Here is a 72,089-nt window from a genome sequence, read left to right on the forward strand (position 1 = left end):
GTGCAACTGAATATAGACTGTTCTTTTGATTTAAACAATGTTGTGACCAAGGGGAAACAATGAACAAGGGATATTAGGAAAGGGAAATATCAGGGAATTAGGGAATTTTGAAATAAAATGTATTTAGGGATAGGAGGGGAAATGTAAATATGAGATTAGGGTTTTAGGGTTTGGGATATTAAATAGGATTAAGGAGTTTTTTATAGAGGTGGGGGATTAGGATTTCAGGGATTATAGTGTAGGTTTAATGAGGGAATTAATGGAGGGAATTAATGAGGAAGTATGATGAGTGAATTTGGGTATGAGGAAAAAAGGGAAATGGGGAAAAAACACAACCTTGGTAACAAAACTGTTTTCAAACCCTACAACACTTTTTATATTGACAAAGGGAGGCTTTCAAAATCTGGTCTCCATGGCAATCATCCATGAACCCATCACATTCACCATTAAAAACAAAGCCAAGGCAATGGAGGCGAGCCTACATGACAAATTGATGTGAAGAGGAGGTGATTTGACGAGGTTTCGAACAAGTTACAGGCTCTAAACTGTAGCGTCGCGCTCCTTACCCAGTGCACCGCGCAAGTTATATGCATCGCGCTGGTTATAATTTACACTGGCCTGAATGTCTGTGTGCGCCGCGCAAGTTATGTGCGCTGCGCAAGTTATCTGCGCCGCGCAGTCTGTTATATGCGCCGCACAAGTGAAATGAGGACCAATCCGCTCCAAAACGCTCAAACACGACTTGCAATGGGTTTCTCCTCATTTGGCATGCACAATGACTTGAAACTTCATTAGAAAACCCTTATATAGACACCAATTTGATTTTTGCCTCTTTCATAACCCACTTTGTTATGTTTTGCAACTGACACTTTTTCAGGATTAATAGAATTTTGACCCTTTTGTTTCCTCCTTAAATTTGGTTGAAATAATGATTTTCCTTGACAATTTTTTGCAGGGATAGCTATGATATGATCTAGAAAAGGAGACCAGGGCTGCGCCAGGACATTTCAAGAACTGAAATCTTTGAAAATTTATTACAAAAATGAAATATTGACTTATCTTCAAAACATAGTTTTGAAGAGAAGTCATAATCTATCCGTATAATGATAAAAATCTCTGAGATAACAATCTAACAAGGACCTCCCTCTGGCCTGCTGGCTTTATTACACTTTGTCAAAGACCCATCGACTCAACCCTAGACCTAATGACCGAAAAAACTATTATGACCTAGAGACTGAAACAGGACTGCAAATGACTGTTCAAGACTTGATTTTTAAGAATAGACCTGAGCCAGCAGTGCCAAGCACGAGGGGAATGAGTGACACAAACCTCTCCGTCAGATTTATGGCATGCTTCTAACGAAATGCAACTGATCGAAACTGATGAGACACCTAAACATGAAATGCAAAAAAGAGTTTTGATCTCTGACGGAGGGATAACCAGACCGACTCTAACATTGGCTCCAATGGGGATGGTAGCTCCTCGGAGGTGCCAAGAACAACAGATCTCTGTAAGAGCTAGACAGTGCCTTCATCCATTGGGCTATGGAGTCATGACTTCGACAAACAATTCAAGATGTTGACCCAATTTATTTGACTGAAAATTAACTTGAAAATGACTCAAGAATATGACTAACTAACCGACTCGACAAACTGAACTCAAACTAAAATCTTTCCTCATAATTATAGCCTTCACTTCGGGCCCCAGACTGAAGAAATGATCACATCGCACACTTGCATCAAAACTGAAATGAAATGGTATTTACAATGCTAATAGGACAGAAGAAAAAACTCAGAAAATGTACCTCTTGAGCAGCCGACCATTGACCGGCCCTCCTGTACAATCTTCCCCGTTCATTTCCTTAAGAAGAAAAGCGTTCTGACCTCGAAATGCTGCAATCTTAAAAGGACCTTTCCATAGATTTTCAAACTTGTCGTGCTTGCCCTTTTCTTCATTTCTTGCATCCCACTTTAACACCACATCATCCAACTGAAATGTATCTGCCTTTGCTTTTCTGTCAAAAATCCTTTTAATACGCTCCTGCAACTTACAGGTATTCTGAAAAACATCTTCCCGTGTCTGCTGCAAGTGGATCATTTGATTTAGCCTTCGGTCCATTGGATCCTCTTCACTACCAGCCTCTTGAAGAAGTTTCACCACCGGAGCTGCAAGAGAAGTAGGGAACACTGTATCGACTCCATAAACTAATTCAAAGGGGGACATGCCAATGGATTTCTTTTGACTCACCTGATCTGCCCAGAGTGCATGGACCAGCTTCTTATGCCAACATTTCTTGTTCATTTCCAGCATTTTCTTAATGATATTAACTAAATATTTATTTGAAGACTCAACCAATCCATTTCCCTGCGGATGATAGGTAGTTGAGTGTCCCAAAGTAATATGATATTTATTACAAAACTCAACCATCTTTTTTGACTTGAAAGCTGCTGCATTATCAGTGATTAACTTACTCGGGCAACCAAAACGAGACAAAATATTATTCTCAAGAAATGAAATTATTACCGCATCCGTAGCTTGCCTGGTGGGAATTGCTTCGATCCATTTTGTGAAGTAATCCGTACCTGTGAGGGTCCATCTATGTTGACCTGAAGAAGAAGGATGAATTTCACCAATAAAATCTAGCCCCCACTGCTGAAAAGGGGCACTCACCTCTATGGGCTTAAGCGGCAATGGCTGTAATCTTTGTTTCCCTTCAAAAATCTGGTAGTTATGGCAGCTCTTGACAGCCTTAAACACATCAGCAAATAATGTCGGCCATTAGTATCCAGCCCTCAAAATTTTATTTGCCGTTGTTTTCCAAAAAAGGTGACCGCCACGATCGCCTTTATGGAAATCTTCTATGACTTGTTTTGCTTCTTCGTCCACCAAACAATTTAACAAAACGCCACCGGGATCTTTTCAATAGAGTGCAGAATCTAAAATACAAAACTTAGCAGCCTTCAACTTAAGAGTTCTTGCTTTGTTTCTAGCCATCCCAGGCGGTGCAGACAAATTTTGAAGAACATATATGATATCCGAATCCATGGAGAAAGAAAAAAACATTTTTGATACCTGAAGTGAAGAGCTTTCATCATTTTCATCAGCGATCAAATTGATGTCTAAGAGACGCAAATTTGATTCAGCCATCAATTTTTCCAATCCCTGACCTTTAACCAGCTTGGTAGGCCTTATCTCCACATCATACTCCAGCAAGGCCGCTATCCATTTGCCACGTCTTCCTTCCGGGTCGATCTGAACCAAAACATCTTTGACAGCAGCATTAGGAACATAAGCTAAGATATGAGAATGCAGAATATACACACGGAAACCTTTCAGTGCTTTTACAAGTGCAAGGGCTTGTTTCTCGATAATGTTGTATTTCAAAGCATCATCTCTTATGGTTCGGCTGAAGAAAGCAATGGGTCTTTCATGCTTTTCTTTTTTCTGCATTAACACAGTTGCCATAGTATGCTCCGAAGCAAAAGAAAACAATATAAAATCCTGAGTATAATCTGGGCTGATTAGAACCAGGGCTGAAGAAAGAATCAATTTAACTAAATTGAAATATTTCACCGCCTCTTCCGTTCATGAGACTTGGCTGTCCTTCTTAAGCATGTTTGTAATTTCTCTAAGGTGCTCTGTAAGATTAGGAACAAAACGGCGCAAAAAAATCATCTTACCATTGAACGATTGGATCTCCTTTTTATTCGTGGGCAAGTCAATTTGTTGAATCGCTTCCACACGTGCTGGATCAATTTGAATGCCATCCTTTGAGATAATGTTCCCAAGGAGTTTACCTTCATCCATGGCAAATAAAGTCTTCTTGGGATTCAACGACACACCATATTTTCTGCACTTTTCAAAGACAATTTTCAAATGATGCAAGTGTTCATCATCTGATTTGGAAAACACAGTCAGATCATCAAGGTACACCACTAAGAATACATCTTTCTCATTAGCCAAATCCAAGTCCATTCCAAGCTGAAAAGTAGCACCTGCATTCTTCAAACCGAAAGGCATTTTCGCATAATGAAAGGTTCCCCACGGAGTGGTGAAGGCTGTTTTGTCTCTGTCATCTTCATGGACCAAAATTTGGTTATATCCGGAATAACCATCGAGTAGGGACATGCGGGATGCTCCAACAACTCGTTGTAGTATGTGATCCAATTTGGGCAGCGGATAATTATCCTTCAATGAAACTTTGTTGAGGTTTCAGAAATCAATGCACAAATGAATCTCACTGGTTTTCTTACGCACAGGCACCAAATTTGATATCCAATCAGAAAAGCGGATGGGAACAATAATTCCTTATTTGTACGACCTATTTATCTCTTTCTCAATTGATGGCAGCAATTTTGGATTAAGCATTCTTAACTTCTGTCTGAAAGGTTTTTGATTAGGCTTAATAGGAATGGTATGCTGAATTATATTTGTATCATATGTCTTCAAATCAGAATAGTCCCAAGCAAACACATTGACAAAAGATGACAATAAGTTGATGTATTTGACTTTTACCTCCGGTGGCAATGTTTTGGAGATCCTTACCATCTTCGAATGCTCAGCTGTTCCAAGATTCACGCCTTCAACTCCCTTTTCTGTTGGCTGCAATGTTGGTTTGCGGGCTACATCATCATGATCAAAGAGCTCCTCTAAAGGTATCAAGCCTTTAGGAATCACATTATCCTTGAGCTGCAGCACTTCTATTTGATTTATTCATACATCATTGCTACCATCATCATGTTCTACATCCATTGAAGTATCCTTGAACTTACCTTTGCTTTGTAGAAAATCATTGATCTCCTCATCATCTTGGAAAACTTGCCAATGTCTTCGATTGTCTGGAACGGTCGGACGATGCTTCACATGGATTTCAAATTTATTGCTGGAGTTCATAGGAATCTTCAAATTGCTGGGCGCCTTAGCAAGTGCATCTGCAATGCTATTTTGAATACGAGGCACACATGTCAATGTATAATCTGAAAACAATTTCAAGATATCCAAAACAGTATTCCGGTATGCCCGCATTCGTGGGTGTTTTGTTTGATATTCACGCTTAACTTGCTTGATCACTAATTCAGAATCACCATAAACTGAAATCCTCTTAGCGTTTAGCTTTCTTAGAATTTTCAGACCAGCGATCAAAGCTTCATATTCAGCTTCATTGTTCGAACAATCAAAAGCAAGCTTGTAAGAACATACCTGCACATTACTAGGCACTTTGTCTGAAGCAGAAAAAGGAATACGTACCCAAATACCAATCCCAGCACCATCACTGCCCACTGCTCCATCAAAATCCATGGTCCACAAACCATCTTCCTCTTCTACCAAGTGCTGAAAAGTTGTTTGTTATGAGTTTTTTGCTTGCTGTCCATTACCTCCAGCTGATTGCTCAATGATGTTTTGCTGTTCTTGCCGTTCTTTCTTCAAAACTTCTCTGAAATTCTCTTCTATCTCTGGAATATCATCCACTACAACTAAATGACTATCAATATCATTGAAACTATCTGAATACAAAACAAAAGACTCTAGATCTGTATGTACATAACTGATGGGATGATTAATTGGTTTCTCCTTGCTGGTGATCCTGTATTTCTTTTTCTGTTCCCGGTACAACTTTCTCATTTGGCCAAACACGGGAATCGTTGTGTAGGAGAAATCAAGTTGTATTGTTCCTTGTAATTTTGCGCCCCAAGATCTGGAAAGGAGAATACCAAAGCGGGGAGGAATGTCAGCCACGACAACATCCATCAAGACATTCTTTGCAGGTATCTGATCCAAACTGACAACCAAGTCTTTAATTAGCCCAATACATCTCACCCTGCTGGAATCAAAGGAATAAAGATCATGATATTTCCTGGTGATGTCAAAACCCAACTTCTCCATGATAGCCTTCGGCATAAGATTATGGGAGGCGTCGGTATCAAACATAGCATTATGCAGCACCAACTCATGCACTCTCAAACTGATATAAAAAGGAGGTACTTCAGACTCACCACTCAATGTTGGTCCAAATATTAATTCCGGTTGATCATCTTCTACACTCACCATATCGGACATTGGGTCAAAATTCATAATTTTGAAGAATTGACCTCTATAGCTTTTGTTCTTCATGGGCTCAGTCAAAGGAATAGATACCTTCAATTTAGAACTTGCATTTTCTAGACTAAAAGTAGAAGTCTTGTCCACTTCTTTGGTCAGAACATCTTTCTTTTCAGGTTTATCCTTTGATACAATGGGTTGATTTACCTTTTCATTTGCTGGTGGAGGCTTGCTAGTCATAGGGTCAGCACTCTCTTTTCCTTTCTTTGATGCAGCCGGTGTTTCATCTTTAGATGCTGGAACTTCTTTTCTTTTCTGAACTGGATTGATGGGAACATTTCTGCTTCTAAGTGAATACTGACGCTGTTGGGTGGAAAAAGCATGCATGTAACCTCTCTGATACTCATCCGACTCTTCCTCTAAAACTTTATCGTTTTCCAAGATAAAATCTGCATCATATTGTGCTGCTGAACTTGTTGCCTTTTCATCATCTTCACTGATAAATGTGGGCATATCATCGGGAGTAAAGAAGTGATTTTCTTCTCCAACTACATTATCTTCATCATCTGACTCGGGACCAACAAAATTCTGCTGAAGAGGTGTCTTTACCTGCTGCTGTTGTGATGCCGTGTCTTGTGCTCGCTGCTCACGCTGTTTGATCCTAAATTGTGGCTGTTGTTGACCACGAAAATTAGGATTCCGAAATTACAGTTCAGGTTTATCAAGAGCTAGTCTTTCAATCATCTTTTCTACCTTGCGGAGAACTTGATCTGATGTAGAGGCTTCTTCTTTTATTGAGACTTTCTTCTCGGCTTTCATTCTTGCTCGCTTATCATTCAAATTTGCCTCAACACTAACAGCAATTTTCTGCATTTCTTCTAAGGTAGTCAGATCTCTCTCCCTTAGTTGATAAGCCATGTCCGGATCAAAACCATCCGGGAACTTGAGCAACGCTGATTTTCTAGTTGGTTTTAAATCATCTGGAATTGCATTATATACTGCATTGAATCTAATGCAATAGTCTTGAACGGACTCTCCAGCATTTCGTTTGATCTTAGTATATTCAGATTTGATTTGCAGCGGATCTTTCTTTACTTCCCAACGTTCTAAAAACTGTCTCTTCAGATCTTCTAATGTAGGAACACTTCTGGCTGGCAAAGCTCTAAACCATTTCCTTACCTCTCCACCAAAAGTCTGCACGAATAGCCTCATGGTCACATTTTCTTCATCAATCTCATGGAGATCAAAGAAATCCGCCATTTTGTCGACATGCTATTGAGCTGTGATATTCTGAGGTGTGCCATCGAACAAAGGAATTTTACTTTGATAATCTACAGGCATGTCATTTAAAACTTGAGGAAGAGCGAGAGTTGCAAACCAAGCAGCCATTGCTCTTGGAGGATTTGGTTTGGGAGTCGTTGGAGGAGTGGATGCAACTGAAGTATGAGGAGTGTGAGGAGGTGTATGCGGAGGAGAAGCCACGTGAGATGAAGAATGAGAATTTGTTGTAGACTTTGGATAAGTGACTATAGGTTGCTGGGGAATAGTGGGAATGAAAGGGGGTTCGGTGGGAACTTTTGAGGCGGAAGCTGTGATAGAAGATCCAATGTTTGCAAATGCAGCTTCTAGAAAATCAGCAAGACTTGAAAACTGAATGTCTCTCTAAAGGCGCCACAAGATAAAATTTTCAATCAACTTATTGTTTCTTTCAACTTCAAGGGCCGCAGCAAAATCAGGATTTGGAACTAGAGAATCAAGTGCACTTTCAGATTTGGTTTTAAACAGTGACAATTCAAACTTTTCGTCAAAATCAAGTTCTTCAAGATACTTAAAAATTGCAGGACATGAGTGGGATTTAAACACGGGAGTCACAGAGCTCTCTTAACTAAGAAGTCTTGGAATCAAATTTGGATTCTCGTAAACAGGAGGATTGGGATCTGGATTAGCTCTGGTATATCTCTTTGAATCCAGCGTGTTATTTTCAAGAAATCAAAGGAACATAAACAACTTTTTTCAACCTGTCAAACCCTAAACTTATCATCCAGGAGCTTAGAATTTGCAGATGTACTGGGGTGTTCAAGTTTCATAATTACAAGCTAGACCGGAGATTGACTGAAGTAGCGTTTATCTACTTGCGCTAATGCAAAGCAAAAGCGTTTCGAAGGCTACCTGGCTAATATTCAGGATTTGTCTGTAGCTTATAAAACAAATGACATTAACAACAAACCATTTTGTCCCCAGTATGGTCGCCACTATGTTAGAACCTAGATTTGTCTCAGGCTAAAAAGACAAGGTTCTAGGTCCACATCAAACCATGCTCAGCCTCGTAGCTAGCCCTACGAGGACAGGAGAGGGCTCTCTCCGGGTCAATCTCGACAAAAAGTAATTGATGAGGCTTGATATGAATAAATTTGTAATTGATCTTAGGCTAGGTATGAAGTAGAAGGAGTTTGAGGTTGATTTTTTTTTGAGGTTTTTGTTGAATCAAAGGAAAAGGCAATTTTGGGTGCGGGGATGTGACACAGTTTTTGCAGAGGTCTATTTGGGGAAAAGTAGGCGATCGTCTTGATGCTTTTAAAGAGAATGAATGGGTATATTTGACTGGTGAGAAACTAAGGAGAGCAAGAAGCTTTCAAGGATTTTCCTTAAACAAATGAAAACATGAAAAATCAAACAAATTTAAAGGCAGAGCATATCAATCTATGGATTCTACCTTAACACTTCATTTTTTCAATTGCAGAAGATGATAGAAGGAAAATGATACACATAACAACTTACAAGTACTAAAAGAGGCACACCATCAACACATAAAGCCACAAGGATCCCAAACAGTGCTGCAAAACCCTGGTCTTTCCTTTGCCAAAAATGCAGAAGTGAATGTACAATAGAGTGTCAAGCTTTTCCCAAGAGTCCAACCCTGAAAATGACTTGGAAATTACATAATATAGGCAAGCCAACCTCTTCCCTTACCTCTAGGGGTCGAGCTCATCATTCTAGGAGCTGTTTCAACCAATTCTAAACAAAGCACTACAATCTAGGCAGTCAAAACAACTTGCCTCTATAAGGTAGGAAACTGATTCATTCATTAAATTTTCACTCTTTGGTGAATGAATCTACTAGACCAAGTAACTAAGTGTCAAATTACATCATGTTTCAAACAATTACATCAAGAAAAAGTAAAAAATTACATCACAAATCAAAACTGGTCAAACTAGGCGAGTTTCTGAGCTGAAAGATGAAAAATAGGGCAAAAAATCTATATGCGCCGCGCTGATTTCTATATGTGCAGTGCTACTTTGTTTCTGTTTTTGAGGTACCTGTAGGAGTCCAAATTGAGCTCAGGTTGGCTTGTTGGAAAGCCCTGCCTGTCTACTATCCAACCCAAGTGGAATTTTCAAAATTGGTGTCCATTTTCCCCTCCAAAAGTAAATTCTCCCAATACTGCTTCTTGTGTGTCAAAATAGGGGCAATGAGGTCATTGTTTGCATGTTTTTTGACCTTTTGGGGAGCCAAAAATTTCCCAAATTTCTTGTGCAAGTACCAAAATTCATGATTTCTCATGAAAAATCCAAAACTGCAAGCCATTTGTGATTTGGAGCTCCCAATCCTATGCGTCGCGCAAGGTGCGCGGTGCATATAGGGAAAAAACCTGTTTTTTAAATGCAAAAATTTCAAAATGACCAAAAATGCCCCAAATCTCTTGAAATTTGGGCTGGAGTTCCCTTATCAAGTGTGATGATGAGCTAAAGAGGCCTCGGCCAAAATCTGAAGATGATCGAGCTCCCTTTGTTTCTTTTGCTTGCAGATTGCCTTCTTCAATTTTGCCTTTAGATTTCTTATCCAGACCTTGCAAACTTGGTTTCATGCCCTGTAGTGAACAGCCATATGTCTCAACAATGAATTATCTCTATTGGCCTTGCTCAGCCACTTCTCCAAGTAAATGTTGACCCTTTCGAGATTAGACTCTCGATCCTCATTGACCTGTCGCTCTAGAGAAGTGAACTGAATCCTCCTATGTCGGGCAGCTTGGCGATTCTCACGGATGTTCTACAGCTCCATGATCGCATGATGATCTTCAAGCTGCTTATTTCTCTGTTCTAGATACCTGATGTTCCATTTGGCCATCTCTAACTGGATTTCCAAGGCTTGAATGTATGTTTCTTGCTCCCCAATCATCATTCTATATCTAGACTTCTCTAAATTCGTAGCTGTCTCAACATCAGGAATGATAACGAAACCTGATGGCTCACCTGAAAGCCCTTTCTCATGCATGGGCTTCTTGCCCTTGTCCTGTACCTGTGCCTGTGGTGCTGATGTCGGAAGCGAGGCCCCTTCCATGCCAGGTGGAGATAACACTCGCTTTGCTGCTGCAAACAAAGGTCTGGTACCTTTCGGATAGCCTCTCTGATATGTAATGAAAATAGGCCTGGTCTCATGACGCTCATACTGCTGAGAAGGTTCACCCTCATGTTTCACCTCTGATACTTCTCGTGAAGCTCTGAAGAAATCACGTGAGATAAAGTCATCCCAAGTGATGCCCTACGAACCAAGCTGATGAACCACCAAAATCTTTATAAGCGCAAAATGATATACATTGTTGAGTTGCTGCTGAGGGGTTCTATGTTGTATAAAGGTTTTCATCCTCTCTATATTCCGGCAGATGAAATACGGAATGTTCATCATCCACACCCTGGTGAAATGCATAAGTAAGCTGATGTGATAAGCATAAAGACGAGAGAATCGTCCCTCGCAACTGAAATATTTCATGATCAATCTCATGAGAGGAGCATACTCATATTTCAAGTACCTGAACGGGAACGGTGTGGAGCCTGATTATCTTCTATATTCAAAAGTATAGTAATTTCTAGTCAATCTGGGCCATTCATTAGGCGGATGATCTGATGGTAGAACTTATGTTTAGTTTAGGGTTTTTTGCCCTAGAAGGAAACCCCTCTATTTGTATGAGGGTATTGTATTTGAGGTTGTGTGATAGATGTGTATTCTGTGAGCGAGAAACAGAAAGGTGAGACTGTGAGAGAAAACAGAGGATATTACAGCGGATTTGCTGTAGGTTGCGTCTCTTCATTTTGCTGGATAATAGAAAGGAAGGACTGGTTGTTCGGGGTGGACGTAGCCCAAACTGGGTGAACCACGTATATCTGTGTCTCTCTTGTTTTTGTGTGTTTTCTGTGTTTATATTTCTGCAATATTTTATGTGTTCCATTGCTCCGTAATATATAATTTTCTAACAACTGGTATCAGAGTCGAAGGTCTATTTGGCTGATAAACTCGCAGGAAAGAAGGGTTCCTGGTTCGAGTGGGAGCAATGGCGGAAGATGGTAAGTTTAGGGTCGAGAAATTTAACGGCCAAAACTTCTCGTTGTGGAAGATGCAGATGGAAGATTACCTGTATCAGAAAGATTTATACCTACCATTGGGCGGAAAAAGAAAGATGCCGACAGGTATGAAAGACGAAGAATGGAACCTTCTCGATAGAAAGGCACTCGGAACAATACGGTTGTGCCTTGTTGCGTCAGTCGCCTTCAACATTTCGAAGGAAACCACGACAGAGGGTTTGATGCAGACGTTGTCGAAACTATATGAAAAACCCTCGGCCTCAAACAAGGTATTTCTTATGAAACGGTTATTTAATATGAATATGCCGGAAGGTGGATCTGTTGCAAACCATTTAAATGATTTTAATACAGTTACAAGTCAGTTAAGTTCTGTAGGGGTAAACTTTGATGATGAATTTATAGCTCTGTTATTCTTGTGCTCATTACTAGAAAGTTGGAATGGTTTGGTAATGGCCATTAGTAACTTCGTTTCTAGATCTAGTACTTTAAAGTTTGATGATGTTGTCGGTGCTATCCTTAGCGAGGAAATGCGACGGAAAAGCTTCGATGAGACATCGGGAAATGCTTTGAGTGCAGAGTCTAGAGGAAGAAAAATGGAAAGAGGAAAGAGCTTAGGATATCGTAGTAAATCAAGGAAAGGCAGATCCAAGTCCAGATCGGGGATAGTGTGCTGGAAATGTGGAAAGAAAGGACACCTAAAGAAAGACTGTAGATCTCAGAAGGGAAAAGAAGGAGATGCACAACAAGAAAACAATCATGAAGCAAATGTGACAGGTGAGGTTTTACAAGATGCTTTGATTCTTTCTTTCGAAAATATTACTGATTCCTGGGTGGTAGATTCAGGGGCTTCATTCCATGCCACACCTGATAAGAAATACTTTCATGACTATGTTCAAGGAGATTTTGGACAAGTTCGTTTGGGTGATGATAAACCCTGTAAAATCGTTGGAATGGGTAAGGTTCTTGTAAAATAGTAGAATGGAAACCAATGGCTATTAAAGGAGGTAAGGCATGTTCCAGATCTAAAGAAAAATCTGATTTCAACATGTCAGTCAGGCGGTGAAGGTTGTGTGACAACTTTCACAGATAAAGCTTGGAAGGTCACTAAAGGAGCCCTGGTAATAGAAAAAGGTGAAAAGGTTGGTACATTGTATTTATGCAATGGTATTTCTAACTCTGTTAATGCTTTAACTTCCAAAGGAGCAGATGCAGCATTATGGCATCATAGGCTCAGACACATGAGTGAAAAGAGGATGAAGATTCTTCACTCAAGGAATTTGGTGCCGGGTTTGAAGAATGTTGATTTGGACTTCTGTGAGAACTGCATTTATGGAAAACAGAAGAGAGTCAAATTTCTCAGAGTTGGGAAAGAAAAGAAGAACGAAAAATTAGAGCTTGTGCGTACAGACGTATGGGGACCTGCTCAGGTATCATCTCTCGGTGGCTCTCGTTATTATGTTACTTTTATTGATGATGCAACTAGAAAAACTTGGATTTATTGTATTAAGAATAAATTTGATGTATTTGATACTTTCAAGAAATGGAATGCTTTGGTTGAGATTGAGACAGGAAATAAATTGAAGTGTCTTAGATCAGACAATGGAGGTGAATATTGCAGCAAAGAGTTTGATAGGTACTGTTCAGAGCATGGAATTCGCAGAGAGAAGACAGTTCCAAGAACACCACAAGAAAATGGTGTGTCAGAAAGGATGAACAGAACAATCATGGAGCATGAAAGGTGCATGAGATTGCATGCAGGATTGCCTTTACAGTTTTGGGAAGATGCTGTAGATACTGTTGTTTATCTAATAAACAGAGGGCCTTCAAGTTCCTTGGATGGTGGTGTTCCAGAGGAAGCATGGACAGGTAAAAAGGTAAACTACTCTATTTTAAAGCCTTTTGGTTGTGAGGCCTTTGTCCATATTGATAAAGAAAATAGAACAAAGTTTGAGGAAAAGTCAAAGAAATGTACCTTTATTGGATATGGTGTTAATGATTTTGGTTATCGCTTATATGATTACGAAAATCACAAAATCATTAGGAGCAGAGATGTAATATTCAATGAAAAGGTCTTGTATAAGAATCAGTTGCAGGAAAAGAAATAGGAAAAGGAAAACAAGGAATACGCAGTTCTTGATGAAATCACTGAAAAAGTAAAGGTGCCTGAAAATAATAATAATCAACAACCACAACAACAGCAACCACCACAACAACAACAGGCACCCCAAACACCTGAAAGTGGTGTTAGAAGATCTACCAGGATAAGTAGACCCCCTGAACGATACTCTCCTTCATTATATTATTTATTGTTGACTGATTCTGGTGAACCCAGATGTTATGAAGAAGCAATGCAGGTTGAAAGCAGGAAGAAGTGGGAGGTAGCCATGGAAGAAGAGATGGACTCCTTAATGCATAACCAGACTTGGGATTTAGTCAGGTTGCCTGTAGGAAAAACTACATTGAAGAATAAATGGGTTTACAGGCTGAAGGAAGAAGATGGAGGAAAACAGAGGTATAAAGCTAGACTTGTGGTGAAGGGGTTTGCACAGAAGAAAGGTATTGATTTTGATGAAATATTTTCTCCTGTTGTTAAAATGACTTCAATCAGAACTATTTTAAGTCTTGTAGCAGCTGAAGATTTGCATCTTGAGCAGTTAGATGTAAAGACAGCCTTTCTCCATGGGGATTTGGAGGAAGAGATATATATGCAGCAGCCACAAGGATATGAGGTGAAAGGGAAGGAGAAACTAGTGTGCAGGTTGAAGAAGAGCTTGTATGGCTTAAAACAGGCTCCAAGGCAGTGGTATCTAAAATTTGACAAGTTTATGTCTGAACAAGGTTATACTAGATGTCACTCTGATCATTGTGTTTATTTGAAAAAGCAAAATGATGGCAGCTATATTATATTGTTATTGTATGTAGATGACATGCTTGTTGCAGGATCTAACATACAGGAAATAAATGTGCTCAAAAGAAAATTGGCAAATTCATTTGCAATGAAGGATTTCGGAGCTGCAAAACAAATCCTTGGTATGAGAATAACTAGAGACAAGAAAAATCGTAAATTAACATTGTCTCAGAATGAGTACATACAAAAGGTGTTGAAAAGATTTAACATGCACAATGCAAAACCAGTTAGTACACCTTTTGCTAGCCATTTCAAACTTAGCAAGGAAATGTGCCCAAAGACCCAAGAAGACATGGATTATATGTCTAAAGTTCCATATGCATCAGCAGTTGGAAGCTTAATGTATGCAATGGTCTGCACATGGCCTGATATTTCACATGCAGTGGGAGTTGTAAGTAGGTACATGAACAATCCAGGAAAGGAACATTGGATGGTAGTGAAATGGATTCTCAGATATTTAAAAGGTACCACAAATCAAGCATTATGCTTTGGTGGTTCAAACATCTCCCTACAAGGATATGTTGATGCAGATATGGCAGGTGACAGAGATAACAGGAGGAGCACTACAGGATATGTATTTACTGTTGTAGGAACAACTGTCAGTTGGGTTTCAAAAATCCAAAGTGTTGTTGCACTTTCAACAACAAAAGCAGAGTATGTTGCTGCTACAGAGGCTAGTAAAGAAATGATTTGGTTACAAAGGTTTATGGGTGAATTGGGTAAGGAGCATGATATGGGCACGTTATACAGTGATAGCCAAAGTGCCATTCATCTTGCAAAGAACTCAGCATTTCATTCCAGGACTAAACACATATAGCTCAAGTACCATTTCATACGATCAGTGTTGGAAGATGGAGAGTTGAAGCTGGAAAAGATACACACTAGCCAAAATCCTGCATATATGCTAACAAAAGTTGTAACTAGGGAGAAACTGAGAATATGCTCAGTTTCAGTTGGTCTTCAAGGATGACGATGAAGATGAGAAACAACCAGGTCCAAAGAGGAGTCATTGTCCAGCAAATGGAGCAGCGGTGGAGTTGCTACAATCAGTCTCCAAGTGGGAGATTGTTGGGTGTGGAGCCTGATTATCTTCTATATTCAAAAGTATAGTAATTTCTAGTCAATTTGGGTCGTTCATTAGGCGGATGATCTGACAGTAGAACTTATGTTTAGTTTAGGGTCTTTTGCCCTAGAAGGAAACCCCTCTCTTTGTATGAGGGTATTGTATTTGAGGCTGTGTGATAGATGTGTATTCTGTGAGCGAGAAACAGAGAGGTGAGACTGTGAGAGAAAACAGAGGATATTACAACGGATTTGTTGTAGGTTGTGTCTTTTCATTTTGCTGGATAATAGAAAGGAAGGACTGGCTGTTCGGGGTGGACGTAGCCCAAACTGGGTGAACCACGTATATCTGTGTCTCTCTTGTTTTGTGCGTTTTCTGTGTTTATATTTCCGCAATATTTTATGTGTTCCATTGCTCCGTAATATATAATTTTCTAACACATTCTTTTGAGATGCCTCAAGCAATTGGGTTTGATATATGGCTCATAATGCTGCTTATCAATTTGTTGTTTTTTATGCCATAGTTCACCAATATTTGGTATACCTGTTGCTAGCGAAACGATTTCTGGTGTAAGTGTAAAGGTGACCCCAGCCAAGGTAGCTTGGTCTCCATGCAAATGCAAGACAAAAAGACGAGCCAACTCATAATGAAACTGGACCTCAACTACCTTTTGACAAAACTCATAGCATGATTGATGCTCAAAGCACTGCATAGCAAGAGGACAAGCATGCAATTCTCTAAGGTTGATTGGTTCCTCCTTGACATGTTTGCCACTTTTACGAGGTCTCCAGAGTTCTTGTTCACCTACGGGAGAATCACTTTGGGTTTCTGCATCATATTCCGATGAGTGACCAGATGACATCACTGCTGATATACAAACTGCCTCAAATGAATGCTGATAAGTGAAACTGCTGTGTGCAACTGAATATAGACTGTTCTTTTGATTTAAACAATGTTGTGACCAAGAGGAAACAATGAACAAGGGATATTAGGAAAGGGAAATATCAGGGAATTAGGGAATTTTGAAATAAAATGTATTTAGGTATAGGAGGGGAAATGTAAATATGAGATTAGGGTTTTAGGGTTTGGGATATTAATAGGATTAAGGAGTTTTTTATAAAGGTGGGGGGTTAGGATTTCAGGGATTATAGTGTAGGATTAATGAGCGAATTAATGGAGGGAATTAATGAGGAAGTATGATGAGTGAATTTGGGAATGAGGAACAAAGGGAAATGGGGAAAAAGCACAACCTTGGTAACAAAACTGTTTTCAAACCCTACAACACTTTTTATATTGACAAAGGGAGGCTTTCAAAATCTGGTCTCCACGGCAATCATCCATGAACCCATCACATTCACCATTAAAAACAAAGCCAAGGCAATGGAGGCGAGCCTACCTGACAAATTGATGTGAAGAGGAGGCGATTTGAAGAGGCTTCGAACAAGTTACGGGCTCCAAACTGTAAGCGTTGCGCTCCTTACCCAGTGCGTCGCGCAAGTTATATGCGTCGTGTTGGTTATAATTTGCACTGGCCTAAATTTCTTTGTGCGCCGCGCAGACTGTTATATGCGCCGCGCAGGTGAAATGAGGACCAATCCCCTCCAAAACGCTCAAACACGACTTGCAATGGGTTTCTCCTCCTTGGGCATGCACAATGACTTGAAACTTCATTGGAAAACCCTTATATAGACACCAATTTGATTTTTGCCTCTTTCATAACCCACTTTGTTATGTTTTGCAATTGAAACTTTTTCAGGATTAATAGAATTTTGACCTTTTTGTTTCCTCCTTAAATTTGGTTGAAATAATGATTTTCCTTGACAATTTTTTGCAGGGATAACTATGATATGATCTGGCAAAGAAGACCAGGGCTGCGCCAGGACATTTCAAGAACTGAAAATTTTGAAAATTTATTACAAAAATGAAATATTGACTTATCTTCAAAACACAATTTTGAAGAGAAGTCATAATCTATCCATATAATGATAAAAATATTTGAGATAACAATCTAACAAGGACCTCCCTCTGGCCTGCTGGCTTTATTACACTTTGTCAAAGACCCATCGACTCAACCCTAGACCTAATGACCGAAAAAAACTATTATGACCTAGAGACTGAAACAGGACTGCAAATGATTGTTCAAGACTTGATTTTTAAGAATAGACCTGAGCCAGCAGTGCCAAGCACGAGGGGAATGAGTGACACAAACCTCTCCGTCAGATTTATGGCATGATTCTAACGAAATGCAACCGATCGAAACTGATGAGACACCTAAACATGAAATGCAAAAAAGAGTTTTGATCTCTGATGGAGGGATAACCAGACCGACTCTAATAATCACCTTTATAGATATTTTGAAGTTTGTCGCAATTTTTTTTCCAATTCACAATGCATCACTTTGACAAAATCATATTCTTATATACACACAAGATACCATTCATGGCTTTTGTGCTTTGTTCACTAGCCTTATTTCCATCTTGATTTATTGGTGGAGACTCTAGAGCTTTATAACTGGTCAAGGATGATTTACAAATATCAAACCCAAGAGCAATTAGATATGTTTACATCCTTATCCTCAAGAATCCATAGTTTTTTCTATTCAACAATGGAGCTATGTTGATAGAGAAATCTTCTTGATCGACCATGTATGCTTTCGAGATTTACCTTGTAGCAATTAGACTATTTATGAAGGAACCTACTTTGATACCAATTGTTGAGCATACACTTAAACTTAGGAGGGGATGGGAATGAATCAATATAAGACATTTTTTTTACTTATTCAAGCATTCATCGACCGTAAACAAAAATTCACATTTATGATTTATTAACTACAAAACATGGAACACAAGATTTACATCGAAACATTTTCGAGAAAATACCACAAAACTTCTCTTTATAATTCTTTGTGGGAAACAACCTATTATCACAAATATTTGTAGGCACAAACTTGCTAGAGACACTAATCCACATTGGTACAAGCCCATTAGGTATGTGTTATATTTTTTGCACGATTATCCCCATGTGGCATATGTTGTGCTAAGAAATCGGTGGGGTGCGGGGCGCGCGCATAAGTCCTTTTTGTGTAGAGTTTTTTTGTGGTCTTCAATGTTGGGTTGTGTTATATTATTTCCACAACTAGCCTACATAGTTAAAGGGGGTGTGCAGCCCCCTTTATTGCATCGATTGCACAACAGGGGGGTCACAGGGGGGCGGGTAGCCCCCCTCTACAGGGTCCGGGGCAACGCCCCGGGAATTTTTTTTTTTGGACCCTATATTAGGTTGGGCAGACTTACCTATGGTTTTGTGCATGATTTGGCACATGGTTTTGCATGCGATGGTTTTCGATCCATGGTTTTGGACGCGATGGTTTTCGATCATGGTTTTGGATGCGATGGTTTTCAATCCATTATTTTGGACGCGATGGTTTTCGATCCATGGTTTTGGACGCGATGGTTTTCGATCCATGGTATTGGATGCTTCGACATGTATAAATATGTATTGTAACTTTAAAAGGAACATAATGAAAAATCAAGCTAGTAGTCTCAGTTTTTGGATCCAGGGGAAAATCTCTATCTATATATGTTTTAAGTGTTATGCTCTCGCATTGTTTATTTTCTGTGCTTTAGAATTTGTATGCAGGTCATTTCTGTACGGGGTTAAAACCTACATTCAACACAATTTTCACCTTTAGTGGTTTTGTGGTGCATGGTTATTTTTCCCATGGATTTGTAGTTTCGATTAAGGAGCTATAGTTATATTCTAATCCATGATAAATGAATTGGTGGTATATAAATGTGTGTGTGTTGAAAAATGTTTCTAGTTTTCCCAGTTTGGGTTTTTAGGGTGAAATATTTGTGTTAATGTGTGTGTTTACCATTGCATCTTTTCAATTGATTAATAATATGTTTGTATCAATTAATTGTATAGTATTAAAACCTACAAAACCCTAGTAGGTACCAACCTGCTCTCACAGATCCTTGTAGACACCAACCCCATTGCCACAAATATTTGTAGGTGTTGAAATATGTAACTAGGTCTAATCTTCATAAATATGAAACGTACTCTTGATTCTTGTATATTGTAAAAATAAAGAAAAAATATTATCATTATTTTTTATAGCATGGGTTTCATGCTCAAGGTCATTTTATTTATAGGTCAAGCACCCATTGAGTGCTTCTAGGGTTTGTCATAGAGTCAAGAAGTCAATAGAGTCATTGCCATATGAAGAATACCCCATTGGGCATCTTGTAACATGTCAAAATAATTATTTTTGTATTTAAAGTGTCAAAATTCCCCTCCAAGACCAAGTCTCCCTAACCAACTAAGAAGTCAGCGTCATTAGGGCATGTCATCCTCCTTGGAAGCCTATATATAGGAAATAAATTGACCTCCTATGGACACTCACTCACTCCTCATCATGTAAGCGAAGAAGAGGTAAAAGAAAGGCAAGCGAAGAAGGATAGAAGGAAGAAGGATGAAATTTTTGGGTTGATACTCTCTCTCTCTCTCACGTGCAAAGATAAGGCTGCATTTTGCAGCTACAAGGTCGAAATTGTCAAGTTGCAGAAATAAGATCGAAATTGGTGAAAGAATGGACGTTTAGGTCACCTACTAGTCCTAGAAGGAGAAAAAACCCAAGTGAAGGAGCAAGGAAGCCTTGAAAGCCCTAATTTCCCTCACACGTGTGGAAGTAGAACCTGTTGCAGGGGCCAAAAATTTCAGACCTGCAGTGGAGGCCGAAATTCTGTATCTGGGGGTCAAAATTGTGTATCTAGAAGAGATTTGACCAAGTTTGACTTGGATAGAAGAAGCACAACATCAATAAGATTTGGCTTGGTCTTGGTCTAGAGGTTTTGGAATTAGTCATTTGAAGAATATATAAGAAGAAAAGAGATTTGTGGGTTTTCCTATCAAGAGGAGAAGTGTTGGCCCTAACTTGAAACCTGCATCCCGTGTTCTTGTGTATTATTGATCTTCATGTTTTGGTAGTTGTTTGACGATAAGGGTAATATAATAATAAGTGAAGAAGCTAATAATGAAGAAAAAGTAAAAATACATCAAAATAAATGATCAATATTAGAGAAATCACCCTAACTATAGCCCTATTGATTTCTCAACATGGTATCAGAACTAAGGTTGAAAAAGGGCATAATGAAGATCACTACATCTATGAAGAAGTCATTGAAGCGGTTTTTTATGATGGAAAGTTATCTCACATAAGGCATCAAAGCATGTTATCTCTTATTATGTATCAAGAATCATATGACCAAGAATTCTACTACAAAGGACAAAGGGTTATTCTTAGCACTGACATGTACGTTTGAAGATGAGAATATATGGGTAATTGGTAGTGGAGCATCTAGACATATGAAAGGTGAGAACAAACAACTAAATACCTTATCAATAGGAAAGTCTTCCTATTATGTTTAACTTGGAGACAAAAAGAGTTATCATGTAAGAGGAATTGGATCAACTTCACTTGAGCTGGAAAATGGAGGAAACATACATCTCAACAACATTCTATTCGTACCAGGTTTGCAAAATAATTTACTTTCTATTTCATGTCTAGAGGATAAGGGATATAGAGTTTCCTTTATAGATGAAAAAATTATGCTATGAGATAAAGCCTCTAGCATCAACAATGCAAACACAGTTGGGATTCATGAAGGAAGACTCTACAGGTTACTGCCACCTCTCTCTCAATCCTTGGTTCACATTGAAGTTAGCCCATGTGAGCTTTGGCATAGAAGGTTTGGACACCTTCATTACAAAATATTACCAATTCTAAACATAATGGTGAATGGCATACCTGAACTAAAGGGGGATCATGAAGGAGTTTGCAAGGGATTCGAATTAGGTAAAATTTAAGAAACCATTTGGAAGCAATGCTTCAAGATCAAAAGAAATCCCGGATCTCATTCACTTTAATGTCTTTGTTGTTGTGTCTACAAAATCTCTTCGAGGTCATCTGCATTATGTAAATTTCATTGATTACCACTCAAGGAAAGCTTGGATATATTTTCTAAAGTTCAAGAATGAAGTATTTGAAATTTTTTAATAATTAAAGTAGAAGTAGAAAATATTACATAAATAAGGATAAAAATACTAAGATATGACAATGGAGGAGAATACACATCAAAGGATCTCATAGCTTTCTATAAGGAGGTTGGAATTAAAAGGGAGTTGATTGTTCCATATAACCCAGAGAAAAATGGAGTGGCAGAATGAAAAAATTGCTCAATTGAAGAAAGTGTTGGAGCTATATTACATGATCAAGACTTACCTCAATTTCTATGGGGTGAAGCATCCAAAACAATTGCCTACATTCAAAATCGAAGTCCTCACAGGTCACTTGATAACATGACTCCTGAAGAAGAATTCACTGGTAAGAAACCATGTGTAGACCATCTTCAAATATTTGGTTGCCCCATCTACATTCACATTCCAAAAGATAAAAGAAAGAAATTGGAACTTACAAGCATGAAAGGCATATTTGTTGGCTATTAGTAACACTTTAAAGGCATATATGATCTACATAAAGGAGAGGCACCAAATTGAAGTAAGTCGAGATGTGATCTTTGATGAAAGCATTGCAGATAAGAAGTCTAAAGATCTCTCGATTAATTCTGATGATGAAGAACTACCTATATTTCAATAATGTTCTAGGGAGGAATAGGATTCCAATTATGAAGAAGAAGGTCCCATTGAACCTATACAATAAGTCACCATTATTGAAAGTATAAATAGACTTAATTGGTTGAAGTCTACTCTTCAAGATGTAGAAGGACTTGCAACATCTAAAGGTACATTCAGGGAGAGTAAGAAGCCTAAAATATATTCAGGGTATGCAACCTATATGACAAAGTTTATTGAAGCAGAACCATCCACATTTGAAGAAGTTTTCAATCATCAAGAATTGAATGATGTTATGAATGAAGAATATCAATCAATAATGAAGAATGGAGTTTGCAATAGATCTGACCTGCCAATATATGAAAATAGAAATACGCCCAAAAATAACAAGAGAGAAATAAATCAACTTCATATCTTTATTAATATGAAACCCTTGTCTTAGAGTAACACCATACAATCACTCCTTAAGAAAGGAGAACACTCCACAAGCCATATGCTTGCCAATACAATAATCCTTGGAATCTCTCAATGGGGAGTCTATAGCCTCTATATAGGCTTCATACATACAATACCATGGGTCATTACCATGGTTCTTTCAGTACCATATACCTAATACAATGGGCTTATCACATTATTTCTAACTACTTGTGGTCCATTACATGATGCGGGTTAGCCACTTTATTTATTAACTATTGCCCATTTATTTATTATCCTTACATCTCATTATTACCTTGGGTACCTCCCTTTGTACCCCATAATATCCCCCCTAGGTATACTACATTCCACCCCCTTAAACATGTTTTGTCCCCAAAACATAAGAAGAACACAAATAATAAGATTTAATCAAAAGAATAGTCCATTGGTACCATGCACGTGCATCTATCCATCCAAGAGAAAGGTGAACCCTCGATTTAGTTGGTGCCTCGCTCACTTGAGATGGAAGTTCAACCTGATGGCTCCTCTATGTTAATTTGTCATGGGTGGATCGTTGCACCACTCTATTAGTCGTCCTAGGGTTGTTGTCCTTGTTGCTAATTTGTTGCCACCTTGTTGGTTGTGGTCTTGCTAGGTGATGTGGGTGGTGATATGTTGAAGCTTCAACTGATGGAATATCTTTCGTTAATTTCTCTATTATTGGTGCATGAGTGGTGTCTGGTGCTCTTTTTGGTACCTGGTTTGATGTTTTTGCTTGGTTGTTGACCATCATAGGCTCATCATTTGATGTGTCCGTGTCGTTAGAGATTTGTGCTTCTGCCTCCATAGTCTCTACTTGGGTCTTAATGGAAATATCCTGCAATGTAATTTTCTTCTTTTTATACCAGATCTTTATGAATTTCTTCTGCACATTAATATTGTCAGTACCCACAGATTCCATCCAAGGATATCCCAAAACAACATCCATATTATCCATATCTGAAGTATAAAAATCATAATGCAACACATACTTATCCATAGAAAGCTTCGAATCTTTATAAATTTGAACATCCTCATTATCAACCTGTGACTTTGCAATATGTTTTACTGAAACTTGTAATTTTTTTACCACATTAACATTGATTAAATTATACTTGCAACTAGGATTGATAGGCATAATGATCTTCTCCTTTTGAATACATCCATCAAACTCTAATAAGGAGATACCAACAGAAAACAACCCTTTAGGTTTCTTGTTTTCTTTCTTTCTAGTATGAGACCATTTGTCTAAAAAGAGTTTTTCAATTTCTTCAGGATGACATAACTTCAGAATCTCACTGTTAAGTGATTTCCACCATATAGCAGCCTCACCTTTCAAATAATACCCTATGGAGTCCTTCCAAAACTATGGGCGGTCACTCTTCTGAGATTGTATAAATTTTTCAATAGTCAGCCCATCATCTTTTCCTGTAAAAAAACATCTTGCTAGAAGCCATGAAGAGGGTTTTGAAAAAATTACTTACTTTGGCGAAAATTTAAAATGGATACAACTCGATCAATATGGCTTAGAATCCTTATTATAACCTGTTTTTGGAAATGGAATGACCATTTTGCATCTTCCCATGTGATAGAAATCTCTATCTAGGCACTTTGAAAATTCAGATTCGCTCTGCAACCATCCTGCCGTAAAAAAATTCTGAAAAAAAGATCTGATTTTAAATCAGCGATATCTCCCTCATCCAATCTCCGATTTGCCTCATTTTATTTTATTTTTTATTTATTTTATTATTTTATTTTTATTTTTTATTTTTTTTAATTGGGTAATTTTTTAAGAGGATCTCAGATCTATAATTAGTTTCTCAAAATTCCCCACAAAAAAATACAAAAATCGACTATAGATATGCCATCCATGAATTGTCATCAAAAAAATTTCTGCAACACCACTGGTTTTTAAATCAACGATATCTCCTTCATCTGGACTCCGATTCGGCCAATTTGTTTTTTGAAATTGGGTATTTTTTCACAAATAATCCAAATTTGCAATTGGTTTATGCAAATTTTGCACCAGAAGTTTCAGATATGATCTGCAAACTCACCGCCCCAAAACATTCCTGCAAAAAAAAAAAAAAAAAAAAAAAATCTCCCCGCGTTGCCCAAGAAAGTGCTCTGATACCACTTGTAGTAGACTTGACATGCCAATATATGAAAATAGAAATATGACCATAAATAACAAGAGATAAATAAGTAAATTTCATATCTTTATTACCATTGTGGTAGGGTAACACCATACAGTCACTCCTTAAGGAAGGAGAACACTCCACAAGCCATATGCTTGCCAATACAATAATCCTTGACATCTCTCAATGGGGAGTCTCTAGCCTTTATATAGGCTTCATACATACAATACCATGGGTCATTACCATGGTTCTTTCAATACCATATATCTAATACAATGGGCTTATCACATTATTCCTAACTACTTGTGGTCCCTTACATGATGTGGGTTAACCACTTTATTTATTAATTATGATCCATTTATTTATTATCCTTACATCTCATTATTACCTTGGATACCTCCCTTTGTACCCCATAATATCCCCCCTAGGTATACCACAAAGTTTGGGAAATCATTCCTAGGCCGAAAGACAAATCCGTGGTGACCTCCAAGTGGCTTTACAAGATTAAACATGCAGCAGATGAAAGTATTGACAAATATAAAGCAAGGTTTGTGGCTAGGGGTTTCTCCCAACAAGAAGGAATTGATTATGAAGAGACATTTGCACCTACATTTAGATACACAACTATACAATCGATGGTCTCTTTGGCAACATCTATGGGATGGAACATCCATCAAAGGGATGGATGTTAAGACAACATTCCTAAATGGTATAATCGATGAAGAAGTCAATATAGAATAACCCTTGGGATTTGAAGTGAATAATAGAGAGACTCAAGTATGCACGTTGAAGAAGGAACTTTATGGTCGTAAGCAAGCTCAAAGGGCTTGGTATGCAAGGATGGACACATATCTACAAAGATTGGGTTTTTCAAAGAGTTTTGCTGATCTGAATCTCTATATCAAGGTAGTGAAGGATGAACTCGTAATCGTTCTTCTATATGTGGATGATATTCTCATAACAGGTGTGGAAGGTCATATTTAAGAGTGCAAGAAGAAATTGGCAACATAATTCGATATGAAGGATCTAGGGTTGATGCACTATTACTTGGGGTTGGAAGTTTGGCAAGGACCTGGTGAAATATATTTGGGTCAAGGAAAATATGTGATTAAGATGTTGCAAAGGTTTGGCATGATGGACTGCAAACCTATGACAACCCCCATGATCACAAATTTGAAGAGGTTAATAAGTTTTGATTCAATCCTATGGATCCTACAAGATATAGACAATTGGTTGGCTCTCTGATGTATCTTGTGAACACTTGACCAAACATTTTTTTGCAGTGAATATTCTAAATTAGTTTTAAATAGAGCCTAAATATGACCATTGGATAACGTCCAAGCGCATACTGAGATATCTACAAGGAATGATCCATCACTGCCCGAAGTACGATTGAAATAATGATGTCCAATTGATTGGATATACAAATTCTGATTTGAGAGGAAATGAGACAGATGGAAGAAGAACTATAGGAGGATGTTTTAGCTTGGGATCATCTATGATATCATGGATGAGTATAAATCAAGAGTCAATTGCTTTGAGTAGTGATGAAGTTGAATACATTACATATTGAGAAGTTAGTAAAGAAGTTGTCCGGTTGAGGAAGTCGTTGTCTGAATTGTTTGAAGGACCGATGGACCCTACAATTATACATGGTGATAACACTAATTGCATAAGTTTTGTTGAAGACCCATTATTCCATGGAAAGACAAAGCACATAACAAAAAATATCATTAGATATGAAAGCTGATGCAAGATGGAATATTGCAGCTATAGTATATCTCCACCTATGAGCAGGTAGTTGACATTTTGACAAAATCTCTTCCTAATAATAAGCTTGTATATTTGAGGGACAAGGTTGGATTAGTTGATATTTCCTCCCTAGTTGATAGGGAAAGATAGACACATTGTTATTGTCTTTACTTTATGAAGAATGGAGGATAGGGTAAGCATCTGATTTATCACACTCTTTGAGGATGAGGTAGGGCATCTAATAGGTAAGAGTAGTCAAAGAGGAAATTCCTTGAGGATGTGTTATTCCAAGACAAGAATTGTCCTAAAATGACATACCTTGTGAACATTAGGGCGAGGTATGTGCATTAAGATACAATGATGATGGTGTTTATCAATCATTATCTCGCCAACATTGTGCTCAGATCCTGTGGAGAGATAGAGCTATTAGTTAAGGCCTTGCTATGTGACAATGTTGGTTGGTATGATTAGATGCAATGAGATAAGATGATATAATAGCTTATAAGATGACTTACCAATCTGACTCTTCTTATGGGATCTCTTCAGTACGAGAATGTCCATGTACCATTATGAATACCTCCCTAGGTAAGAGGGAGTGTTGAAATATGTAACTAGGTATGGTCTTCATAAATATGAAATGTGCTCTTGATTCTTGTATATTGTAAAAAGAAAGAAAAAATATTAATATTATTTTTTGTAGCATGGGTTTCATGCTCAAGGTCATTTTATTTTTAGGTCAAGCACCCATTAAGTGCTTATAAGGTTTGTCAATAGTTAAGAAGTTAATAGAGTCATTGTCATATGAAGAAGACCCCATTGGGCATCTTGTAACATGTCAAAATAACTATTTTGGTATTTAAGTGTCCCCTCTAAGACCAAGTCGGCCTGGCAGCTAAGAAGGTGGCCTCATTAGGGCATGTCGTCCTCCATGGAAGCCTATATATAGGAAATAACTTGACCTCCTATGGACACTCACTCACTCCTCATCATCCAAGCGAAGAAGAGGCAAAAAAAAGAAAAGCAAAGAAGCATAGAAGGAAGAAGGATGAAGTTTTTGGGTTGATACTCTCTCGCTCTCTCTCTCTTACTTATAAAGATAAGGCTAGGGTTTTACAACTAAAGGGCCGAATTGTCAAGTTGCAGAAAGAAGGTCAATATCAGTGAAATAAAGGACTTTTAGGTCACCTACTAACCTTAGAAGGAGAAGAAACCCAAACGAAGGAGGAAGGAAGCCTTGGAAGCCCTATTTTCCCTCACACATGTGGAAGCAACAACTGTTTTAGAGGTCGAAAATTTCAGACCTACAGTGAAGGCCAAAATTCTATAGTTAGGGGTTGAAATTGTGTAGCTGGAATAGATTTGATTGGGTTTCAATTGGATAGAAGAAGCACATAATCAAGAAGGTTTGGCTTGGTCTTGGAAGGGTATTTGTCTTGGTCTAGATGACTTGGAATTCGTCATTTGATGAATCTATAAAAAGAGAAGATATTTGTGGGTTTTTCTCTCAATAGGAGAGGTTTTGGCCCTGGCTTGCAGCCTACATCCTGTGTTCTTGTGTACTATTGATCTTCATGTTTTGGTAGTTCTTTGATGATAAGAGAAACATAATAATAAGTGAAGAAGCTAATAATCAAGAAAAAGTAAAAATGCATCACAAGTAATTATTATGTATAAGAGAAATCATCCTAATTATAGCCTTATTAATTTCTCAACAGTAGGCACCAACCTACGAGAGACAACAATCCCCACTGCTAAGTATCAAGTTAGCAAAGACACATCAATCCCTTTTTTTGAGCAATAACCCTTGATCACATCTCTGCTTTAGTGCATATAACTTCTTAAAAAGGTGATAACATTCACATTACCTTCACCAAGTTTGGTTACTTCTTCTACCTTCACCATGTTTTCTTGTTTCTTCTGCCTTCATTAGGTATACTCGTTACTTTTGCTTCACTAGATTTGAGAACTCTTCCAAAGCTTGTCAATTTTGGCCTCTTCCTAAGAATGAACTTGTACAACATTACATGTATCTATTTTTTCAAATTTGATTTTGAAATTTTTACCTAAAGTACTTCTATATGCCTCCTCAAATCTCTAAACTTTTTGTAGTTTGAAAAGTCTTAGAAAAAAGTTATAGAAATAAATAACAAGATAACCTTCTTTAAAACTGATTTTAGGACCATTAAAAGACCATGAATTCCATAAGGCATATCTTTGAAGCTATAAGTATTTCTATATGTCTCTTAAAATCTCTAAAAAAATCATAGTTTGAAAAGTCCCAAAAACAAAGTTATAGAAACAATGCTAGGCTGACCCATTTGAAACTAATTGGAGGACCTTTCATAAACACTAACTTCCACGGGGCATATTTCCAAAAGTACAATGAAAAAACGTTTGAAATTTTGATCACCTGTATCTAGAGATCTCTCCTTTATCTCCTAAAAGTTTGATGGTTTGAAAGATCCCAAAAAATAATTTTAGGAGCATTCAAGAACCCTAATTTCCATAGGGCATATCTCATAAAGTATAACAAATCATTATATGAAATTTTGAGTACATGTACCTAAAGAACGCATCTCGTTCTCCTAAAATATTCATAGTTTTAAACATCCCACAAAATGAGTTATAATGAAACTGTCAAACTGACCCGTTTGAAACTCATTTTTGGAGCATCTAGAAACAATAAATTTTGTAGGGCATATTTCAAAAAGTATAACAAACATTGCCTATTTTTTTTACCACATGTAGACAAAGATCTTGCCTCTGTTTCCTCAAAACTTTATTGTCTAAAACTAATTTTTCACTCTCCCCTTTAAATTTGGAATAATATTCATTCTTTGCTCATCCAATTCTTCAAAAGAATACTACATTTTCACCCACACACTTTCTTTAATAAATTCTATTTTTATACTTTATCATAACCCTTGGTGAAGGGACATGTGAATTCAAAAGACATGACATGACACCCATTAACTAATAATTAAATCCCCTTTTATTTCACTTTTCCATATACCATGGGTAAATACTATAGGCTTCCAAACCCAATACCATGGAATTCCAAACCACCAATTTTATACACCCATTTTGTGCACCTGTTTTTTTATTATACTTGTAATGCCTTAATATGACATTAATGAAAACATTAACTTTTTGCCATTAATGACAATAATTCCAAAATATTAACCTTCCTATTATGTTTAAATAAGCTCCTAAAAAACATGTAACTGGAGTTCCTTTTCTCCCTTTACCATTAATGACAATAATTCCAAAATATCAACCTTCCTATTCTGTTTAAATAAGTTCCTAAAAAACATGTGACTGGAGTTCCTTTTCTCACATATTACTTATTTTCTCCCCTTAACTCCATAAGATCTTATGATGTTTCATGAAAGTTTAGGTGCTTCTAAAAGGGCTTGATCTTTTTCTCTCACCACACCCTTAGAAATATTGACTTCTTGAAATTATAATATTGCTACCGCTTATCTATCAATGAGTCCTTACGTATACTTATTTTCCATATTTGAAGCTTGTTACCACTTTACCCATCATATATTGGTGTATAAACTTCTTGAAATTCCAACATTGTTACCACTTCTTTAACAATGAGCTTTTATCTATGCTTATTTTCCATATTTGAAGCTTGTTACCACTTTACCCATCGTGTATTGGTATATAAACTTCTTGAAATTCCAACATTGTTACCATTTCTTTAACAATGAACCTTTATCTATGCTTATTTTCCATATTTGAAACTTGTTACCACGTTTCTTGTATTTAGTGTCCCTTTAATTTAATTTTTTTAAATAGACATATACTATGTGCAAACCATATAAATAACAAAAATAAATTTATATGATACCAAAATTATTTATGAATTTCTTTTAATATTTTATTGATTTTATTTTTTAAATAATCAAACATTAAAATATATTTTACTATGTTATTGTTATTAAATAACTTAATATACAAAAATTAACCATGTAATTTTTTAATAATTAATTAAAAAAAACAACAAAAACCCATCCTATTACTTTAAAAAACTTTATATGAGAAAACCAATGAAATGAAAAGCGTACCTTTTAAGTTTTATAATAAAGAAAATTTATACAATATTATCTTATTTATAGTCCAATAGTGTACTTTTTATATTTTTAAATAGTAAATGAAAAAAAGTTAATTGAAGAAAATATTGTTTTCGAAGGTAAAAGTGGCACAATCTATTAAAGTGAAGGTTTTTATTCTACCAAAGTCCTTAAAATATGGTGGTGGTTCAAAGTATTATAGGTTGTATTTAAATATCAGTTTAGATATATCTTAATATTGGATCTATCAAACATTGAGAGGGATCAAATCTCTAGAGGTGCAAACTTATTTTTTGAGTGCAAAATTAAATTTTGCACCTCGAGAGATTTGATCCCTCTTGACGCTTGATAGATCCAATGTTAAGATGAATCTAGGCTAGTTTCAGTTGTGTGAGGTCATACAAAATTTGTTGAACATCTAATTATTTTGATCATTTTAAATATGCTAAATATGTCTAAGATTAATTTGGTCAATTTAATTTAAATTTTCTTAGTTACATCAGTGTGTTGAGATGAGAGACACTGTTAGTAACTTGAATGATGAAAAATGATGAATACAAATTTTGAGTGCGAAGTATCAACATAACAATTTTAATATGTAGAAAATGTGAATAGTAATAATATAGTCAATTACAAACAATCTTCATTGCAATCAATCTAAAACTATTTCCTTATATTGTTCCTATTGCCACACCTATTAGTTTTTCCATTTTCTCATATTGATCATATGAAAAGAGTAGTTGGAATCATAGACCATTCAAATATTTAACTCGAGTTGTTGTAGTTAACAACATACCTCGTCTCTGTTGGAATCATAGACCATTCAAATATTTAACTCGAGTTATTGTAGTAAACAACACACCTTGTCTTTGTTGCACTCCAATATTAATAGTAGCTTTCTCCAATTTCAATCATTGTGACTTATGGAATGTTAAACCCCAAATAATTTTCAATGGTAAATTATTTGTTGTTACTGCATTTGAATGCAAACTAATTAACAATGTTGAATGATGGAAAATGGGAATAATAGGAGTGTACCCAATTATAAATAGTTTATAGTTTCAATAAGCAAACATTTGGGGTAAGCAAACATTTTATTTAGGATGAAAATTCAAGTATTGTATTTATGGTTGAATAATTTTTATGTGCTTACACTAAGAGAGACAATGTATGTTTTGGGGGTGAGAAGGAGAGACAAGGAGAGTTAGAGATATAGATGGGGGCGGAGAGGGAATAAGAGAGAGGGAAAGACAAGGAGGGAGGAAGAGATATAGATATGGAGAAAGAAATGTTAGAGAGAGAGAGAGAGAAGGGGAAGAAAGAGAGAGGGAGGGGAAAGGGAGGGAGGGATATGGAGAGAGAATGTGTATGTTTAGGGGCTAAGATAGAGATATAGAGAAGGAGAGACAATGGGAGATAGAGATATAGATGGAGGAGGTAGAGATGTGCTAATGGGAGATATAGATATAGATGGAGGAGGTAGAGATGTGCTGAGAGACAATGGGAGATAGAGATATAGATGGAGGAGGTAGAGATGTGCTTACACAGAAATCAATGCACACTATTAATCTAACTACTTTGAAATTAGTGTACATCATACATCTTGTTGCATCAAGTCAAAAATCAACATCTACACTAAAATCAGTGCATCTAGTGCAAACAATCAAATAGGATTAGAAATCAATATCTATACTGAAATCAATATTTAGTGCAAGCAATCAAATAGGATTAGAAATAAATATCTACAATGAAACCAATGCATCTAATGCAAGCAATCAAATATGAGTAGAAACCAACATCTACGCTGAAATCAATGCATTTAGTGTAAGGTATTAAACATGATTACAAATCGACATCTACACTGAAATCAATGCATCTAGTGCAAGCGATCAAATATGATTAGAAATCAATATCTACATTGAAACCAATGCATCATGTGCAAGCAATCAAATAGGAGTAGAAATCAACATCGACATTGAAATCAATGCATCTAGTGTAAGGTATTAAATAGAATTATAAATTGAAATCTACACTGAAATCAATGCATATAGTGCATGTGATCAAATAGGATTAGAAATCAACAACTACATTGAAATCAATACATCTATTTTAGTGAAAATCTAAAATATTCATGACTTTCTAGATCTAACTTCTATGTTTGTATTTGTCTCTGTGAGAATCTTTCTTCTTCCCTCTCTCTCCACCTCCCATTCTGTGTCTATCTCCCTCCCCTCTCCTTCTCTCTCACCCCCCCCCACCCTCTCTCCCCTGTCTCACTCTATCTGCCTCTCCCTAACTTTCTCTATCTTTCTCTTCTTTCCTCTCTCCCCCTGCCATCTATATTTATACCTCCCTCCATCTCTCCTTATTTGTCTCTCTATCTCAACCCCCTAAACATATATCACACCTAAACATATATCACACACACTCTCTCTCTCCCCATATCTATCTATCTATCTATCTCTCCCTCTTCCTTTCCCTCTCTATCTCTTCCCCTTCTCTCTCTCTCTCTCTCTCCCCCTCCTCTCTCTCTTCCTTTCTGTCCCTCACAGTGTCTTTCACCTCTATGTCTCTCTCCCACACTCTATTCCCCCTTCCATCTCACTCTCTTTTTTAAATACGATCCCATTGTATTGTATTTAAGAAAGTATCTAAATTAATAAAAAAACATAATTGGTTGTAAAATATTAAACCTATATTTTGGATCAATCACGTTAAAGAAAATACAATAATAAAAAAATTAAAAGAATCAGGCACTATCTTTCCTCTATCATTGTTAATCACTTTTCTTTCTCACATTGCTTGGATCCTTGGTTGAGATGCATCTATCCTAGTTCTATATAATATTATTTATATTATATAAATTTCACATATGTACATATAAAAGTATTCTCATTTATTAATTTATTAAAACCTCCATTTAATCTCTATGAAAATATTGTTAGTAGTTGTGAGGATGGAGGGTTTAGATATACCTCAAAAGTAATTATAACCTTTTTGCTCTTAGATTTAATTGAAAAATGTTATTAAATTAAATTAAATTAAATTAATTGTAAAATATTTTTATTTTGAAATAAGTTATTGTTTTTGGGCTTGTGGTATAGATAAGCCATGGTATTGTAACAATTAAAAGCCTAGATCCATAACATAATAATCAAAAGTCTAGATGGCCCATAGTATTGATAAACCATGGTAGTAGCCCATGGGATTATAATTTTCTTCCCTCATCTCCCTCTCTATCTTTCTCTTGTGGGTATTGGCCCACAGTATTGGTAAATATTCATGATTAAAAATCTTGTCATATTGTAAATATTAAGTTTTTATTAACTTATTAATTAAATTTACAGAGGGAACACATTTATGCTAATTGTTACAAATATCTTGATTACATAAAATATAATATTACAATATTATATGTTACCCAATATTTGTAACCACCCCCACTTGATAAATAGTGGTAAGGGGTGGGGGGAATACTAATTTAAAATGTAATATTATTAAATTTTACCTAATATTTCCGAGCACACCCCACCATAAGTATTACATTCTAGTCAATATTTCCCCTCACTCCTACTAATTTTGTTGAGCACCTTCCATTATATTGAGTTTACCTTCCTACAACCCAAAACTTGAATGCAACGAAATAGAAATTTACCTAATTATTATTATTACATAAATCACACAACCAAAACAACGACACGAAATATAAATTTACCGAGATATTATTATTATTATAAAATTTACCTGGTTATTATTACAAGATATGGCCAATTGAATCATCCTCTTCCTTTACCTAATTTTCAAAATTGAGTTTGTTAATATTAGCAGCCACTAATTTTTTTATTTTAATTAATTTTTTAAAGTAATATTTATTTTAATTAATATTACACATATCTTCAAAATATACAATATATATTAGCCAACACATATATTTATTTAATATTTTTTAATTTAAAGTTACATATTATTTAATATTTTTTAATGTAACATTACATGACAACATCTCTCTTATATATTGAGCTTTAGAGCTAAGGCAATAAAATGATAAAATAATAAACAAACTAAAAATATGTATAAAAGTTACATTGTTACTTGAGAGAAGGTAAAACAATCAACATCAAATTTATAAAAAGAATAATAACCCTCATTTCTCATTAATAATGGCTAGGAAAAAAACTATATATAATCACCCTTATCTCTTCATTAATAATGGTTTGGAAAAAAACTTAATCAATTAACACCTCACATAATAACCATCGACATGTAAATGAGTAAAAAACATTGTGGAATATATCTTTTGAGGAACTTCCCTCTCCCCACTGACACTAGGCATGTGCGATTTTTCCCCTTTTATGTGGAATTTGGCTTGGTTAATACTTGGCTTTTACTATGGGTCACTCCAAACCGGTTTAAAAATATATCCCCTGCCATGTGATTGGGTTCCAAGCCTTCGCTAAAGTAGGACCCACTCAAATTCAGTCACCAAGGAACCCATTTAAGCAATAATTTTAATATTAATGAGTGAGATTATGGACGAGCGCGAATTTTTAAAATGACCGGAGACCAAAATAGCGACAGTAATGTTTTCTCTAAATTTAGGGGAGATAAACCAGCATAGATTACACAAAAATAACAGCGGCCCGCATCAAAGTGTCTCCAAACTCACCTCTTCCGTTAAAATGTTGGCATTTCCGTCTTATTAATCTCCAATTTCAAATTTCAGCTGCTCACCCTCCGCCTCGCTCTTTTCATTTGTGTTGAATTTGGGGGATTTCCATTCCCCCTCGTTCTCCCGAAATTGAGCCTCAAAAATGTCTCCCTCCATGACCTTCAAAACTCAAATTCTGAAACCCACTCACTATGTGCAATTTCCAAATGCATGCTTTTTATTCAACCAGTTTTTTTGTCAAATTTATTTCTATGTTTTTTGTTTTGTTTTTTGGGTCTAAAATGAAAAAAATCATAATAATTCTTTCATGTTCTTATTAGTCATATAAATTTTGTGGTCGTTATTTTAAAACCAAGGTGAGGTGTGGACTTTTGATGTGTTGTGCTTATGGACCACACTTGCTTGATTTTCAAGATAAAATCATTTAAATGTTGTTGAATGATTTTTACATTATTTTCAACTGATGGGTTAGATTTGCATAAGCAGAGTATGTTGGATTAATACAAGAACATGGAAGACACCAAGGAGATTAGAGAACAATGCGATTCCTTGAATAGTTTCAAGGATCATGAAAGAAATAATATAGAGGTGAGTCAACATTCAAAAGAGAAACACATGCAATTTTCTCAAAAAGAGGTGTAGTTGATGATATTCTTGTGTTGAATTTCTAGATTGGAGATATGTGGATTTTTATTCAAGAGTAGATTTTAATTCACATAGAAATTCAAAATTGTTATAGTCCTTTGTAGACACATGTTTCAAACTAAAAAAAATTGATTCGTATTGATTAAGGTTGTCTATAACAAGAGGAAGTGATCACGAAGAAATATGGAGGAATTGTACCAAAATGATCTCTTTATTTACAAGATATTTACCTAGGCTTCATGATTTCTAAGGCTCAAGGAGTATGATTCCATTGTAGCATAATGTTTGCCTTTTGTTGATATTTTTATATCTTTCAAGAGTTGTCAAAAAAGTATTAGTTAGTGTTATATGCTATTGCCTTATAGCATTTCTTTTGCAACATCTAAAGCAATTGCTAATATAATAATAATTGAAAAAAAATTAATAAAAAAAAGATTGTTTTCGAAAGTAAAAGTGAGACCATCGATTAAAGTGAAATTTTTGTACACTTCGAAAGTCTTTAAAATTTGGTGGTTCAAAGCATCAGAGGGCTGTTGGCTGTATCTAAATATGGGTTCAAAGCATCATAGGCTGTCTCTAAATATGAAATGTTTGAAAAAAAAATGAACGCATTAAAAAGTTACATTGTTATTCGAGAGAGCGTGGTAAAACAACCAAAATCAATTTTATAAAAAGAATAATAACCCTCGTTTCTCTTTTATATATATTTATAAACAATGACCTTTATCTTTTTCATTAATAATTGTTTGGAAAAAGACTTTCTTTAATGAACACCGCACATGATATAAATGAGTAAAACACAAACTTACTTTGTGGAATATAAACTTTTATTCATGGATTGAAAAAAGCATGCATCCTAATCCTATATCTTTTGAGGAACTTCTCTCCCCACTTACAAAGATGCGAGTGACATTAGGGATGTGCCATGTGATTGGGTTACAAGCCTTAGCTAAGGTAGGACCCGCTCAATTTCTTTCACCAACCAAGGGAACCCATTCAACTAATAATTTTAATGTTAATGAGTGATATTCTCGACGAGGCGCGAATTTTTTAAATGAACGGAAGCCAAAAAAAAATAGCGATAGTGATGTCGTCTCTAAATTTAGGGGAGATAAACAACCACCGACAAAGTCATAGATGAGACAAAAATAACAGCGGCCCACATCAAAGTGTCTCTAAATTGATCTCTTCCGTTAAAATGTTGACATTTCCCTCTTATTAAATCTCCAATTTCAAATTTCAGCTGTTCACCCTCCGCCTCGCTCTTTTCATTTGAGTTGAATTTGGGGGTTTCCATTCTCGCTTGTTATCCCAGAATTAAACCTCACAAATGTCTCCCTCCATGATCACCAAATCTCAAATTCTGAAATCCATCCACCCGCCATTGAATCAAATCATCCAAATTGAGTCTTACAAATACATCTCACACTTCTCTCCTTCTCACTGTCTGCTTCGCACTCTCCTCACTGCCTGCTTCGCTTCTTTACCTACAGTGCGGTGCAGGGCAGGCAGGGGACGCAAGTATCGCTAATACTTGGCATATCATTATCTCAAATGCAAATGCAGATGGACTTCCAACAACAATTTTTTCGCACAGAGCTTGCAGGGACTAATTCTTCTTCTTCTGTGAGAGAGGAAGAAGAAGGACATAAGAGGAATAAGGAGAACATTCCCCCATTCTCTTCTTATTATTCAGGCTCTGTATTGCGATTGCCCCATCCGAGGAAGCCTCTCCAAGACATCACTCGCCTCGTCGTAAGTATTCACAGCTTTAGTTCGGTTTTCTCTGCACATTTCCCCTTTTTCTTTATCAGTGCTTCCAGGAGACCTATATGTTCAGTTTTCTATGCACATTTTCCCTTTTTCTTTATCAATGCTTCCCGGAAACCTACATGCGTGAATTAAATATGTGGCTGTTCTTTGTTCTGTTTATCAGATCAGATCTTCGCCCTCTGTTGCAGAAGCGAGAGCACATGTAAGATTGGGGTTGCGCTCTTCCAGCAAGAAGTGCAGTAAAAAGAAAGCGGCCGTGCATCTGTCAAGTGTGGGTGTCGTGGGTGTCGTTTCGAGTGAGGAGAGGTGCCAAATACATGAAATGGCTATACTGAGAAAGAGCTTCAGATAGACAATACAGAGGTGTTGCTCACTTCAAGTAAGATTCTGTTAGGGCTTCCATTGAAGCTCGGAAATGAGTGTGACTGAGGAGAGAGCGTGGGTGATGAATATAACCCACCAAGAGATGAGAATTCACATGGTGATATGGTCATGTGGAGAACATTATTTGCAGGGGACGAAATGAAAACGTCCGTCTCCTTGCCATCAATTTTTTTTCAATAAAGTTGTATTTTCCAACTACCATATTCAATATACATTTGAGTATTCGTTACACCTGTTTTCATGGGTCACAAAATATGGGTTCCTTCTTTCAAGATTTCCCCCTTACGTTTTGTTAAAGAGAAGAGTTTTGCACTTCGAAAATATTAAATTTTCATGGTAATGGTAAATGCTAAAATTATACAGTTTTCACTTAGTTATTCGCTTTTTATTTTTATTTTTTGTAAGGTTAGGCATTCTTCATTCCATAAAACATCAAAATACAATTAAACTAGAGTTCGGGTGGCTGGCTTGCCCGAGGGAAACTAGACTGCCACCTTTTGGCTTGAAAGCCAGACCAAAATTTAAAAATGTTTAACTCTTTCTTCCTATCATAACCACTGTTCTGCTTATTCAAAGCGAGGCTAACTACTGTAATAGAGAAAGGTATCCAGATATAGTTCAAATTCATCACAAAACAGTAAAGAAAATAACCACACCACTAATCTTCATCCGACAGATTCACCGGGGCCGGCTTAGAGTCGTTGTCACCCGGCTTCAGGATCTTCTGCTCAATGGCCCATTTGAGCTCCAACGTCAATTGCTCCATGTTTTTTAGCAGCAGATGGTTTCTGGAAACTTGAACTTGGACCGCCGCAAGTTCTTTCAAGAGAATGTTCTTTATGGAGGTTGATTCTTCCGTCAGTTGGCATTTGAGGAGTTCTTCCGCTTGCTTGCGTTCTTCATCTTCCTCTTCGCGCACCGCTTGGTTAACCTCCATGGCCCTGCCAACCACATGCTTCATGATCCAGTAGAATTGTAACGTTCTATTGAATAACGAGTCCCTGCCTCTGGAAGTGCCTGGGTCGGAGATTATAGCCCAGTCCTCACGGGGGATCTCCTGGTTCACACTTATTTCCCTCAGCTCACGTTCCCATTCATGGATGAGAGCGCGGACCTCAGGAGAAATACCAGTCATGTACCCATCAATCAGGTGAAGGAGTTTATCGAAGTCGGGCTTTCTGCCTCTTTTATTAGGTTGACTACTGGTGTCGGCTTCCTTCTTCTGTTTAGGAGTGGTCCTTCTTGGAGCCATTTTCCCTCTGGTCCTACCTGTCACAGCAGAAAGCCGAGAGTCAGTGTAAGAGATATAGAGCCTGGTCGGGGTTTGGTCCATTTTGGCGACGAGCTTAGCATGGGAAGTCTCACGTGACATTAGAACAGGGCCATTATGTTCACGTTGGTAAAAGACCCGCTACTTTTTTACAGGAGTCCGAAGAACCCCCCAACCAACAGAGCAAAGAGACTAGACAGCCTTGGTCAGCGGAGGGGGGGAACAAAATTGGAGCCAACCACGGTAGAAAACTAGAGATAAGAGAATAACAGGGGTGCTAGGACCCTCCAGAAGCATGGCGAAGCCCCCCAAACTACCTGACTCTTGGAGCATGACATAACATTTCCATAAATCAAATCTTCCCCATCCAGGGACTGGGAAAGGAGGAACCAGAAGGAGCCCGAGGGACCCTTAACTTCACAGCGACAGGGGGTCTGCTTACAGAGCCAAAGCATATCCAGCCAGACCAAAAGACCAGAAAAACAAGCGTGCATGCCTGAGGGACGAGGACAGAAGGAAACATACCACCTTTTCTTGCTGAGGCCGACGAGGAGGGCTGGTCGCAGAGATGAGCAGGCGTCTTTCCGTTCTTTGTCATTCTTCTTGCTGAGCGGAATGAGCCTGCCATCTGTTTTCTCGGGTTTATTAACTCGATGTCGTGTCGAGCATGCCGCCACTTGGCTTATAGAAATTCCGGTCTCCGCTTGTCCATTTATTTTTCCGTCACGCCAACCGGTTTTTTCATCTCAGAAAGTGGCGTGGATTGTCCTTTCCACTTCATGCATCATCATTCCTTTCTCTGTCCGGCTGCTCTTGCCGTAGCCTAACTTGACTCCTGTTGCCACCTGTCGTCCTTCCCCTGCTCATTATCTCGAGTTCCGGAGCTGGTTCTAGATTTTTCTTTAATGATGCCTTAGCTCGCATGTCCCCTCTGCTTGTTCGGCCATTCTAGCCATGCCCCGTCACCTGCTTGTCATGTGCCTGCCTTACCCCTCTGCCTTTTCCCACGTAGGAGCTGTCTGAGCCTTGCTGATGAAGATTATCTCCGCCTCCGCTGCGTGCCGCCTGATCTTGGCCGTTCGTTTTTCCCATGCTTTTCCCTCCTGCATCATCGATTAGAAGTTGCTAGAGTTGGTTTTTCTCCTCCTGATGCAAATGAGGCAGACCCTCGCTATCAATTTCCTTGCCCCGGTTCCGGCAGCCCCAATTCGCAAGCCAATCTGCTGGCTTGTTACCTGCGCGCCTGGTGTGGGTCGGGAGGAGATAGTCAATTTTTGGAATGAGCTTTCCAATTTCGCTTACCAGCCAAGCGGTTCTCCAGCTTTTGCTGATTCTTTCCGCTGGAATTTGCTTCTGGAGCTTCCTGACCATGTCAATTACCAGCTTTGAGTCCCCCTCGATTTGGAGTCGTTTAAAGTTTGCCCGGAGAGCTATTTCCAGTCCTCGTTTCAGGGCGTGCAGCTCTGCTTCGTTGTTCGAAGCTTCCCCACAGTCCATCGCGAAAGTTCTGAGAGTGTTTCCCTCTGCGTCTCTAAAGACTCCGCCAATGCCGGCCTCGCCTGGGTTGTGCTTTGCAGCTCCGTCGAAGTTCAATTTTGTGAATCCATGTGGAGGGCATCTGTACTGGTTGCTTTCAGTCACCTCTTTGGCCTTATCTGCACGAGAATCCCCACAGTTTACCATACTCTATCTGACCTCTAATTTTTCCAGGATGGTTTCTTCCGTATTCGAGACTTTCCAGTCTTCGTCCTTCCAGCATTCCGAAAGGATTGTTTCCCGGAGGTTTCTGATGACTTGCTCCCAGATTGCTGCGGTAGTTCTGGTTTCTGCTTTGAAAATGGCCCCATTCCGGGCTTTCCAGATATTCCAGAGGAGGAATCCAGCGGAGAGGAGCCAGGCACGGTTAACGACCAGGTTCAGGTAAGGCTTCTTTGGCCAATTGATGATTGTGCTTACGATATTTTGCTGGTTACGGTGCTGCCGCTCAAACAAATTGCGGTGGTTGTTCCACAGGGAGGAGCTGACGGAGCAGCGGTTCATCAAGTGCTCCATGGTTTCCTCTTGGGCGAGGCAAAGGGCGCAGCGGGACGGGCCTTGGCTACCTTTCCGCAGAATTTGGTCCCAGGTGAGCACTCTACCGTGTAGAACTGTCCAAATGAAGAAAGAAATTTTAGGCCAATGCTTAATTTCCCAGAGATTTTTACATTGATTGTTTTCCGGATGAAGGTTGATGTTGTTATGAAGGTGGTAGGCTTCTGCTGTAGTGAAATTTCCTTGTATGCGTTTGCCCCACCTGAGAATGTCAGACCCCATTTTCTTTGCTATTTTCCGAGAAGCCATCTCTGTATAGTAATCCTGCCATCTGTCGGTTTCTGGTGCTCCTGCCCAGTCTTCTTTAAATTTCCAATTTCTCCAGTATCCTGCCTCGTCAGGCTTCCAGAAGTTGCCTATAGTTGAAGCCCCTGCCTGGGTCGAAAAGGTAAGGATGACATGGAGGTTGTCTTTTTGAATGAGACGGTCTCTTTGCTGCCAGGATTCCTCCCAGAATTTGGCTTTGTCTGCTCCCTTATCAAATCCTTGTTGCCTCTAGCCAGGTTCCATATTGCAGAACCTCTGGTCTCTGTCGTGCTTCTCAGTTTGTCTTCAATTTCCCCTGTCTCGTCGTATTTTCTTTCCCAGAGTATCTTCCACAGGTCAGGGCCCCCCTGAAGCCACCGCCACCAGAGCTTCGCGCCCATTACTTGATTGAGGACGAAGGGGTCGCGAAGTCCAAGACCACCATCTTTAGGGTGCCGGCAGAGCCACTCCCATGAGATAAGGGCCCACTTTCTAGTTTTGCTAGTCCCTTGCCAGAGGAAATTTTTGAACAGGGAGACCAGCTTTTGGCTCGCAACCTTAGGAATTTCTTGGCAAGAGAGCTGGTAGTTTGGGATGGCCTGCAAAACAGATTTCAATAAGGTTACCCGACTTGGGGCATTTAGTGAGCGGTGGGTCCAGTTCTCCATTCTATTGCGGATTTTCTTGATTAGCATATTTCAGTTGGTCGACTGGAATTGGTGCTCATTTAGCATGACTCCCAGGTATTTGGAGGGGAAGGATCCTCTGTTGAAGCCTAGAGTACGAGCCAGGAACTTTTGGACTGCCAAGGAGGTGTGAAGAAGAAGAACACTTCCAATTTATCTTTATTTATTTCCATCCCGGAGGCTCTGCTAAATTGAGATAGGGATTTGATAATTCTTTGGGCCTCCTTTAGGGTGGCCTGACCGTAAAGCATTACATCATCCACAAACTGCTGATGGGAGACCGGAATATCTTCTCCGCAGATGCGGAGGCCTTTTATCTGTTATTTGGAAACCTGAGCCTTAACCAGTATGCCTAGGCCGTCTGCAGCCAGGATGAAGAGGAAAGGAGACAGGGGGTCTCCCTGCCTTAGCCCACGGGAAGGAGTGAAAGCTTCAGAGGGGGAGCCGTTTAGGAGAATTGACAGGACGGGGGAGCTAACCATAGACAGGATCCATTTTATCCATCGTTGATCAAACCCATAGGCTTTTAGGATACCTTCCAGATAGGTCCAGCTAAGCCTATCAAATGCCTTGGCTAGATCCAGTTTGATAAGCATGCCTGGGGCTCGGGAGCTTTTCAGGGAATGGATCACTTCCTGGGCGACTATAATGCCATCGGTGATCTGCCTTCCTTGGACAAAGCCAGTTTTCTCTGGGGCAATGAGATCCGGCAGGATAGGCTTAAGCCTGTTGACAATGATAGTTGCAAGGATTTTGTAAACCACATTACATAGGGAGATGGGCCTAAAACCCTGCGGTTCATCTGAGCAGCCAGACTTTGGAATTAACGCCAGGAAGGTGGCGTTCAAACCTTGGTGCATGCGTTTGGAGCATCTGGATTCCTCCACTAGATCAAGTAGATCATTTCCTATGAAGCTCCAAGTGGCCTGATAAAATTCAATGGTGAATCCATCAGGTCCTGGGGCCTTATTTTTAGCCATTTTGTTTATTGCTTCCTCCAGTTCATCCTTGGAGATTATCCAGAGAAGGGCCAAATTTTGATCTCTAGAGACTTTCTTGGGAATATGGTGGCTGCTTTTGTCGATGTCCTCGGCTCTGTTGATATTAGGTTCAGAGAGTATAGCTTTGAAATGCTCCACCAAAAGATGTTCAATTTCATCTTGCTGAGTCACTCTGTTTCCTTCCTTGTCCTTCAAGGAGAATATTTTGTTGTGTTGGCAGTGATTTATCATGGCTTTGTGGAAGAATTTGGAGTTTTTGTTGCCTTCTTTGAGCCATTGGATTCGGGATTTTTGTTTCCATAGGATTTCCTCCTGTTTTCTCCTTTCCTCTAATTGGGTGATTACTCTACCTTCCTCCTCTGCCAGAGCCTGACTTCGGCCGTCCAAGATGATTTGCTGCTGGATTCTTTCCATTCTGGCTTGGAGTTTGCCCTGCTCCTGCTGGATATTGCCAAATTCTTCCTTGTTCCACTTTTTAATTTTGCTTTTAATTTCTTTGAGCCTTTGCTGAAATGAGCGCATTTTGCTGAGGCCCTCCTTTCCACTTTTGTTGTCCTGCCACCAGCCTCTTACTTTGTCTAGGAAGTCAGGGGCTCGGAGCCAAAAGGACTCGAACCGGAAGGGTCTCCTTTTGCTCTGATTATTTAAGGCTATTTCCAACTTTATTGGCCAGTGATCCGACCCTGCTGAGGGTAGGATAGAGGCTTCATAAAAGATATCCAGCTCAATTATGTGTTCCGAGATGAGGAATCTGCCCAGTCTTGAAGCAATCAGTTTGGAACCGCCTCTTCTGTTGTTCCATGTGTATTTTCCGTTGATCGTTGGGATATCCACTACTCTTAATTCTGTCTGCACTTCTCTGAATCTTTCCATTTTTGTGTCTTCCCTGCTTATTCCGCCTTTTTTCTCTTCTCGAGAAGCAATTAAGTTGAAGTCTCCAGCCAGGATCCATCTCTGTTCTTGGTGTAAACTTCGGAGCTTCGTCAGCTGAGTGAGGAACAGGTCTCTGTCTGCACGGGTGTGGGGCCCATAGATAGTTGAGATTGCAACCCATTCACTTTGTCCTATTAGTCTAAATCGCCCGGTGAGGATTCTTGGCATTCCTATCCACCAGTCAGCAAGGACTTCAGCTGGGTTCCAGAGGATAGCTATTCCTCCTGCACTGCCTTTGGGGTCTATAGTGACATGTTTGTATCTTGGTTTTATTTTATTTAGGATTTCCTCCATTTTCTGTCATGGTATTTTGGTTTCTTGGAGAAGCATGATCTGAGGTTTGTCTTGTTTGAGTCGAGCTGCCAGATATCTCTGTTTTCCTTTACTATTTAAGCCTCTGATATTCCATGAGGTCAAAATCATTGATTAACTTGAGAGAGGGTTTGGAACACCGCTGAAAGCAAAACTACTTTTCTAGTGTTGACTAGGGTTTCTCCCATGAGTTGTATGGTTTCCTTGATGTTTCTTCTTCCTCTCCCCCCCCTTTATTTTGACCAGTCTGATCTAATCTGGTTTCTTTTTGAGTCTCTTGGTTTTCTGCTGATGGGGCTTTGCCTTTTTCTAATTTGGTTTTGTATTGTTGGAAGGTTTCAGTATACAACTTCTTTTGATCTTCGGGGATAAACCTCTCATCCAGGTTCTTCCATTCATGCAATAGATTTTCCAACACTTCCTCTTCCTGGCTTAGGTCCTCCCTACTGGACTCCTGGTCTGTCTCCATCTGATCCGTTTGTTCCTCTGTTTCCTTCTCCTGTTCTTGTGTCTCACTCGGGGCCTTTCTTTTAGCTAGGATCCTTTCACTAGTTTCACTGCAATCTGAGCCTTTATCCTCCTGATGTTCCATGTGCTGATCTTCCTCATCCTCTTCTACCTGCAGTATAGCAAAACTGTTTGGCTTCGCTGTGTCAGGTTGTTTGCCTTTCCTATCTTTCTGGGGGGGTTCCTTGTTGGCTTTCTTTTTGTTTCTCACCTCTTGGAATTCCTCCTGATCCGACTCTCTCTTGTTTCTTTGGGGCCCTCTGATTTCTTCTTCCTCCCGGGTTATTGGGCATTCCTTTGCTAGATGGCCATGGGTATGGCATCTACGACACCTAAACGGAATATGTTCATAGTCTATGCTTTGCTGCCAGATCTCTTCGTGGTATTCAAGCTCTATAGTGTCGGGGATGGGGTTTGCTAGGTTCATGTAGACACAAATCCTGGCATATGAGGTGTATCTACCTTTCTTTGTAGTATCTGCTATCTTCACAAAGCTTCCTATTGAGTTGCCTATTCCTTCCAGGATATCCGGGTCCCAGAAGTCTGTGGGGAGCCCAAATAGACGGACCCAGACAGGAGCAGCCAGAAAGGTTTCTTTGTCTGGGTTATAACAGTCTTCCCAGAAACGCAAGAACAGACCGGCATTATTATAAAAATATGGGCCATTATCAAAAACCTGTTCTCTATCTTTCAGGTTAAAGAAGATTACCGTAAAGAAGCCTTTCGCTCCCAGCTTGAGCTCGATGTGGCCTTGAGGCTGCCATTTTTGCTGTATCCACTTGGTGAGGTCCCTTTCCGACGGCCAGACTCCGACAAACTTGTAGATAAGGGCATGGTCCCTCATGTAACTTCGGTATTTTTCCAGCTTGTTCGCTGAGATCACATATCTGGGTTTTTCTGTTGTACATGGCAGGCACTTTCCTCTGCGGCCTGATTGCCAGGCCGCTCCTAGCACCGGTCTCGTGCTCTTCCGTTCCTCTGACTCTTGGTTGCTTTGTCTGTCTCCTGCCGCCACTTCTCGGTAGGAGGGGATCTCTCCCCCCCTGACATTTTTTGTCATTCCTTTTCTGCTTTGGCCGCTGACAGTTCTGCTGGACTATACTGCGTCGGTTGTCCGCACTTTTGTCCCGACTTCTTTAGGTTTTCACCCCTTCGCCGCCATTAGGGTTTGAGTTGCAGAGCTCACGGGCCATAATCATTGTAGCGTTTATTCGCTTTTTATTGTTAATTTAAAAATATTATATTGAATTTTGACGGTATTGAACTATATTTTTCACCAAAACTATAAATAATTAAAACTTAAAAGCACATTTGATAGTTTAAAAGAATTCTTTGGCTTAAATCACATGATAGTATATTTGTCGATGTGTTTCGAACCAACCAGTGTGGTTCATTGTCAGGACAAGTTGAAGAATCAGATCTAGATTGCATGTTAAATAGTCAGAGCAGAACTTCCAATGGTTATAATTTTTGACCAGTGAATGGTTAAATTGACTAGCTAATGGCTATATTAGACTAGGAAATGGCTAGTTGGATTGGACCGAGGGAAAAGGGGGCGAAATCATATTATAAATTAAGTTGAGGTTATTATTAAATTAATAGTTAGTTATACTATTACTTATCTTATGTAATTCATGTGAAAAGATAATAATAGAAATAGGGAAAAATGCTAGAAATAATCTATTTAGGGACAATAATTGATTTAATAATAACTAATAATAATTAATATATTATTAATCTAATGAAGTTAATTGTGTTAACCTTATTGTAAATGACATGTGTAACTAATTAAATTAAATTTAAGGATATTATTAATATTAACTAAAATGATCTTATACTAGATCTCTACTATCACAAATGTTATTATATTAATATTATTACTATTGGTGTTAAAAGTAAAATGATAGTGGTATCTTCCTATCAATGGATAGGGTATTAATATCTTAGTAATCTACTAGGAACCTCAGTTACTAGATTTAGGGAATTAGTAATTGTAAGGAATCTATTATAGTTTTATAATAATAGAATTAATTTAAGGGATGGGTAACTAATTAACATAAATTAGTTATTTAAATATCTTATACCATATAATTTAACCCTAAAGGAAAGAAAATGATTAAATTAAACAAGGAAGAAGGCTAAAGAAGGAAGGTTGAAGGATAACAAGGGAAAAAATCTATAACTAGTTACTAAAAGAGGGAGGGGGAGGAAACGAATAGGAGGTGAGGGCCGGGATCCAGCATTTGTTGATCTTCCAATCGTCATCTCTATTGACATTGCTTCCCTAAATTTACGGTGGTGGAACTGCGAAATTCTAGCAATGACATTGGCCTCCTTAATACAAACATGATGTTTAATAGTTATTTTAAAAAATAATTACAATTTAAAAAGATATTTGATAATTATTTTAAAAAATATATGCATATATTTTTTAATAAAGAGAATTGATATATATATATATATATTTCAAGGGAGATTATACTTTATTTTAGCTCTAGAGTTAGAGTAAGGGCAAATACAATGACAATTATAATATTTATAAGCATATCCATAACAATAATTTTTTTTTTTAATCATTTGTCACTTTTAAGGAATTGAACTTGGATAAGGGTGATAACAACCCTCTTACCTGAACTAATAATTAGAACATGTTATTTTTCACATTAGTTAATTGAAAATTTCAATCAAAATAAATGATATAAAAAAATTAATCTCAATTATTAATTTTTTATCAACATATATTTTTTCAATTTATATTTAATACAACATAGGTAAAAGAGTCTATTTATTCTATTTTTTTTTAATGAATTTATTATAATGGGATAGAATAGCCATTTTCATGGCTATCTATGAAATTGTTGATTTAATTTAGACGTTATAAAATATCATGTTCATAAAACAACAAAATATCTAGGGAGATCAATTATATTATAATTTCAACTTTTGTAATACAAGTTTTTATTACGTATCAATTCAAATTGATGACGTGTTAATTGATTATTGCTTTAACCATTGTTTTGCCTAAAAAGGTAGAGCCTCTTCCCCTCTTCTTTGGCCAAATATTATTTGTAACTTTATAATGTAGTACTTCCAACAATTACTTAGTAATTTGCAATGTTTCAACTTTGATATTTAATTGTTACTTAAATAATGTTGCAATTTTGATATTTAATTTTGTTATTCTCATAGTGTTGCAATCTTTTATCATATACATTGCAGCAACTCATTGTTCTAATTTGTGATTTGATTATTGTTTGTTATTCTCATAGTGTTGCAATCTTTTCTCATATACATTGCAGCGACTCATTGTTCTAATTTGTGATTTGATTATTGTTGCAATTTGCATGCACTCATAGTTGTAGCTCATAATTTAAGTTATTTTTGTAATTGTGCATCTAACATTACAATCTTTTGTTTTACAAAATTAGCTAATTATTTTGTTTTCAATTTTTTTTTCTATTTTACCTTGTTTTTCAAAAAATGTAATTTGTGGTGTAATCCTTGTAGCATAGCATGATTTCAATCTCTCATAGATTGTGTTTCATTATAGAATTGTTAACCATCACATTTCATATGCATTTTGTTATAGAATTCAAGATCATGTACATATTTAAATAAGTCACCCTTTAATGCTAGTGAGTTTACTTTCTTGCAAGAGTGTTTACTTTTTGGCAATTGTGCTCTTTAATTTCATATAAGAATGATTTTGATTGCAAGTGTGGTATGTTTTTCTTGTGGTGACTTGTAAAAGCATTTTAATATCTTGCTTTGTGAAATTCATTTAGAATACTACAACTATGATAAATATGACAAATTTTACTAACATATACAATGCATGACAATTCACAAGTTCCATACAAATCATAGGTTGCTAATTAAATGTACAACTCTTTAGTTGTTTGTTAAATGATTAGGAGGTTATTTAAAGGCTAATCACTTATTCTACGAAGATCAAATTGGAATTTACCTTTTCATATTGACATTAATCCCTTAGAAAATGCTATAGGTGGAGCACCTAGGCAACAAATAGATAAGAATCTTTATGCAATCTATTTTATTAGCAAAAAATTATCTTATGTTGCATTAAATTACATTGCCGTTAAAAATAATTTGTTGTTGTTGTTCATACTTTGAATAAATTTAAACATTATATCACTAGATACCAATCATTTTACATATTGACCATGCTACCATTAAGTATTTAATGAACAAACTTGTTGTTAATGTTAGAATTATTATATGGTTGTTGTTGCAACAAATTGACTTGATAATCATTGATAAACTTGGAAAAGATAATGTTGTTGCAAATTTTGTCATGATTAACTTTTCTTATAAATGAAGGCATGGTAAATGATTACTTCCTTGATGAGCACCTCTTTGCCATATGAGCATGCACTCCATGGGTTGCTAACATAGTTAACTTTCTAACTATAAGAAAACTACCACCTCATATTAACTTATAGGGAAAAGTGCAAGATCATTAGGCAAAGTGTCTCTTTTACATGGATTAAGGGATGCTTGTTCAAATTGGGATTTGACTAGGGCCTAAGAAGATGTGTAATGGAAGATGAAGTATATGACATTCTAGAGGCCTGCCATGATGGGTCTCGTGGAAGGCATTTTGCAACCAAAATAATAGCCTACAAAATATTGTAGATTAAATACTTTTGGCTTATCCTTCACAAGGATTCTCATTGATACACTTCTCAGTGTGATGAATGCCAAAGCATCGGAAAACCTACTAGAAGAAATGAAATTTATTTATAGCCACAAGTGTCATTTGAACCATTTGAGAAATGGGGGATGAACTTCATATGACCTGTCAATACTCCATCAAGGAAGAAGAGATACATCATTTTATGTGTTGATTGTTTGACTAAGTAGGATGAATCAAGAGTAATCAAGGTGGCCATAAAGAAAATGGTAGCAAAATTTTTAAGGTAACTTTTCTATAATTATAGATTTCTAAGGAAAATTCACATCTCAAGGGATCCAATTCACTTCTAATCTCATCAAAAGAATTATGGAGTAACATCACATCTATCATAGGAAAGATACTCCATGTCACCCTTAAGCCAATGGGGAATTTGAGGCAACAAACATAGAATTTGAAGGAAAAGTTGAGGTAACAAATAGAGAATTACAAAACATTCCAACAAAACTAATCAACATGAGTAGAAAAGATTGAGTTGATAGGCTCACTGAAGTAACATGGGCCTACAACACTACTTGGAAGACTACTAAAGAATAAATCTAATATCAATTGGTCTTTGGTAGTGAGGCCATGATGTCCATTTAGTTTGAGTTTGCTATATTAAAGATAACTTCATATCTAGAAATGGATATGAATGATGCTCAAGAGGGAAGAAGTGACAACATCTAAATGCATTAGAAGAACATATGATGCAAGATCTCTTTCACATCGATATGGTCTAGTTGCAAAGGAAAATATGGCATGACAAATTTAATAGAATTAAGGATATATATATATATATATATATATATAGTTTACGAAATCGGGCGGGTGTTATTTATATTTCAAAAAAGAAAAGGAGGCAAAGCTCCAGGAGTACAGACGTAGAGCTTGAATGGAACGGCTGCTCTTTGACGATTTTGTTACAGTGTGCTAATCTCCGGAGGTTTTTAAACCGAGGATGATTGTTACAAGTATAGATCCGAACAAATTGGAAGAGGAGAAAGTCGGCTTTGCAAAACATCTTAATCTGAATTTAAAGGCCGATCCGTCGCGCGCAAGTATCCTCTGGCAGCTTGGAAAGCCTGTGGCAGTTCGCTCTTGAATTGATAAGAGTCTCCAACATATAGTTTTCCATGGAAACGTGGATATGAAAGCGACAGATTTGAAGGGCGATAGAACCAATGACGAACAGCACCTGAGTCCAGGTCATTGCAGCCAGCAAATTGAAATGGATAAGGATCAGAAGCACACAGTGAGACTTCTCGGGATTCATTAGAGAGAACAGGAAGCAAAAGGCAAGAGGAAACGGGAGGACAAGGGAACAAAAACATACAGCAGAAGAGGGGAATCAGATCAGAATTGCAGTGGATATGAACAGGGGGCTCCTTAAAAGGTCGAACAGAAGATGATCTTAAAAGGAAGAGCATTAGTAAAAAAGAGGATCAGGGTAGATATTGAAATGAAACTTTGTTGTTGCAGAGAAATTTCCCTTTGGTTCTGGAGCAAGCTTGATTGGCGAACTTGTCTGCTTCTCGATTTAAAGTGCGTAGGACATGAAAGAGTTTAATCTCCCCAAATTAGTTGATCATGCTTTGACATCTACTGATGATTCGCTGAATATGAATATTTGAAGGCAACCTCTTGCTAATAATGAGACTGATGATGATAGCGGAGTCCCCAAAGATCCAAGCTTTCTTAATGCCAAGGTTTTGAAGTTGGAGTAGGCTTTGATAGAGAGCCAGGGCCTCAGCTCTATTATTGGAGAGATTTCCCAGACCCCACTCAAAAGAAATGAGGGGTTCTCCTTTAGGTGAATAGATGATTCCCCCTGCTCCCGCGGCTCCCGGATTAGACTTGGAGGCGCCATCGAAGAAGACGATATGAGTGTTGCTGTTGGAGATCCATCAGTGAATTCACCCTGCTTTAGTCTTATTTTCCAATTATGACCAGAGGTATTGGAGTAGCTATTGTAGTTGAATGCTGGAGATAGGTTGCTACACTTATCTATCAAGTTCTTGATGAAATCTATCTCTTCGCTGCAGAAGCTAGCCATGTCGATTTTCTTAGAATTCTTGGCAGCTATGGATTCTATAGCCAGACTTTTGGCTTTATTGCAAAGAAGTTTGGTTAAGGTCTCCTGGCCTCTGAAAACTTTGAGGTTTCTTGCGATCCAAAGTTTCCATAAGAGAGCGTAAGGGAGGGCGTCCCATACCGTCTTGACAATGCTATTTTTCTTATTTGGCCATGGATAGCTTTTCTTCTAGATGCTTAGGGCTTCGCCAATGGACTGTTGAGGATTCCATGTGAGAGGGATACAGGGGACTATACATTTCCAACAAGAAATAGCGAAAGGGCATGAAATAAAAAGATGTTGCATGGTCTCTTCAACTTCAAGACAGTTCGGACATTGAGAAGGGCCCAAGATGCCTCTCTTTTGCAGGTTTTCAAAGGTGAGAGTCTTCCCTTTTAAAAGGGTCCAAATGAAGAATTTAACCTTGGCAATGGCTTCAGCTTTCCATGTTGCTTTCCAATACGTCCATGGGGAAGAGGGGAGATCCCTATTGCACAGAAAATTATAACTAGCCTGAATTGTATAGCTTGAGCCCATGGGATCCCAGCGGAGACCGTCAGCTCCATTTTTAGATAGAGGTGTGATGCTGTGAAGATGGTTCTGAAGGTTATTAAAGGAATCTTTGAGTTGATCAGGGATAGGAGGGAAGCTCCAACCTATCCATGCCTGCGTTGTTGCATCCCAATGAGATATTTGATTTAAGTAGTATAGTCCCCTGCTTTGGAAGTAACGAATGATTGGTTCCATGCCTGTGTAGCTGCTGATGGGTTTATTTCCCATAATCTTATCACTTGTAATGCTGACTTTGTTCCGACTAGTGGGAACTTTTGATACATTTTGAGCCATAAAAGAAATGGCTTTTTTACAAAGTATCCATATACTTGTGTTGTTCCTTTCCGGGATTTCACTAACTAACACTTGTTGCCTTGGAGTATTAAGATATTTGACCTCAATGACTCTTTTCCACGATGTTGGCTACTCCTCTAACAGTCTCCAGATAAGCTTGCCACCGAAAGCTAGGTTAGTGAACAAGGGAGATCTGATTCCAAGCCCGCCTTTTTCCTTGTTCTGAATAACTTGTTTCCAGCTGACCAGGTTAAATTTTTTCTTATCATTCTTTCCTCCCTGCCATAAGAAATATCTAAGAATACTTTCCATTTTGTGATGAAAAGAAGTGGGCGCCTGAGCTAAGGAGAACTGAAATAAAGGAAGTGAAGACAGCCCAGAATTAAGGAGCACCATTCGGCCGGCTGGGTTGAGCCAGAAGGATCCCCAGTTGTGGAATTTTTTTTTAGTTTATCAAGAATTTTGTCCCAGATTTCGGCTCTAGCATGACCCATGCTTACTGGCATACCCAAGTAGCTGAAGTGGTCCCATTTTAGCTTGCATGGCACCCCAAAGATGATGGATAGATTTTGAAGAGTTTGGGCTGAAGAACTCCAGCCGTAGATGCAGCTCTTGAGATGGTTAATCATTCCTCCAGAATATCTCATATACTTGTCAAGGAGGAGCTTGAATCTTCGGGCAATTATTGTAGAAGCTCCTCCAATCAGCAGGGTATCATCAACAAATTGAGAGTGGTTGATATTTTTCACTCTGTCTTCAAATTTGATTTCGGTGATGAGGCCTTCTTGTCTCTTATGGTCCAGGACACAGTGGAAAGATTCAGCCATTAAAATGAATAAGTAGGGAGAGAGAGGGCAACCTTGCCTCAATCCTCTTGAGGATTGGAAAGCAGGCCCGAGTCTTCCATTGATGAGAGGGGCAATCCAAGGTCCAGATATGCAAGTTTTTATGAGGTTAATGAAGGAAGAAGAGAAGCCCATTTTTTGAAGAGTAGTAAGGAGAAAGGAGTGCCAGACTCTGTCAAAGGCATTAGCCAAGTCTAGTTTCAAAATGAAGCCCTTTTCTTTTCTAGAGAGACTTGAGTGAATGGCTTCCTGGACAAGTAAGATAGAGTCGGAAATATGTCTGTTGGCCATAAAACCGCCTTGATTTTTAGAAATAAGGCTTGGCAAGAGAGGCTTTAAGCGAGAAGCAAGGATCTTCGTGAAAATTTGATATGAAGAGTTGCATAGTGAAATAGGATGGAAGCGGGAGAAGGTAGAGGGGCGACTCTCTTTAGGGATGAGAGCAAGATGGGTTGAATTTGTGAAGCCTCCCATTTTATTTTTCCTTTGTATCCATTTGTAATACTTGATGAGGTCCTTTTTGATGGTTTCCCAGAATTGTAAAAGCAGATTGGGAAACCATTCGAGCCTGGAGCTTTGTCAAGCTGGAGGCACCAGATTGCTCCCAAGATTTCTTCCTCTTTAATTTCTTCATTCAGTCTTTCATTGGCTTCAGCTGATATTTTATTTGGCATATGCTGTAAGAAATCAGTGTAATTCTAATCTTCCCCTTTTTCTGTCAGGAGCTCTCTAAAGTGAGTTGTAGTTACGTTTTTAATGGAGGCTTGATCATTATGCTGGTTGCATGCGCTGTCTATAATAGCTGTTATGTTATTCCGAATTTGTCTGACAATTGCTTGCTTGTGGAAGAAGGATGTATTCCTATCCCTACTTTCAGCCAAACCTGTCTTGATTTTATGCGCCATTTTTCTTCCTCTTGTCTTCTGATGCTGTAGAGATGACTGTAGAGATCCTCTTCTTGACTTTTACTTGCTTGAGTGTATTCTTGATTTTCCATAGCATGGTGTAAATTTTCAATTTTAGCCTTAACTTCCAACTTCTGTGCTTCTGGTTCTTTATATTGGGATTTTGCCCAGTTATTGAGAGCGAGCTCGACATTTTTCAATTTACTTTCCCATATATAGCTGGGTGAGCCTTCTATATGCTGGCGCCAAGTATGCTGGACTAGAAATTTGACAGCCGGATTATGATTCCATAAGGGACTATATTTAAAAGGGATAGGCCCCAGGGGACGGTGGGATTCAAAAACTAAAATAGTGGGATAATGATCTGATATAGTGAAGGGGAGAATAGAAGCATGGACTGCAACAAAAGATGAGAGAAAAGAAACATTTACCAATATTCGATCCAGCCTTTCCATTATATTATTTTTTCCAAGCCTGCGGTTGCTCCAGGTAAACTTTATGTTCTTTGGGACAATACCTACAAGATCTACGAGCTGCATAACGTGCTCCAACTGAATTATGAATGGGTCAGGGTTGAAGCAGCCACCACGCTTTTCATTAGCGTGGAGGATAAGGTTTAAGTCACCGCCAACGATAATATTGTTGTTCTCTTCATCTGCAATGATGTTGCTGAGAGAAGACCAGCAAGCCTCCTTATCTCTGTAATGAACCGGGACGTAGACATTGAAAATGATTAGCTGATAACTGCTCATTGTATTCTGCAAAGTAGTCTTTATCCAATGACGTTCCACTGTTTCTATTATCTTGATCCAATTTTCTTGGAGCCAGAGAGTGGCGATTCCCCCTGAGGCCCCTCTAGATTCGCATACACTTCCTTGATAAAATTTGTGCTTCTCAATAACTTGATTCATCTTTGCCTGTCCCAACTTTGTTTCTTGGAGTAGAACTATCTCAGGTCTTTCTTTCTTTAAGAGGTCTTTTAAGGTGTTTGTTTTAGAGGGGTGCCCCAATCCCCTACTGTTCCAGGAAAGCGTTTTCATCATTTCAAAGGAGTGCGAGGAGGTGCTCTTCCTCCAAGATCTTTGTTTGTTGAGTCCTTGTTTATCTGTCCTTGTATATAGGACTCTATAGGATTCTGCAGACCCAAAGCTATGTCTTTTTGTGCATTTTCGTCTCTATGTTGTTTAGTCGATTTTCGTCCAGGCTTCTTTTGGTTTTCAGGAATGGATCCATGCTCTTTGGAGCTGCTTCTAGTGGTTTTTGGAGGAGGGGGATCAGAAGGGAGGGAAGAGGAAATGGATAAGGGGAGGGAAGGCTCTGAAGGAGATTGAATCTTAGGGGAAGGGGGATCCTCGGGTTGGGAAAGGAGGTGAAAGGGATTGGAAGAAGGAGAGGAGGAGAGGGGATTAGGCCAGCTAAGAAGGGGAGGAAGGGAAGAGGAGGGGGGTGGAGAAGGGGGGGAGGGGTTGGAAGGGGGAGTGGGAAGGGGATGCAAGGAGAGCCCAACATCAAGAGGAGGGATGGGGTTAGGGTTTGTATTCTTCTTTTTTAACTGCTTCCCATTGTTCTTCCTGTGGAGAACTGTCAACATTAAGAAGTTTAGGACAACGATTTGCAAAGTGGCCATATTCGTGACATACCTTACACTTGAAGTGTTATGTACCTAGGGGGGATAATATGGGGTACCAAGGGAGGTACCCAAGGTAATAATGTAATAATGGGATGGGCTATAGTAATAAATAAGGTGGTTAACCCATGTCATGTAAGGGACCACAAGTAGTTAATAATAATGTAATGGGCCCATGGTATTAGTTGATGGTATGAGGGAACCATGGTAATGGCCCATGGTATTGTATGTATGAGGCCTATATAGAGGCTAGAGACTCCACATGGAGGGATATGAAGATGAAGAGAAGTATTCTTGTATGAACAAGCATATGGCTTGTGGAGTGTTCTCCTTCCTTAAGGAGTGAATGTATAGTGTTGCCCTACCTTAAGGATTTGATCAATAAAGAATCATTTCATATTATTTCTAGGTTTCTTTGCATTATCTTATACTTTCATATCAGATCTATAATATTCTTGGGTTAGATCTACAACAAGTGGTATCAGAGTTACAACAAGTGGCATCAGAGCTATATTTTCATATTAGATCTATTGTATTTCTGGGTTAGATCTACAACAATTGGTATCAGAGCACTTTCTTGGGCAAACAGTGGAGAATTTTTTTTTTTTTTTTTTTTGCAGGGTTTCGGGGGCGGCGACTTTGCAGGTCAGATATGTACGTTTTGGTGCAATATCTGAAAAATATAATTATAGATTTGTATTCTTTGCGAAAAAATAGCCGATTTCAAAAAAAAATCGGTTGAATCGGAGTTCGGATGAACGAGATATCGCTGATTTAAAAATCAGTGGTGTTGCAGACAATTTTCAGGGCAGCGAGTTTGCAGCGCAGATCTAGACGTCTTGGTAGAAGATATGCAAAATCTAATTGCATATCTGGATTCTCTGGGAAAAAATACCCAATTTCAAAAAAAAAATCAGTCGAATCGGAGTCCGGATGAGGGAGATATCGCTGATTTAAAATCAGCGCTTTTTTGCAGAATTTTTGGGTGACGGCGGGAAAGTAGCAGCACAGATCTGTAATTCCAGTGTCTGAATCAGGATTTCTATCACATGGGCAGATGCAGAATGGTTGCTCCATTTCCAAAAATAGGTTATAATAGAGATTCTGAGCAATATTGACGAAACTGTGACAATTCCAAATTTTCTCCAAGTAAGTGAATTTTTTCTTTATGGCGGCCCTAGGTCAGAATTTCAGGGACTTGTATAAATTTGATGGCTCTCATCTAGCCAAATGGCTAGCACAAATGGAGAAATATTTTAGATTGAATTACATCATGGATGATGAGACTCAGTTGGGTGTGGGAATAATGTACTTGGACAATGAAAGACAGCAATGGTGGCAATGGCATCAACGTTGCTATCAAAGGCACTTGACTTGGGACACATTCAAACAAGATCTTATGGACCACTTTGACCGTAAAGCTAATCTTGTGGATAAGATCACATAGACAGACACACAACCTAGCAAAGATTTTATAGAAAAGAAGGAAACCAAGGAACCTAAAGGGTTATTTTCTTCTGGTATCTCCTTATTGCAGGTTCATGGATTGATTCAGAAGGAGAAAGTCATTATGTCTATAAATCCAAGTTGCAAACAAAATCTCATAAATGTCAACTTGGCAAAAAAATTTCAAATTCCAGCAAAACACGTGGAAAACACACAAGTGGATGGTGAGGATGTTCAAGTGTACAAGGATTTGAAGATTTCTATGGATAAGTATGTGTTTCATGGTGATTTTTATGCTTCAGAGATGGATAATATCGATGTTGTTTTGGGATATCCTTGGATGGAATCTGTGGGTACTATCAATATTAATGTGCAGAAAAAATTCCTGAAGCTATGGTATAAAAAGAAGAAAATTACATTACAGGATATTTCCATCCATAAACAGGTAGAGCACATGGAGGCTGAAGATGTTCAAGGGACTGACATATCAGATGATGAGCCTTTGATGATCGACAATCAAACACAAACAGAGGCGGCAGAAGAAAAGGTTATAGGTGATGATACATCAGAGGAGGGCTCAGTGGTTGAAGTCATATTGACAAAGAAGACACCACAACAGGCACCACAGCAGGGTGAAGTCAAGCAAAAGCCATCGTGGGTTAAAACTTCAACATATCATCACCCACATCACCCAGCGAGACAACCATCAAGATGGAAACCAAGTCGTCACATGACGGATCGCGAGGAGAGAAGATCCACCCACTACACATCAACACAGAAGAGCGGCCACGGTCAACTTCCATCTCAAGCGAGCGAGGCACCAGCGAGATCGAGGGTTCACCTTTCTCTTGGATGGTTAGATGCACGTGCATGGTATCAGTGGACTACTCTCTTGAGTAGATCTTATTATTTATGTTCTTCCCATGTTTCGGGGACGAAACATGTTTAGGGGGGTGGAATGTTATGTACCTAGGGGGGATAATATGGGGTACCAAGGGAGGTACCCAAGGTAATAATGTAATAATGGGATGGGCTATAGTAATAAATAAGGTGGTTAACCCATGTCATGTAAGGGACCACAAGTAGTTAATAATAATGTAATGGGCCCATGGTATTAGTTGATGGTATGAGGGAACCATGGTAATGACCCATGGTATTGTATGTATGAGGCCTATATAGAGGCTAGAGACTCCACATGGAGGGATATGAAGATGAAGAGAAGTATTCTTGTATGAACAAGCATATGGCTTGTGGAGTGTTCTCCTTCCTTAAGGAGTGAATGTATGGTGTTGCCCTACCTTAAGGGTTTGATCAATAAAGAATCATTTCATATTATTTCTAGGTTTCTTTGCATTATCTTATACTTTCATATCAGATCTATAATATTCTTGGGTTAGATCTACAACAAGTGGTATCAGAGTTACAACAAGTGGTATCAGAGCTATATTTTCATATTAGATCTATTGTATTTCTGGGTTAGATCTACAACAATTGGTATCAGAGCTACAACATGAAGGGAATTTGCTCGTAGTTGAGCTGCTGAATGTGAGTCCAATCATCCACCTTTAGCTTGATGGCTTCTGGCAAGCCTTTCCCCAAATCAACTTCAACGCAAATGTGAGCACAGGCCTGCATGTTATCTTTAGGTTCGCTCCAGTCAATATATTTCCCTACAACATTCCCTATGGCGCGCACTGACTCATCTCCCCAGCAGTGCAGGGGGAGATGTGGAAGGCGGACCCAAACAGGCACTGCATTAGGGATATCCAGCTCCAGATCAAAATCTGGAGTCCACTTGTTGAGGTACAGTCCTCTGGAGTCCATGAAATAAGGGCCATTTCGAAATATTAAATCCTTATCTTCCTTGGTTTCGAAATGGAAAGTAAAATATCCTTTTCCACAAAATCTGATAGAGATTTTCCCTTGAGTTTTGTCTGACCAGTTCCTTTCTACCCACCTTTAGACAGTTTTAGGAGAGGGCCATAGGCCTGTAAACTGCCCAATAAGACCTCTTTCAGCTAAGGCAAGCGCAACTAGACGAGGCAAGGTTGGAGGCAAAGAGACTTCCTGCAACCCTTCCAATTTTTTAACAAACTTCGATACAGAGGGGCGATTTCGCAGAGGCGGAAGAGAACGCACTAGATCAGAGAAGGCTTGTTGAAAGGCATCCTCTGGTGGCGCCTCCGGAGGGGCCATAGCAGGCCAGGAGTAGACTCAGAAGGACAGGCGAAAGAGGCAGCTTGTAGCAAAAGAAAAAAAGGCCCAACAGCATAAAATTGCCAGGCGGGAGCCAACAAAAGGGCGCAGAACTGAAGGAAGGAGGGTGCAGGGGCACCGGATGCCCAACAACAGAGCTGCCAGGCGGGATCGAGCTAAAACTCAGGGCCGAAGGGAGGGAGCAGAGGCACCAGCACGAGGGAATATAATTAAGGATTTTAAGGAAGGTGATTGGGCCTTGCTTTATGGCCGAATTTAAATATTTCAAGGGAAATTCATGACCATATGGCTAGAACAATACCTAGTGGAGAAATTCCATGACAATGGCTCTGTGCAGATTTGGACTATTGATGAAGAGAAATTCCCTTTTCTAGTCAATGGTTTAAAACTTAGGGTCTATAAGATACCTTTGTCAAAAGAGGAATTCATCCACACTGTTTGACAAATAATTTCCTTCTGTGGACAAAAGAAAACTCCCTAGATCTAGTGGCTTTATCTAGAAAAAAAACAGAGACAAAAAGACTTATGGTTTCCTTAGAGAGTTTAGAATATGGAAGAAATGATTACTTGGAATCCAACACAAGCTCTCCTCTTCTCCTTGCTTGTATGCTCCATCTTCAGCTCTAAATGCTAAAAGTGGAACATGTAAAATGAATAAAACAAGCAAGAGAACCGAAATATACAAATAGCATTTACTAACATCTCTAAACAACGAGTCAAGAAGGCATTGTTCTACATATGCATAAATGAGACATAAGCATAGGAAAACAAAGCACTTTTTGTATTAATGAATGTAGGAGAAGATACAACCCTTGCAAATCTTAACCTTGTATATGTCTCCCAACTATTTTGTCCCTCTGCCACAAAGCAAGCCTTCAATCAAAATTCAAGTGCATTGATGGATAATGGATCCCTAAGCACAAAGCAACAACATGAGGGCATAACTAAGAGACTCCAAAAGCCAACCTAGACTTTATGTGAGGCAGTGAATTTATAAGGTAAAAGTGGTGGTTTGGGAATTACCATTCTAGGACTTAGATCCACATTAGAGGGAGGGTAAGTTCTAGGGATAAGAGATAATACCTCAAGAATAGGAGTTCAAGATATAATCCAACAGTAAATAATTAAAACCAGTCGGGAAGCTTCTAGAAAGAGAAGAGTTGAAATTATTTTTTATTTTTACTAAATTCTAGGGGCCATCGCACTTGTAGTGAAAGCAAAATGCGCTAGTCAGTGCAGTTACTCTGTGTACAACTTTCAACTGTGTATTTTGCATGAAGGCTAAGTGCGATAAGGCCAAAAATTAGGATTTTGATCTATTTAACCCATAATTCTTGGAACTTTTGGAGAGAGGATGCTCTTGGATTTGCAGGGGATGAATGCAAAGTGTCAAAGGATGTTGATTGATCCAGTTTCAAGTCCATTTGATTGGATGTGAAAAAATGACCTGTAACAGATTGCCCCCTAAAGTACAAAGTCAGAAGCAGTGGTTGAGGACTGAAGTTCTTTACCATGTGACAAGTTTGGATCAAGAATAGATTGGTCGAGATCATCAACTGTCTGTTACAATACATAATCATCATGATATCATTGTTGAGGTAGGCATACCCATACTCAGCATATAAGCCAATTTACATGTACATGTATGATAATAAGAATCATGTCCACTAATGACATATTGTGGATCCATGCTTAGATAAATTTTTAATAGCCATCATACTTTGTAATATTGCCCATATGGATGAAACTAGATTCAAGGTCTTCTACCTCGTCACTCGATAGTACGAGTCTAACCATGTGAATAAATGCGTTGGAGTCGAACATGGTAGACACCATTTGATTACCATCCAATGATGTAAGCCAATATGCGAGAGGAACCATCGATAATGGTAATGATTCTCAAGGTACTAAAGTACAAGCCATACGGTGCGAATAAATGAGTTGGAGTCGAACACCACACAAAACCTTTCGGTTGAAGGCCAATAACGAGAACTTGTCACCGAAAGCGAGGAAACTTGACATTGAGGTGTGTAAGCTCCAAGGCACTGAAGGGAGTTTCTAAGTCAACTTCTTGGATAATGTTGTTGATTCAACAAGAAGTAACCTGTCACAAGAGGGAATTGATGTATTCCCCATGAACGACGCGAAACAATATCAATATTTGAGACAAAATGTGATGATGTAGAGATGGATTAGGAGCGACAGACATGAAGTAAGGCTTAAGGGTATTGTAGTAGATGTCAACTGAGGGTGGAATTTCTCTTTAACATATCAACGAAATTGATATTGAGTTGGCAACATTGACTCAAAGATCCATCATGAAGGATTTAAATGAGGTGTGATCAACAAAGAGGTAAGAAGATTCCCCAACCCAAAACCCTAGTAGAAGCACATTCCTTTGAGAATATCATGATGCATCGTAAACTTTATGATAAATCAAAAGGATGTGTTCCTTATTCCGTCAAAAATAAATTTGATGATACAGACGCTTATGACCCCCTCCCTTGTGTCTCGCGATAATAATTCGTCTTGTTGGCTTATTGGGGCCTGACCCAGGTTCAGAGGTGATTTAGCCAAAAAAATTCCGATACTGCTGGCCCTTTCAACAACAGTCCACGGAGCGCGAACTGAGGTCTCACCCGAAGTAGTATGGGAGGGTGCTAGAACCAGGTTTCCGCACCCTAGAGATGTCTGATGGTTTTAAGTGGTCCGCGGTTCTACCCTGCGCATACATCGCTACGCGCGCTTACCCGTACCTCGCAGCCTGGGATGCTGCCTTCGCGCAACCCTACTCGGGGGCTGGACAATGTCATTACCCAAATCCTTACTAGTAGCCCGATATTAGCTAATTAATTTAGCTTATTTGTACGCTTTCAGTTACACTTAACAATATTCACAATTCATATAAGTATGCGTAGTAAATAAACAATATAATTGCAATTTAAGATCAAACCTGTAATAACTTAGAATAGATGCACATAATTTGTAACAAAACCTTTCTTTATTAATTTTTTCTTTGGTTACAGACTCGACTCCGGCCCGCGCACTCAGCTGCAGGGGTCCGCACACTCAACTGCGGACTCTACTAGGCCTCTGCGCACTCAGCGGCAGAGCCTCTTCCTACTACTACGACCTAAGATACACTTAGACACTTCCCTATGCTTCGCTTATTCTATCTCTATCATGATTTTGTCTCTTTACAACTTAGAGCCTCACTCTATTTATACAATCCCATGGTCCGCGGATCATGGGTAGGCCGACATTACATTCATACTTAGGGCGGACAACCCTATGACTCTAACATACATTCCGCGGCAACAATTCGTGGAGCTCTACAATAATATCACCCAAAACTTGGGCTTTGAGCCCCAAAACATGCTGTGGGGGGATTCCATGCCCAACACCTCTTCCATTACGAGTCATTACTCCCCGTGGAGAGGACTGGCTATTGGGTTCAAGATTTCCGGGGAGTCAGGTCTTTGGTTGAGCCCACGGCCAATTCACGCTACAGTGAGGTGACCTCAAGAAGAGGTGAGGTTTTCGTAAAGTAGAAGAGGGAGTCCTGGTAGTCACAGAGATTAAGTGAATGAGTGTCATGTTTAAGAGCGACTCACTGCCATTAATAGGTTTGATGCCATTTTTTCTCAAACTCCTAACCATTTCTGGCGAGTACCTCTTTATTTTTTACAAGTTTGAGGAGGATAACATATGCTTGATCTATAAGTTCATCCTTCGGATGAATCCTTCTAAGTATTTTTAACGAAACCTGAGGAGTGGTTCGGTCTCGTCATGCTTGATGAGTCCAACACTGTTTAATAGTTTTACGAGTCCAACAAAGGCATAACTTGACTTCTTTTTCATGTTTAGAGAGTTTGAAAAAGAGGCAAAAAAGAAAACTCCAAGATGTTCCTTTTCGTAAATTTGTCCCTTGGGTTTGAAAAGGTGTAAAACAATACCCAAGAGAACCTTTTATCCATGTTTGAATAAAGTATTCCTTTTTCATAAATAAGCTATCCAGTCTAAAAAAGGGTTAAACTTATACTAGGTAAACACCTTTTCATTTACTTTAATGAATTCTAAAAGACAAGTGCTAGAAAATATTTTATGTTTTGGGAGACTGAAAAAGAACTTTAAAAAGGACTCCTCATAGAGGAACGAGTGGTATAAAGGATAGCAATTGGTTTTGGTCATGATGGAATTGCTCAAAACATATAGAGGTCAAGAGGCAGGCTAATAAGACCACTCATCACAACGATTCCTCAGGAAAGGGTAAAACACCAAGTGAAAGCCAACAATTAGCCAAGTAGATGGTAACAATGGAATGAGAAAACCAAGGCTCATCTTACAAAAACAGGTTGATAAAAAGTGGCAATCACGAGAAGTAAAGTATGGGATAGGTTTCTTAAAAGTATGGCATACTTAAAAGTATTTACAAGTCGTTAAGTTTTGTTTTACATAACATCCAACCACACGTTTTGTATCCTTAAAGATGTGATTGGGTAGCCTCTAGTAATATAAACTTTAAAATTGAATGTATTGGGCTTGTTTTGGGAATAGTGTCATTTGTCTCTTTCTTCTTTTCTTTTTTTGAATTATGAAGGTCTTTTAGGTATCTTGTAATCACATTTAGGTTTATGATTTTTTTTTAATTGAATTGCTTGCTTTTGGAACTTCATAGTGTATATTTTTATTTTTTGTTTTTGCTTTTAAAGTAGTAATATCATGAAATAATTAGGTTTTCTTTATATTTGAAAGGTAAAAATTAAGACTTAAAAGAAGTTTCTAGATACCTCTCACTTAGTTATTTATGATCTTCCATTTAATGCAAGGGTTTTGTGTAGTTTTTCCACCAAATTTATGACCATTTTTCTACCTTTAGTTTTACAAAAGCGTGTGCTTTTTTTCATGGTATTATTTTTTTATGAGAGATTTTTCGGCGTAAATCACAAGATCTATCATTTGTCGACGCGTTTCGAACCAACCAGTGTGGTTCATCGTCAGGACAAGTTGAAGAACCAGATCCAGCTTTGCATGTTAAATAGCTTGAGCAGAGCCTCCAACGGCTAGCTAGGCCAACGGCTAAAATGGACTAGGGTCCTTATCTGGAAAATAAAATATAAATAATATAAATAATTTAATTTAATAGGAAGTTAGTTATAATAAGGGACTAAATAAATATATAAATAATTTAATTTAATTGGTTGTTAAAAGGGATTAACAATTAAATAAATACATAGAAACTATAACTATTAGAATAGAATGTATAATTAACTATAAATAGAGTCATTAACAAATTAATAAATACATAGCAAATATAAATAAGGAATAAAACATATGAATAACTTTGTTTAGAAATCTTCGGCAAAATCACATAACCAATATTTTGTCGACGCGTTTCGAACCAACCAGTGTGGTTCATCGTCAGGACAAGATGAAGAACTGTTATTCTAAAAATCATGATCTATCTTACCATTAGATTATTATTAATAAATTACCTAGGATAAATAAATTCTAATATTATTAGTAATGGGTTTTCTTTACTTGTAGGTTATATTGGAATATTAAGGGATTATAGATTAATTATTACATAATATGACCATTATTATTAGAATATCCATTTTTCTTAATATTTGGGATAATATTAATATTATTCTTTTTCTTAAATTAACAATTGAATTTCCTTAATTTACCTTATTTTACTTTCTTCGAGAAATATTAAATATCTAATTTAGGGGTTTGACCTGGTCAAAATTAGCCGTTAGGATTTAGCTGTTGGAATCTCTGCACAATCTATTTATTCTCGCTTCGCCAGATCAGTTCTTCATCTTGTCCTGACGATGAACCACACTGGTTGGTTCGAAACGCGTCGACAAAATATTGGTTATGTGATTTTGCCGAAGATTTCTAAACAATGTTATGGATCACAGAAGTCTAAATTCCTTAATATGAATAACTATTAAAAAAAAAGATACATTAGAATAAAATCATAAATGTAAAATAAAAATATATAAATACATTAAAATATATATATATATATATATAACTAAGAATAAGTTAAAATAATAATAATAATAATAATTATGAATACAGAAACTAATTAGATAAAATAATTGTAAATATTAACTAACTAGAATAAAATAATATTAGGTTAAAAAAAAAGGTACAGAAACAATCAGATAAAATAATTAACTGATTATAAACAGAAGAGACCAGAAACGAGGGGAGGGGAGGAGGAGGGGTGGAAAGGAAGGAAGCGACTAGGAAGAGAGAGCTGGGACCCAACATCTACTGATTTTCCAACCATCCTCTCTATTGAGATTGCTCGGCCTCTTTTCAATCTCCAGAGCTTCCCTAAATTTCCGATGATGGAACTGAGAAACCCTAGCAATGACACTAGCCTCTTCAATACAAACATGATGATTGGTTTTTTTCGCATGCTCAGCTAAAGCCGAAGACTTTGATCTCCTATGCTTAAGGTCAGCTGTGTGTTCACTAATCCTTTGATTGATGGAGCGACCCGTCTCACCAATATAGGGGTTCCCACAGGAACAAGGGATAATATATACCCCTTTCATATCTTTAGGGTCGATAGGATCCTTTGTAGATCTGAGGGACATACGAACGGTGTTAAGGGGCCTAAAGGTTACAGGGACACTATGCATCTTGAGAATCCTTGCAATCTTATCAGTGGTCCCCTGAACAAACGGAAGATGGACACCTGGAATCCGCTCCTTTGGTTCCCTTTTAGTAAGAGAATTCCTGGCAGCTTTTAGGAAAGCCTTCTGTCCCATGTATCTACTATAACCATTCTCAACAAAGACATCAAGGAGATGGGATTTTTCTTTCTCGAAACTCTTTTTATCCGAGATCCTTAGGGCCCTGGTAGCAAGGGTATTGAGAACCCCCATCTTCTGAGCTCGGGAAATGGTGGGAACTGGCATGAAGATACTGCTCCGTATGCGTTTTCTTTCGAAAAACTTGGTGGGAGAGGGAACCATCACTATTCTTAGAAATAAGAATATCAAGGAAAGGGAGGCATCCATCAACTTCCTGCTCTTTAGTGAACTTAATGGCCGAGGATTGATTGTTGAGTTGATCAAAGAAGAGATCTAATTCCTCTTGGCCATGAGACCAGATAACATTGGTGTCATCCACATACCTTTTCCAAAGCTTGGGCAGGAAACATAATCATTCAAACACATCCATCACACGGTAACAAATACCCAAATTAGGGTTTATAATTAGAACACATAATTACACATGAGAACATAAATATATTATTACACACAATAAACACTTTTTTGAATAAAATGTCTAACTGGCTACGAGCTCTCCAAATTCGACCTAGCCATAGACCTCATGGTTCATAATCTCCACCAAATGTCAACCTCGAGTCGGGGCTACAACACCACAGGGAACGATATAAACCAGAAAATAGAAATACAACAAAAACTAAGGTACCATCCCAAGAATGAATGCTCTAATCACAAATTCACAGTTCCCCCAAAACCTACGCCCAAGTGGCACACCCCTTCTTTGCATCCCTCCAATCCCTTGGTGGTGCCCACCTTCTAGGACATCTTACGAATAGTCAAGAACGATCTCAACTTTGGGCTTCCATGAGCTAATGTTGCTTCTAGGGATTCTAGGTACCCTTATAGGCCATAACCAATTTAGTTTCCAGTCGTTTTAGAACCCAAGCACAAGGCTCACCAACTAGTCACCTGAACTGAAACATCTCCCAACTAGTTCCAGAACCCAAGCACAAGGCTCATTAATTGGTTGCTAAAATTTGAGTCCATCAGAAATCCAGCCAACTCCAAAGTCCAAGCAAATGACTCACTGACTAAAATCCCAAGTTGGTTCCAAAGCTTAAGCACATGGCTTACCAATTGGTTCATAACAAAAAATCAATAACTCCAACTCCATGCCATGGATAAATCTATTTGAATGAATGAGGAACAATACATCCCTCCATTCATAGGAAAATTAGTCCAGGTGGATATTGGTGGCCACTTGCCTATTCCACTTGGATTGTTTCTTTCAGTTTTTCAGTTTCCTTAATTTTAGCACAATTTACTATTTTGTAGTTTTTCAGGTCCTAAACTTCTGGAGCCGTTTTGAGGCACTAAACAATATTTTTTTTGGAAAACAAGAAAATTTCAATCTTGGAGAAACATTTGCAATTGAAGGTTATAGTCCTCGGATAGATCTTTCTGACGAGGTATCATGCACATCAAACGAATATTTTATGCCAAAGTTACGACCCTGGGAAGTTGATGTACCAATTTACCCCAAGAGGGCCCATAGTTTTTGTTATATGGGATTTACAATTGCGGAAAAAATTATCTCCCCTAGGTCAGTGGCTAACCTAGAACAACAGAGAGACAAGGAACCCAATGCTTTTCCTTAAAGTAAATAGATGATGGAGTGAGGCCTACTTGGAATCCTTCACACACTTCGCTCCTTCTTTAGCTTGGAAGCTCCAATTCCAGCTCCAAATGCCAAAATTAGAACCTGCACAGTCAGATAACACAAGCCAAGAAACTACGAGATATATGCAATATCATCTAAGTACTTCATTCAATAGATCAACATGGTATTGAAATATATGAAATAACAACATCACATATAGGAAAACAATGAATTCTTTGCATTAATATAAATGGAAGGAGATTACAACCATAAGTAGCAATTGATCTTGTAGAAGAGCTCCTCCAAGTTGTTGACTTGTCCTTTCCTTGTCACAATATGCACCTCCAATCACCCTAAATGCATGATATGATGACCACTCACTACAACAACATAAGGGTAGAATCACTCTCCAAAATCCAACCCCCAACCACATAGAAGGCTGGGAATATATAGAGAAGTAGGGTAAGTTGGGAGTTATTATCCAATTACCAATCTAGGGTTTGAGATCCACCTTTGATGGAGGGATAGGATCAAAGGATAAATTGTGAAAACTCCAAAGTAGTGTAGGATAGGATCCGATTTTTTTATTATCAAAGGTAAGTAGTTAAAACAACTTCTAGAAACTCCTAGAAGGGGAAGCTTATGGAATCTCGATCATTCTCTTGGATTTATAGAACCAACACAGGTGCAAAGGGGAGCAACCTATAGGTGATCGCACGCCAGTAGGAATACATGGAGCGTTGGTCCTAAAACTCACTCAAATGATGTAGTTTAGGGTTAAAATTCTAGGGGATGAAGGGAACATGCTTAGGGCTTTGTGCAAGATGGTGACAAGGGGGAATAGGATGTTGATTAATCCCATTAGGAGGCTCACTGATCAGATGTGAAAAAATGGCCTATAACAAAATTCCCCCTAAAGCACAAAGTCAGAGATGATGACTGATGAATGAAGTGCTTTACCTTGTGACAATTCAGGATCAAGGATAACTAACGAGCTTCATCTGTTACAATACATTTACAACATGGCATCTTTGCTTTTTGAGGGAGGCATACCCATACTCAGCTCATAAACTAACATAACATGTATAATGATCAAAAGACGTGTCCACATATGCAACCGGTGGGTCCATGACTAGATGATTGTCTATATGATCACAACCATCATACATTGTGATCATTGTATAACTCCTGAAATCGCAGCCCAGGATGAAACTAGATCTGAGGTCTTCTATCTCGTCCACATGACCAATCAATGTATGAGTCTAACCATGTGAATCAATGAGATGGAGTCGAACATGGTAGAAACCATCTAATTACTGGCCAATGATGTAAGTGATTAACAGACGCAATAGAAACCACCGATGATGTTAATGGCTCCCAAGGTATTATGGTACAATCTGTATGGTGTGAGTAAATGAGTTGATGTCAAACACCACACATAACCTTTTGGTTGAAGTCCATTGATGTAAACATGTCGTCGAGAGTGAGGAAACTTGCCATTGATGTATGCAAGCACGAAGGTACCAAAGGTGTGTTTCTAAGTCAACTTCTTGGATGATGTGTTGATGTCGACAAGAAGTGACCCATCGTAGGAGGGCCTTGATGTATCCCCCATCAACAACACGAAACGGGTATGATGATTGAGACATAATGATGCTAACATGAAACTGGATCAGGAAAGGAAGACATGAAATGAAGACTTAAGAGTATTGCATCATAGATCAACTGAATGACTTCTCTTGAACACACCAACGACATTGAATGGGGTTGGAAGCATTGACCCAAAACCGAAAATGGAGGCTTTGAAAACGTATGATAACCAAAAGACAAGCAGATTACCCAACCCAACAAACATGGAGATGAAGTGGAAAAGTGTCGTGTTCAAGAGTGACTCGCTGCCACTAGAAAAATGGAATCCCTTATTTTCCCAATTTCCCCAATTTCCCCAACCATACTGGTTAGTACCTCTTTATTTTTTAACAAGCTCGAGGAGGATAACATATTATTTATCTGCAAGTTCATCCTTGGGATGAATCCCTTCGAGTATATTTAATGAACCTTGAGAAGGAGTGGTTCAATGTCGTCATCATACACGAGTCCATTGTTGTTTGATGTTTTTACAAGTCCAACAAAGGTAAAACTCGACATCTTTTTCATGTTTATAGAGTTTGAAAAATAGGCGAAAAAGAAAACTCCAAATGTCCCTTTTCGCAGGTAGTCCCTTAGGTCCGAAAAGGTAGAAAAAAATACCCAAGTGAACCTCTTAGCCATGTTTTACTAAAGTATTCCTTTTCCATATCTAGTCTATCTCATTCCGGAAAAGGGTTAAATTTATACTGAGTAGACGTATTTTCATTTACTTTTACGAGTTCTAAAAGACAAGTGCGTGGAAATATTTTCATGTTTTGGGAATTTGAAAGAGCTGAAAGAGGACTTTTCTTGGAGTAATGAGTGGTATAAAGGGTAGTAACTGGTTTCGGTCATGATGGAACTGCTCAAAACACACAAAGTTCAAGAGGTTGGATAATAAGACCACTCATTGCAACGGTTCCTCAGGCAAGGGTAAAACAACCAAGTGAAAGCATATGATCGGCCAAGAAGATGGTGACGATGGAAAGAAAAATCCAATTCTTTGTGTTACACAAAAATATCGTCACCATGATTATTTGCAGTCAGTATGGGTCTATCATCACTTGTACTCTCCTCCTAAGCAAGTCTCAGACCTCAGCTCTTCAAGTCAAGCTTTGAGAATGGGAGAAAGACATTGAAAATCAACAAAGCTCTGGTTCCGCACTTTCTCTCACTGTTTCCTGCGGTCCCGCACCCCCTGTTCACAAAATCTGCGGACCTGCCCGCTCTGTCCCTAAAGGAGTGGGTGCGGACTCTTGTGAAAGTCAAAAAGGCGCAAGTTTATTCTAAAAAAATCACTTTGGGTTAATTCTAGATGATTTTAGAAGGAATTTTGACGTGGATTGGTCGCTCTTAGGTGGTTCATGCATCCCAAAAGAGAAGGAGCTAATCCCTTGATGAGAGGAGCTATCCCTTTGAAGGAGGACCTAGTAACTTCCCTCCATTGCACTATAAATTAAGGCATTGGGCTGGTTGCTAGAGAGGTTAGAAGTTGAACATTTTTGAGGGTAAATGCTGGTGGAATTGAGACTTCCTAGTTAAGCTTGAAAGGAGAGATCACGTACCTTTTTGGCTTCTTTGGGAAGAGTGTGAAACTTGTCAAAGTAGAGGAGACTTCTTGTTGGACCCTGGGAGGAGTTTGTACAACATCAAGGCACAGGTTGTAAAGTTCTTCTTTGATTTGAATTAATACAATCAGATTCATTTTTCTCAACAAATTGTCTTATGTCATTTTGTTTCATGAATTCCTTGATCATCATGTTAAGTATGCTTTATGATATTGGCTTTTCAGGTGCTATTTAATTTGTTTTCTTTTTTGTGTTTGCAGATTCGCAACAAGGGAGCTCATTTGGATCAAAGGAGCGAGGCTTCCACAAACTTGCATTGGACCCAAGGTAGGCCTAAACACTTGTTTTCCTTTGTTTATAAATGCATATTTAGAGAAAGATAGTTTTTGATTGGCTTGCTTGTCACTAGATATCATTAGATTCTATGAAGGTCTATCTTGTCCGCAAGATCGACGCATTCCGTGTGACAAAATGGCGACTCCGTTGGGGACTTGATTTTTTCCTTGTTTTTACTTTGACCTGAGAAACTGTGTTTTTGTTTCTATTTTTGGCTTGTTATGTGTGGAATTGGGTAGATGTAGTAGATCTTAGATTATTTTTTGTTTTTCATAACTTTGGGAGAGGACCACACCCTCGGCTTGCAACACAGTGTGGACCTATCCGCACTTTTGCTTTTCGCACAGAGCGGTACCGCACCTATGTGAACTGTGGGCCTGCGTACCTTGTCAAAATTTTGGAAAACCTAAGATTTTCTCTATTAGTCAGCTTAGTTTTTGTTTAGATATTATTATCCCCTACCCAGACCTGCATATAACCTGTCAGAAGCTTTCCTTAGGTTAATTTCATTGGTGTTAGGATTTTAGGTGAAATTCCTAGAAGTTT

General features: G+C 38.3%; 1 protein-coding gene across 1 annotated transcript; it reads right to left on the reverse strand.

Annotated features, from left to right (window-relative positions):
- Positions 1-40,852: 40,852 nt before the first annotated feature.
- LOC149163237 (uncharacterized) lies at positions 40,853-41,506 on the reverse strand. Its single transcript, XM_089435384.1, has one exon. It carries the CDS (start codon positions 41,504-41,506, stop codon positions 40,853-40,855), a length of 654 nt encoding a protein of 217 aa, XP_089291510.1.
- Between the last annotated feature and the right edge of the window lie 30,583 nt (positions 41,507-72,089).

Source organism: Pinus tabuliformis, chromosome 5_2 (genome assembly GCF_031772625.1).
Source record: "Pinus tabuliformis cultivar Carrire ecotype Pingquan chromosome 5_2, CPIR1, whole genome shotgun sequence".
In the NCBI taxonomy this organism is placed as follows: Eukaryota; Viridiplantae; Streptophyta; class Pinopsida; order Pinales; family Pinaceae; genus Pinus; species Pinus tabuliformis.

What these genes read in the sequence shown, in the direction of transcription:
- LOC149163237 (XM_089435384.1), bottom strand. Translation starts at nt 41,506, where the DNA reads ATGGCTTCTCGGAAAATAGCAAAGAAAATGGGGTCTGACATTCTCAGG.